At 29.6% G+C, this 72089-nt stretch overlaps 5 protein-coding genes across 7 annotated transcripts in view; 1 reads left to right on the top strand and 4 right to left on the bottom strand.

The window, feature by feature from the left end:
* Window positions 1-8646: 8646 nt before the first annotated feature.
* Window positions 8647-13159, bottom strand: LOC123301097 (solute carrier family 22 member 1-like). The gene is made up of 9 exons (XM_044883827.1): window positions 12961-13159; window positions 12086-12320; window positions 11083-11186; window positions 10877-11031; window positions 10479-10798; window positions 9545-9845; window positions 8964-9145; window positions 8759-8902; window positions 8647-8673 (listed from the first exon to the last, which is right to left on the bottom strand). The coding sequence occupies exons 1-9, from the start codon at window positions 13125-13127 to the stop codon at window positions 8647-8649; spliced, it is 1635 nt and encodes a 544-aa protein (XP_044739762.1). The 5' UTR covers window positions 13128-13159.
* Window positions 13160-13819: 660 nt separating this feature from the next.
* Window positions 13820-19144, bottom strand: LOC123299868 (organic cation transporter protein-like). Of its 3 annotated transcripts, none has more exons than XM_044882265.1 (8): window positions 18942-19144; window positions 16535-16735; window positions 15950-16053; window positions 15733-15887; window positions 14927-15243; window positions 14399-14696; window positions 14067-14248; window positions 13820-13995 (listed from the first exon to the last, which is right to left on the bottom strand). In XM_044882265.1, the coding sequence occupies exons 1-8, from the start codon at window positions 19092-19094 to the stop codon at window positions 13831-13833; spliced, it is 1575 nt and encodes a 524-aa protein (XP_044738200.1). In that variant the 5' UTR covers window positions 19095-19144; the 3' UTR covers window positions 13820-13830. The 3 variants fall into 3 exon arrangements, with proteins under 3 accessions (XP_044738200.1, XP_044738199.1, XP_044738201.1); XM_044882264.1 differs by having other exon boundaries at window positions 16535-16769; window positions 18925-19143; XM_044882266.1 differs by having other exon boundaries at window positions 18969-19143.
* A 4403-nt stretch (window positions 19145-23547) lies between these two features.
* Window positions 23548-41522, bottom strand: LOC123301096 (organic cation transporter protein-like). Its single transcript, XM_044883826.1, has 8 exons — window positions 41286-41522; window positions 36682-36913; window positions 36420-36526; window positions 35661-35818; window positions 34748-35070; window positions 30875-31160; window positions 30041-30376; window positions 23548-23609 (listed from the first exon to the last, which is right to left on the bottom strand). Exons 1-8 carry the CDS (start codon window positions 41483-41485, stop codon window positions 23548-23550), a joined length of 1704 nt encoding a protein of 567 aa, XP_044739761.1. The 5' UTR covers window positions 41486-41522.
* An 11149-nt stretch (window positions 41523-52671) lies between these two features.
* Window positions 52672-67646, bottom strand: LOC123300071 (organic cation transporter protein-like). The gene is made up of 8 exons (XM_044882544.1): window positions 67197-67646; window positions 57285-57534; window positions 55946-56052; window positions 55334-55488; window positions 54643-54941; window positions 53776-54097; window positions 53519-53697; window positions 52672-52967 (listed from the first exon to the last, which is right to left on the bottom strand). The coding sequence occupies exons 1-8, from the start codon at window positions 67355-67357 to the stop codon at window positions 52800-52802; spliced, it is 1641 nt and encodes a 546-aa protein (XP_044738479.1). The 5' UTR covers window positions 67358-67646; the 3' UTR covers window positions 52672-52799.
* Window positions 67647-71618: 3972 nt separating this feature from the next.
* Window positions 71619-72089, top strand: part of LOC123301095 (lysine-specific histone demethylase 1A-like) — a 5097-nt gene continuing 4626 nt past the window's right edge. The window contains exons 1-2 of the mRNA XM_044883825.1: window positions 71619-71679; window positions 71796-72089. The exon at window positions 71796-72089 is cut by the window's right edge and continues 926 nt beyond it. Coding sequence (XP_044739760.1) covers window positions 71656-71679; window positions 71796-72089 — 318 coding nt within the window. The 5' untranslated portion in view covers window positions 71619-71655. The remainder of the gene's footprint in view (window positions 71680-71795) is intronic.

The following is a 72089-nucleotide window of genomic DNA, read 5'->3' as shown; positions in this document are numbered from 1 at the left end:
CAACTGCACATACAGGGACTTTATATTTTGTTAGTGCGCATATTTGGGTGTTATATCCGGGAAGTGCCCACAGATTAATCAATAATTATAGTTGTGCGCATGCATTTATCTTGAATCTTGCAACTGCGCATACGCTAAATTTATATTTTGTTACTGCGCACATGTAGGCCTTAAAAATTGCTTGTGCGCACACGAGGATTACATGTAATAGTACTGCGCATAGGTTGACCCTCAATTCAAGCAAGTCTCTGTCGAATGTCCAAAATCGCATCTTTCTATAATTTAGAAGTCCCTTAGAATCGGTATAGCTGAATCATTTATAGATAAATCAATTATAGTGGAAGTGATGGAAAAATAATAACGCCACTAACCTTACCATGTTTTGTTATCAAATCTAAACGTGTATACAAAATTTCAACTCAATCGGTTGAAGATATCTGCTTTAAAATTGAGTAATAACATCCCCCCCCCCCCATTTAACAAAATATGGCGGAAGCGAAGAGAAAATTTGATCAAGTCAACCATAAAAATTCAATGTCATTCAAAGTCAGCGTGCTTACAAAATTTCAACGTAATCGATTGAGGGTGTCGGCTTCAAAATTGGGTTGCAAGATTATTTATTGTTGAACATAACAATACCATTGTTTTTAAGAAAATAAAATTCGTTGTCATTGCAACAATTAGTAGTAAACACTACAAGCCATTTAAGCAAAATGGTTTAAAACTTCTTGTAAAATTATATTTATACTTTTTTTAAATTTAAGGACAAAAATAGGTGGATTTTGCATTAACGAAAAAAACAGGACTGGTTATTTACTTTCTCGAGGGAAAATGATTGTTTTTTCGAAAAAATGTTTCAAACAAAAGTTGTTTATTTTTATGTAAGGAACATTTTTTACATTTAAACTTTTGTTCTATCTCTTACCGTTTTTTCCGAAAATTGCAATTTAATTTTTTACTTTATTTGCTTTTCACGGGAAAACAATTACCTTTACAACAAAATTTTTCATACAGAATTGTTTAATTTTATGCAAGGAACATTTTTTGCATTTAAACTTTTGTTCTATCTCTTACAGTTTTCGCTATAAAAGCAAATTAAAATTTTCCTAATTAATGTAACATAATAATTTTAATATGTTTTCTACATGGTACTTTGAATTTCATAGGGTCTTAGTAATAAGATATATTTTATTTAATTTTTATAATATTTTAAGTTGGAAATATTGAAATACACAATTAATTTTTGAATATTTATATAATATTTATTCAAATTTAATCAATATTTAATTAAAATTATATAAATAACAAATTTTTAAGCGTATTTAAGTTTTACCATACAAATTGTATAGGAAAAAAAACTAGCCTTCTGATTGGTTCATATTTTCCCATGTATTTTTAAATAGGGAAAAAATGCACCTTAAATTAGCGAAATTTCCCATTTCCCGTTAAAAATTTTGATATTTGGAAGTTTTTCTGGGGTATGATTTTTCTCTAATTTAATTTAATGAAAACCGCATCTTTCTATCATTTCTCAGTTTTGCTGTGAATTTATATGAGTGAGTAACAAAATTTCGGGGCGTGGCCGTTTTTTGACGCGTTATTGCTCGGAAACGATGAGAGCCGTGAACGTGAGCTTTGATTTACGGCGTCCCAGGGTATATATCTCCTTAAGTTGAAAAGCGCAACATTATAGCTCAAGTAGTTTCTGAGATATAAGGGTGTGAAAAAGGGCTATTTGACGTCCTGTATATATAGTCACAGCAAAAGCATACACATTTCACATATACATTCACATATACATCATCATACATTACACTTTCAATTTTCGATTTTCCATTTTAAACTAATCTACGATTCGCACTGCTGTGCTATATGATATTTCCCAATTAAAAAAATATTAATTAAATAAATAAAAAATTTAGATAAGATTTAGTTAAGATGAGCATTTTTTTGGGATGTCTTATACATCTTATGAAAATATATGCCTTTTAGGATCCACATTTAAATAAATTTATCTAATTTAGCTAAATATTTTTATTGTGGTTCTTGAAGGGAATATTTTCTAACCAAATGAACACTCTGAAACTCGAACAAATGCTTCACCATTATCGCTTTTCTATTATAAGAGCTGGAAAATTTCAAAGTAATTTTTTACGCAACTTAAGTTAAAAAATATCCTAAAATAATTTTTATAGATTGTTATTGTTATCATGGTTTCAGTGAACAAGTAGGATACCTGTGTGAAATTAATTATCATTTTATATAAGCACTTTGCAAATTATCAAAATTATATTTCTCCAAATTTTTATACCATGCTTCAATTCTGAATCAAACAAAACAGCTTTATTTTTGCCAATACTATTTTATATCTACAGCCTATAAATTTTATCTTATCAATATGAAAAGAAAAGAAAAATTGATTATATTCTTAAGGTATCGTTTTTTCTACAAGAAGTGCTGGGATCAATAGTCAACATTTGCAAAAATAATATTTATAATATTATGCAAATTCATAAAATCAATCATCGTTAAAACTTCTGTATATTTAGTTTTACAGAAAAATTTATGGCATAATTTTCTCTGCGAATTTTTATTAAGATCGGTAAGAAAACTCTAAAATTTTATATTCTCTAAAAAAGTTTTCCATGGAGGACCTTATACAGGAATGAGAGATTAGTTCGGAAGCAATTATGGCGGAGCAAATTGAAAGATATACAAAATATTACACAAATATAATGGAAAATCTGGGAAATAAAATCTTTTTATTGCACAAATGACTTATGAATATGATATTTTGAAACTAGATTATTAGCATTTTATTCTAGTATTTCGTTAAAAAATTTATTGCTTTATTGATTGAAAATACTAATTTCAAAAGTCATTATTTATTTTTTTTACCCTTCATCTTCACAGCACATCTTGATACTATAACACAAGTGGTGTTAACACATTGTCCTATGCAACGTAAATGATATGCTGAAAAATTCGATTAGGATTAGCGGACCTATTACAACAACTTCCAAACTGTGTTAAAAACAAAATTATATTAATATATTTAATAAAACATAATCGACGTAGTGACAGCGACCTACTCAACTGTTTAAAATTTATTTACGATAATATATAGATAATTAAAAAAAAAATTAATCAAAAACAGATTAAAAAAAAGTGTAAACTGTTTATTTTATAGATACAATAAAAAAATTTCAAACGATCATATCTCTTTGTGGAAAAATTTCAACTTCTCGTGTCTTTTTTTAGTTAAGAAAAAGCAACATTGGTAAACGAACTAAGAAAAAAATTATAGAGAATTAATATGAAGAACGTAACATTTTCTACTAAAATGATGCTCTTTTTCCCATGAATATAAAGCTGTTTTTTATATTCACGTTCAGGTTAATTTTCAAGCTTAATTTTCAAGGTACTGCCGACAAGGAGAGTATTGGACCAAATGAAACATCTTCAAAGTTCACTTCTTTCACTTTAAATTAACCTCGAATTCAAGAAGATTCTTTTTTCTATCCTTTCAGTTGATCGAGGAATATAGGCAAATTTGTTTTAGAATAAACAATACGGCACACATGGTAAGCCCTAAAGATTGGAAAGAAAGATAATTTAATGTACAGCAAAATAACTTTCAAACGGTTCAAGATAAAGGGCTGCAAATTTTTTTCTAGAAGACTAGAATGTGAATCTTTTTATGACAATACCATTAACGCAGGGAGGGAAGGGGTGCAAATAATTTATTTTTAAATGCTATGGAAGTTGAGTGATGTCTCATTAGACAGAGTTTTTTAAAACAGATACAAAGGGTTTTATTCTTGCTTTCAGTTTAGTCGTCTATTAGATATTAACTTATTTTATTTATTGAAAAAATATGACTAGTTTTTATTTTTGCTGATTGGATTTTATTGCAGAAGTTTTCATTTTAAACAAGTTTTAAAAAATTACATAAATATTTTTCTAATTGAAACTATAAACTTGATTATAATTTACATACAAAATCTAATTTGTACTAATTTACATGCATTAAAATTTATTTATGTCAAGTGTATGTGTATTCTTTAAATTAATCAATAAATTTACGTACAAGTGTAATAACAATTGCGTTTTTATCTAATTAACTAATTATTAACTATTAAAAAACACATAAATCATTTATTAATTTAAATAAGCGTTTAGCAAATCTTAATGGTTGTAATTCTGTTTATTCGATACTTAAATAACAAAAGCAGATTTAAAGTGGACAACTATGATTTAATAAAACATTTATTTTATTACCTTTTATTAATTTAATAATCATTTTGGATTTATGGTCTTATAATTCAATTAAAATTAAAGGTTGCTAAACAAAAAAGGTCACATATTGGATAAAAAGCTTATTATTAAAGCTTTTGCTTCAGATTATTAACCTTGCTTTGGAGAAACGGCTCCAAAATCGATATAGCTGGGTTTTAAAAAAATTTCCTTTTTCCGTGTTTTCAGGAAAAACTGAAACAAACTGCAAAATACGACTCTTCCTGACATCTATTGGTGTTTAACTTAGTTAACGAAATAAAGTACATTAGCGGGACATTCAAATTCGTGTTTGTGATTGGAGACATTTTAAACGATTCTTGTATTTGTGTCTTTTTAACTCAAAAATTACCGCGCAAAGCGGTTATCCGAGTACAACGCGAATAAAACGTGAATAATTTAGTTTTTAGTAATTTTTTTTTTTAGAATACGATTAAGATGGACTTCAAAATGCAATTTGTCAATAAATAAAAATGATTTATTTCCGCAATTTTTGTGTTATTTTTTGAGTACTCTTTATAAGGTCATTCACAAAACTGTTATGTGGAATATAATAATTTAGAGTTTTCTTTGAGATTAAAAAAAAAAAAAACAATGAAAACAAAATATTTTTTCAATTAGTTTTTTTGTCAACCCACGGGTGTCTCAATTGATAAATGGGGATGCTCAATAGGGTTGCGAGTACTTGATGTTAAAAATTTAAATACTTGTGATGGGCTGGTGGAACACATGCATGACGGTTCACACAGCCTATCCAGACAAATGAGGGGCTGGAGAAATTGGCGAAAAAAATATATAAAAAGGGATTTATTTATGGCCTAATCCTATCCCACTCGGGCTTCAACCTTTAAAAGTATTATTGTTTTAAACTTTTTCACACATGATGAAAAATGAAATAATTTATTAAAAATGTATGAAACAATATTACCTTGAATTATTATGCTAAAGACAATGTTGCAAAAAGATTAAAAATTAAAAATTATCACCTATAATTTGTGATTCCCTGTCATTCTTTTAAAATAGAATTGAACTTGAAAAATATATACACATAAACATATTTTACATTTATTTCATTTTATGATATCTACATTGTAGCACCTAAGGCTGACGCTATACGAGCAAACTATTCGATATATGTTACAACGTCGAAATATTTTCGAGTTCTTTTTTCAAATGTTACAATATTGGTATGTAAAATTTCTTTTGATCTGTTCAAATTTATAGAACTATTCAATATTTCTCAAAAGGGAATTCTATACAACCTTGTAAGGATAGTGGGGAAAATGATCCCATTGCATTTTTTATCAAACAGTTCACAAAAAATATTAACTGTTCTTTTACATTGCATCAACGGTTAGTATGAAAAGAAAAATCATTGGTAAATTCATCTAAATCAACACATTCAAGACATATTTGAATTTCGTCATAAAAACTTACCTTAATATTTATTACACGCCTATGAAAATGTGTTATAAAATTATTAAAAGTCAACCAAAGACAAGAGTAAAAACAGCCAGCCGCCAAAAACCAATACAAAAAAATGAGATTTTACGTTGAAATTTGTCTGAAGTCTGGAATAACAAAATATCCAGTAATAAACAGAAATCATGACTATATTCAAAGCCCTATTCATATCAGGTCTGTAGCTTAAAACTTCAAGACTAGGTATAACTTAAAACTATCTACTAGTCTTGCCCTTTAATACGAAACCAAAAAAATCAAAATCGATTCATCCGTTTAGGCACAACGATGCCACAAACAGATACACACACCCATCGGGTCAAACTTATAATCCCCCCTTTTTTCAGATCGGGAGTTAAAAAGGATTTATTTAACCAAATATTTTAAAATGACTCAATCAATTACTAATATATTCCAAAATTAAATATTGTGCTGTATCAAGTTTCAGATTTAGATATGTATTTACAACCATTGTTATAATTTTAAAAAATGATTGTTCAATTACACGATATTACTTCTAATAGTGTGAAAGTTTTATGTTATTTTCACAATAGTTGTGTATTGTGCTTTGCCTAATGTTGAAAAATTATGAAAATATTGAATTAAAAAACACACACAAAAACTAACTTTTCTACAAAAGTTAAATATCTAAGACAAACTTTAAATTTTTGGTTCGGAATTACACTTCGCTAAATATAGATATTTCAATTGCAACACAAAAAGTTTGGCGGTCTTGAGAAATTATTTTTTCGATTTTGTGATAATTTTGTATTTTGTATTTTAAGTGTTAGGTACTGTAATTTGTGGTAATGTTTTACATATTTATTTTTAAACTTTGTAAAGAATATTTTTGATGTGTTATACGAATAAATTTAGCAACTGATGATTATTGCATTACAATCAAATAAAATTCCTTCTTTCTTTCTACAACTTTATTTCGAGTATCGTGGTATTTATTTCAATAACTATGTCTCAACTAGAAACCATTTACAAAAATTCACTCTTATACTTTGAATTTTGTTTTCTAGAATTAAAATTGAAATGTAGAACAGGTCTTGTATTTGTGTATTTGTGTATAAAATTATTTTAAATTATTGTCCCCATATTGTAATAAGGGTAAATAAACAATCTGTAAAATATATCTACTGAAAGCGAATTTTATGTGCTTGTTAAGGATCATTGTTAACATTGAAAAACATGGAAATAAATTATTTAAACATTGCATTGTAGTAATGTATGTCAAGGGTAATACTAGATACTAAAAGAAATATATTTCACATATAAAAAAGTATTTTACATATTATGTGAGCAAAATACATTAAATAATACGTGAATGTTTACTCTTTACCAATTATCAATAAATATATAAATGTATTTTATCAATGAAAATACAGTGTGTTTGCCAAGGTTTATGGTAGTCATTTGTCCTCACTCTTCAGTACAATACACTCTGAAGGTATGTTTTCATTTATACTGAAGTAATAAATGGGAAAAATTTTGAAAATTTGGATACTTTGTAGTTTAGGACTTACTGAACAATTTTTCAAATGGTGACAATTCTCTAGGACCTATACTTTCAAAGATACAAGGGATTGGAAAGTCAAAATTAACAATTTTTCAATAAAATCTGTAATATACGCACTTCCTTTTCGTAACTGTTTGGCTCAGGATAAATGTATTTTGATTTTGCTCACACAGAAAACGTAAGATGTCGAGAGTATCCCGAGACATTCTTGCAACTATCTGCCCCTTATGGGTGATAGAAATACATTGAATTATTTAATTATACAACATAATAATGTATTGTCCACAGAAAATTTCTGTACAAGCTCAGAACAAAAACACTTTTGAGAATTTCTGCCTTGCAATCTTATTCTTCCTATGTCGCCATCTATCCACGGAGTTTGGGGATTATCCTAGCTATTTTTAGTTTAAAATAGCATGACCACTCGCGTAAATTACGCACTGAATGCTCCGGTATCCTTGTATTTTTCCTTGCATGCGGCATGGGTATTATACCTATTTCCCCGGAGTACTAATCAAATATATTTTGCAATTCTTAATTACTGACTTTAATGGTCCACGAAATGCGGGAAACATGGGTGTTAGCCCACAGCTCAAATGTCTCTAAGCGGTCAAATGTCTCTAAACGCTCTAATTTCTCTTTCTTATTACTCAGTAGCTACATAAGAGTTTTTTAACCGGGCATAATTTCTCGATAAATATTACTCTAAAACATGTCTGGGGTGAAATATCGAAATTAGCATTCGGGATTATATTATTCAAGATTAAAATCTTCAAATATTTTGTTTGTCAAATGCGTTTGATAGTGTAGTACACTATAACGTTAGGTATGAACAGGTGGACTACAATGAAAGACAAAACAGTCCATAAAATAAGTACTCAAAAAGTCATTGATCTTGAAAATAAAACAACGTAAGACTGTATGTTTATATTTATATTTCAAATTATTTACTTTTAGTATGAATTGTTTTTACTCATGGGGCAAAATTTTTCTATTTCGTGATACAGCTATAATTGCTCGTTGCGCGCGCAAAAAATTATATCAAAATCCACAAAAGCTTATGTCAAAGCAATAAGTAAATTTTGGACAATAAACATTAGTTACTTGCCGTTAAACGGAAATCGTGCATAAAAAGAGAAATAATATTTATATAACTTGTGCAGATAAGCTGCTACCCTCTCGACTGATAACAGCACTCACTTTGTTTGTTCCGATAACTCTACTTTCCTTTGAAGTTGGCCATTAAGGCACCCGTTGCGAATAATAATATTCTAGAATTGTATATACCAACGCTTTAGAAACATTTTTAATCAGAAAAATGATCCAAACAAAAATTGTATTGTTTAAATGAGGGCATCTTCAGTTTAACCATAAAGTAAGGGATTAATCACCTAAAATTCGTAGTGAAAGAGTATTATAATATTTAATTTTTAAATTTTTAAACTAAAATTTTTATTACAATTTTGTAATTTCAACAGTTTTTTTATTAATATTGACCGCTTCTTCAATTGTATCTGGTAGAGTTGTATTTAAAGTTTCCGGTAGTATAAGTGACAGGAATCCTGCAGTTGTTGATACTAAGCTGAATATCAATATTGGCAATATATTCCAGTAAGTGGCCTTCAAAAATAATTGATAAATTGATAAAATATTTTTGGTTAATTTTCTTTAATATTCTCACCAAAATTGGCATTGTTGGTGTTATTAACTGACCAATACGTCCAAACATTGAACATCCATTTATTAATGTTACCCGAAATGATGTTGGGTACATTTCCGCTACAATAATATATAAAGTTCCTAACGCTGCAGTAATCGCACTTTTACTCAATAAAAACATTATTAATCTTAGCCAATGTCCATCTGAAAATTTATCAATAATTTTACAATACCTTAAAAAGCATGCCCATTAAAGAAAATAATCTTATAAAGAACAAGAGAGTTTATTTATTTCTTTTGTGGTACATTTTTCCTAGAATATGAACCCCAACAAATTATAAATCAGTTGAAAATTTATTGATACAGAATGCTTTGAAAGTCACCACATACAGTGGCCATACTAATTTAGCTGCATAGATAGTAATAGCTGCATTCTATAAGATTCCTATGATTAAGACGAAACAAAAGTTTTTATTTTGATCATTTATCAAAATCCATCAAACCACTTAGGCTATATGATGTGCTGAAAAACCTGTAGCTTTTAACATATTAAACTTCGGAAAAGTTTCCGAAATTTCTATTTAATATATGATAATAATTTACCAGGTATAAATATATAAAATCCACAACAAATACCAACTGTTATTAATCCCACGCTCATAGTCAATCTTCGGCCATACCGATTACAAGAAACGTAACAAATGATAGATCCAGGCATTTCAGCTAATCCAACTAGAATAAAATTTAAATATCGATATCCAGATATTTCACCAGCCATTATAAAAAGACCATGATATATAAATGTACAGCTTATCCAGCAAATTGAACATGTTACTAATCGTATAACCATGGGAATACTTTTAAAAACGTCTTTTAGTGATTCGTTACGAATTTTGTTTGAATCCTAAAATTCCAGCTGAATCATGAATCAATTATATCTAATAATAAAAATTCAGAGACAAAAAAGAAGAATAGATGCTCGTCAGCATATGATTTCATGGATAAATAACTTCTAGAAATTTCCTAGATCAATCTTTGTAAAATACAAATACGTATTTCGAGTCATTGATGACTACAGTAAGAAACAGTGATGGTGACTACATGGTACACGGTAAGAAATGTATGGCGTTTACGTTAGCATAAGTAATATTACAGTATTGTATAGGGCTTTCTACCAGAAGTATTGTGGGTACCGCCAATCAGTAGATATGAATATTGCATTGACTCGTCGGGCATAACTATTGCTTACCTTAAAAAATTTCTTACCGTGTAGTTGACCATTTATAAAATACAAAATTGATCTAAGAAATTGGGGCAAATCGAAATTTAAATAAAACATCCAACAGCTCTCATTAATTATCTTTGATAATATTTAAATGATTAGTTTAACAATCATTTCCTGTAGGAAGATTCTCAAAGAAATTATCTACCACGGGGATTGGAAAATTTTTGACTGCGTAAAAGCGCCTAAAATTGTCGGATAAATTTTGCAATTGATATATTTGCGGCTAAATAATTTGTATGATTAACAAAATACCTTTGAATTATCAAGCATAACTTTTAATTGCAACTTATGTTCTTCCTTTAGTTCAGTACCATTTTCTTGAGCAATATTTTCCAAAATAGCAGTAGCTTCACTTATTTTATTTTGAGATATTAACCATCGAATAGATTCGGGCAAAAAAAATGGCATAAAAAATAATACCAACGCAGTTGGTATTGTTACCAAACGTAGAAATAAACGCCATGAATTACTCATCCAAGCAATTCCTGCTATGGACATTTGTGCAAGAGATAGGCATCCAAATGATATAACACAACCCAAAAGACGGTTTTCTGCTGGAGTAAATTCTGCAACTAAAATTTTTGTATATATATTTTTTGTAATTAATTTATTTGCTTACGTTGCAATTTAAATAGATTTTGGTTGGTTACTTAAAGTATAAACTGATGTAAATGATCCACCAGCACTTGCAGCTTGTAAGAATTCACAAATTACAAACATCGAAATTGATATAGAGAACGATTTGATAAAACAGAATAATCCCCCTAGCACTACACCAAAAATTATAACTTTCTTTCTTCCAATCCTGAAATGAAAATTTTATAGTCTCCATTGTGAAAGTTTTTTGTTAAATTACCTGTCTGCGATGTACCCAGTTGTTGGTAAAGCCAAAAATAATGCAATAGCATGAAGTGACCCAGGTATTGCAATCATCCAAACTTTTTCACATAGTAAATTGAACTAAAAATAAAAATGTGACGCTTAAAATATGTCATAATGTACTTTAAGACTTTAAAAAAGCGATGGCATTCAGTTGAAATGCACTTATCATTTATGGTTTGATATGGCTAACTTCTTAATACTGAAAATATCAGGTGAATGAAGCATCAGTTAAAGAAGTTCTGAGTTGACACAAACAAATCTTGCATAGCAATGAGAAAATCGTAAGATGATTTGAAGATGCAAATTTTCAGATATTAACTTAAACGTTTCATGAGAAAATCTGTAGTTGCTAAGCTATTTTTATTTATTTCCCAGGATAACTAATAGCAGAGGGGAAAACAATACAAAAATTAATTAATTAAAGACATTAATTTTCTAGTACCTACCAATGCACTGGTGAATCAAAATATGAAAAAAGAATGAATTTAGAACGAAAAAGATATAAGTTCCATTGAGAAGCTTGAAAAAAAAGTTTAAAAAAAAAGTGTTCAGGTGTTAAGTAACATTTTTTTTTTCACCCTTCTGCTATGATTTTAAAATGTTTAATAAATGAATGATGGAATATTTCTCAACAGTTAAACGGTCTTAATAATGTTTCAAGAGTCTGTTGAGTGATACCCCCGCATTAGGTGTCCTAAAAAAGTTATGAAAACAAATTTTTCCCAGTTTTTTTTTTCCTAAAAAATCTTTTTTGGTTGTTTTATTAACAATTAGGGTCAGGGTCTGTTTATAGATCCAGATGCTTGCGAGCTTAATAACAAATAAGGTATGGTTCGAAATCCATGCCAAAAAGAATTTTCGCACCACTCTTAAAACTGGCAAAGATTGTTCTTGAGTGGCTTATTGCGATCTTTTGTTTCGAAAATAAAATCATTTAACCCAGTATCTTTTTTTATTTTGGAACATGGTATAGTTACATCCTGAATAATTGTTGTATGTTTGGTATCATATACAAATTCATCACAGTCTTCAATAACATTGTAATTAAATAAATCTGAATCACATTCTCCTGTTGACCTATGTTCTTTATCCGCTTTAATTTGAAATCGTTTACATCTGGATGGCTGTTTTCCTTTGAAAGGCACAGCATTACTTAACCATACTGGTTTATATTCAGTGTTGGACGCTGTTTCACAATCTGGTACCAAACATCTGTCAAGCAATATATTTCCGATAGTACACTGAAATTCAATTTCTAAAAGGAAAAAGTGTTGCATCCTTGAAATTTACCACAGATGTTTATAAGTTTGTAAAAACATTGTATCAAAAACTCAGGGGGTTCTCAACCCCCTTTTTAATTTGATAAACCCTCAATTACCCTTCTTTGAGGGGTGGTAGTTGTTGCATCAAATTAAAGAAAGTTTATGTAAAAATTCTAGCTTTCTAACATCAAAATTGATTGAGATATACCAATTTTAAAATGGTGCATGTTTTGCTCATTTAATCAAACGAAAAAGTATCCATCTTTTAAATCGTTAGAGAAAGAAAGAAAGTTTAAATTTAAAAGTTATGCCTTATAAAAAATTAACATTAAGTACTCCTCACTCCTCTGAGTGGCCGATTTTTGGCGCGTAGTTTTTACAATCCAATAAACAACTCTGGAAAATTTCAAAGATTCACTTTTTTTTTTAAATTTTTTGGTGCTACGATTAATATTTTTATTTTTAAATTATTTGTGTAAAAACAAAATTTGTTTTTATTGTAAAGGCAATATAAATTGATATTTTAAAAAGTTGGTAATCTTGGACATTAGTCATGATTTTCCAGAAACATTGGTTTTAGTACAACATACCTGTATTTTGGATTAATTGTTGAAAATACATAACTAAATTCGGTTAATAACAATACCCATATAATAATTATAAATAATATCCAACGTTTCTGTTGATACCTCCCAAACCATCCAAGTTGTTTAAGAATTTCATCGATATTTGTTGTTTTTTGTTTAAATTCACTCATTTTACTAGTTATAATGAATAAAAACGTATATTTAGGTGCTTCTTGAAAACGAATATATACTTCATTAACATAAGTAATTTAATTATTATCGGCCACCTCAAAGCATTATCGCTGCAAGACTATTTTAATTACTCTATAATTAATACATTATTAAATAGATTATCAAATAATTTTTTTTGTCCTTCAATGCAGAAAGAACGATTATTAATAATTAGAGAAATGTCTTCATTAGCGATAGGACTCTGTCTAAGGGTGTACAAATAGAAGAGGAGTGTTCGACTTAATTTCAACATTCTACGGATAACAGTTTTTATGGTATGCAAGATATCGAAAATTTTTTTATATCTCTGCGTATTTAGATTGTAATTTTCGACAACCGGAGCCATTGAAATGAATAACGATTTAAATCACAGTAACTCACAACAATACTGTCTAAATGTCTAATAAAAATAGATCTCTCTTTTAATAGTCCACTAGGAAGTTAAAAAGATAACCGAGAACAAATAATCAGAATGATTAGAGCAACAAATTAAAAAACGTTCCAGGTCGTTACATTTCTTAAGATAATTTAGAGAAATAAGTCACACAATTAACGTAAAATGAAAAAAATTAGCAATCTCCATTAAAGTTGCAATATTGAAGTTGATATCTTGAAGGAGAAAAAATAATTAACCACTAGATTTTGACGCGATTTATTCAAATTTTATAATTTTGTATTTTCAACAGTTTTCTTATTAATATTTATAGCTTCTTCAATTGTGTCTGGTAAGGTTGTATTTAATGTTTCAGGTAAAATAAGTGAAAGTAATCCTGCCATTATTGATATTAAGCTGAATATTAATATTGGTAAAGTACTCCAGATTGTCGCCTACAAAAATGAAGAAGTATTCATAAATAAAAGATATTTTTTATTGTTACAATCTACTTAAACATTCTTACCAAAACTGGCATTTGTGGGGCTGACATGGACCCAATACGACCAAGCATTGAGCATATACCCATTAATGTCTGTCGAAATGGTGTTGGATAGATTTCAGCAGTAATAATGTATAAACTGCCGAATGCTGTAGTAATGGCACATTTTCCCAATAAAAACATAGCTAATCGTAACCAATGTCCATCTGAAAAATTTGACGAATAAAATAATAAATAATAAATGACTTTCGATAAAATAATATAGTTTTCTAGTTAAAATCTTTACTTAATCATCACTAAGGGAAAGCAACTAGCCTTCAATCCTATATACTGTTTATTAAATGCAAAATTTTTACCTGGAATAAAAATATATGATCCACAACAAATTCCAACCACAATTAATGCTACGCTAATTGTGAATTTTCGTCCAAATCGACGACATGAAACGTAAGATATGCAACTTCCAGGAATTTCAACTAATCCAACCAGAATAAAATTTAAATATCTATTTCCGGATATTTCACCAGCCATAAATAATAATCCATGGAACACGAACGCACAAGTTATCCAGCAAAACGCACATGTTCCCAAGCGTAAAATCATTGGAACGCTTTTGAAAACGTCTTTTAATGATTCACTCTCACCATTATCACCCTGAAATTTATACCTATTATTACTAAATATTATTTGATATTTGTGCCTTGCAGCTAATTAATCAATTTTTTTGCCAATTCTTTCCAAAAAATTCCCGATTATTTCTATTTTTCATGCCATGTATTCATCTGACGATGAATGTAGCGCGAAATGCGTTTCACTTTTTAGAGGCTGTCATATCTGGGTCATATTTCATTTAAAAAAATTAACTAATTAATTTCTAATTTCACCTTTGAATCGCCCTGTGAATCTTTTAATTGTAACTGATGTTTTTCTGTCAATTTAGTGCCGTTAGCTTTAGCAATTGTTTCCAATATAGTATTTGCTTCGCCAATTCTATTCTTTGATATCAACCATCTAATCGATTCCGGTAAAAATGGCGTAAATAATATAATTAGGGCACACGGGATAGTTGCAAAGCGTAAAAACCAGCGCCATGAATAGATATTCCAAGCTATTGATGCTATAGAAACTTCGGCAACAGCAACGCATAAGAATGAGATAACACCTCCAAAAACTCGTCTTTCCGCTGGTGAAAATTCTGCAACTAAAGAGAATTTGTATTAATTACTTTGTTTTCTTTGATATTATATAGCCCAAGAAACAATCTAAACAAATACTAAAAATTCCGTAAATATAGCATATTTTTGTAGGAAATGAAAAGTTTTGAACTATATATTTCATTTTTAATTTTAATTTTTCAATGATTTTTACTTAAGCTAATTAGCTTAAGCGTTTAGAAAAAACATCACAAAAGTACCTCAACTGCGCAGATATTTAATCGACTTATTCATTTGTACATACGAAGTTGTACTTAGTAGATATTTAACGAGTTGTTTTTTAGATTTAAATGGTCTTATCTGCAAAAAAACCTATAAAAACGTATCTTCATATAATATGAAGTACTTGTTAGTAAAGGAAAAATGAATGAATTCATTTTACATGGCGATTCCTAGCGTTTAGTAAATGAAAACTCAAACCTTTTACCCAAATTTTATAGCATTTAGTTTATTAAGGTTAAATAATCACAAATTACTTAAAGTAAATATCGACGGGAATACTCCACTAGCTGATCCAGCTTGCAAGAATTCACATGCTACAAACATCCAAAATGATACTGAAAACGATTTAATTATATTAAAAATTCCAGCCAATAATAATCCAAATATTATCACTTTTTTTCTTCCAACTCTGAAAAATCAAAATGGTCAAAAAATGTCTTTTTTTTTGAACTTAATGACGAGCATAGATACCTGTCTGCAATATAGCCTGATATTGGCAACGAAACAAATAAAGCACTAGAATGAGCTGTTCCAGGAATTCCAATCATCCAAACTTTGTCACACAGCAGTTTGAACTGAAAAATAAAATAAGAATAGTTTTAAGAGAGATTAAAAGTTTTTTATTACTGGGGCATAATTAGGCTCAGGCTTAAAAAGATGTTTTGAACCCCTAGAAAAACTAAAATCTAGATAAAAGTAATGTCAGGCCAATTTTTCAAAATATATTGTGTAAGTACATCTTCGCCTATGCAGGCAAATATGGATTCGGCTTTATTATATGGTCAGTTATTTTGAAAACTGCGACTTAAATCGAATTTTTAAGTGAATTTTTGCTATATTCGGGTCAAAATAACCCTAAAAATTGATAATTATAAAAATCAGAGTGATATTATATAGTATTTGATTTTCTACAATTTTTGGAAATAAAATTAAATAATTTTAAGCTTTTAAAGGGAAATAAATTTGTATGTGTATACGTCCCTGGAAGAGTACTTATTAAGGGATGAAAATTTGTCTGTATACGCCCCTGGAAGATAAAATATAAAAGTTAATTACATCCTGAACAATTAGTGTGTGTTTAGTGTCAAATACAAATTCATCACAGTCTTCGATAACATTAATATTAAATAATTCTGAATCACATTCTCCTAATGAACTTTGTTCTGTTTCGTTTTTAACTTGAAATCGTTTACATCTAGCGGGCTGAATATCTTTGTAGGGCACAGCATTATTTAACCATATTGGTTTATATTCAGTCTGGTCTGGTGTTTCGCAGGATGGTACTGAACATCTGAAAAAATATACAAAAAATTCAATTTAAAAATAAAAAATGAATTATAAAAGTTTTAACTAAAAAATATTCTTAAAAGTATAAACATTTATTGCACTTCAACTTATAAAATAAAATTCATAAATTTAGTCACACCAATTTTGAAATTTTTAAAATGACCTAGGTCAAGTTTAATGTCTGCGTAAGATGTGCACCTATAGACCCAACATTTATTGTTTGGAGTATTTTTATCGATAAAACTTATTTTTCGAGCTTCAAGCATATGTCAGCTTCAAAAAGTATCCTGTATGCCAATGTATTAATATTGTAATTTTCGTCAGATTGTAAACAAGTTACCATAAACCTCTCCAACTAGCGCTAACTCAACACATATTGCCGAAAATGAACTCATTGCGTTATGCTTAGTTGGTCTGGGTCAAGTTACCACAGGTTAGGGTGTATTTTGGCCCGTTTTTTGGAAGCTACAACAATATTTCCTACTTAGTTTTCCGTCTAACGGGAAATTACAACATTAAATACTTTCACATATATAAATAATAATTGCTTCTAAATGCAATAGGGTTTTTTATGGGCTCTGTCTGCAATTTTAATAACAAAGGCGGGAGATAATTAAAATTTAACAAATTATTTTAATTATCTAATTGTATGCGATAAAAAAGTGCTGCATGAACTTCAGCCTTGAAATTCGATTAAATCATTTTGCCCTAAGATTATAAAGCAAATAAGTTTTAATATTTATGCCATGAATTTGAATTTGGTAATTCTTTGAATTGTTTTTTTTTACTTAAAAATTTATTCTAATACGGTTTTCTTTTCTGCATTGCTTATCGTCAATATGGGTCGACTATTTTTTGCTACATAGTACTTACCAGGGCCCGATTAAACATTTAAGAGCCGAAAATCAAAAGAGGCCCCCCCCCCCCCAAGTTAGTGGCCCTTTTTATTTTAATGAAAAAATATAACCATCACGTGTAATATGAAAAATTATTTAAATTATATTGAAATAATTTAAACGTAAGTTTAATTTTATGTTAAAATTTCTTTAATTATTTTGACTTTAATTATTTCAATCGGTAGCACTAGGCTTGTGCCCAATCGTATCCGTGCATTAATCCAGCCCTGATACTTACAGTGTACAACAAAAATGAAAAGTAAACGCCTAAAAACGTGAAATTACTTTTCCGAAGGTTTTTGACATGCTGAATTTGGGAAATACTCTTTTGTTCATCATTTGAAGTCACGTTAAACCAGAAAGTATTACAAGTAAGATAGGTTACATGCTGAATTTGGGAAATACTCTTTTGTTCTTCATTTGAAGTCACGTTAAACCGGAAAGTATTACAGGTAAGATAGGTTACATGCTGAATTTGGGAAATACTATTTTGTTCTTCATTTGAAGTCACGTTAAACCGGAAAGTATTACAGGTAAGATAGGTTAAATGCACATCTTTTTCTTGGAGGAAAAGAGTATATTGAGAAAATTAATATGTAGCTTTTGAAGGGGAAAAAATGATACTTTCTCATACCGTCAATTTTTACCGATTTAATATAATACCCCACACCTCGAATATAGGGAAAAAAGGACTTTTGTTATGTATAGATTTCTTGGAGAAAAAAATATATATTAAAAAATACAAAATGACTTTTGAAGGGTAATGAATGATATAATATGATGAATGACATAAATTGTTTCGAGGCAAGAAATTACTTCTTGTTGTAAAATGGCTTCGAATATTGGAAAAAAGGGTTTGTCAATATTCAGGGTCAACTTTCTTGAAAGAAGAAAAAAAAATGTATACTAAAAAATGACTTTTGAATGAATATATGAATGATATAATATGATAACAGAAATTGTTTCGAGTGAAGGAATTATTTCCTGCTGTAAAATGGCTTCGACGGTAAAAAAGGTTTTTTAATATTCAGGATCAAATTTCTTGAAAGTGTGTCAAAAATCATTCAAAAGGTATACTTGCACATTTCTTGGCAAGTAATCATACACCGCCAAACAATACATAGATGGTATCGACCCGAATTTATGCCTTCAAAATATGTAAAAATTGTATTTTTAAGACAGGCGCTATCCAGCGAATCTGTCAGTTACATTCGGTTGGTATCGTAAATGGAATAAAAATCCATACCGGGTTTACATTAATACCTGTATTTTGGATTGATTGTTGTAAATATATAAGTAAATTCAACCATTGCTAATGCCCATATCGTAATTACAAACAATATCCATCGTTTCTTTTGATAAATTCCAAATAATCCAAGTTGTTTTAGAATTTCATCGATATCCGCAGCTCCATGTTTTTTTAAATCACTCATTTTATTAATTATTTAATTTTATAAATTATTGCACTTAATGGTTAATTTTTATTTTTAAATAACCGTCATCTGTAATAAAATAAGCAACAGGTATTAGGTAATTACTCAAAATAATTGTTAAGGTAGAGACCAAAACTTCGTTTTCTTTGTGTGTGGAATTTTATTAAGATTATTTTTGTAAATAAGCTAAAATTACGAATTCGTATTTGTTAGATTGTAGAATACAAAAATTCAAAAACGTGCACGTTGCATTTGGCGTTTCGGGGCCCCCTTTTTTAAAGATTTTGGTGTCTCTATTAAAATTGGGAGACATCTTATTATATTGCAAGATACTATTTTTAACCCCCTATTTATAGAAGGGGGTGCTATACGTTTGACTGCTATGAGTGTCTGTCTGCCTGGCAAAAAACGGGTAAAGCTATTTTGAGTATTTGTGTTTCGTTTGAAAGGTAATTTAATGGAGAGTGTTCTTGGGTATGTTTCAAGAGCAATTTTAGGGTTCTATACTCGAAAAATTTGTCGGAGTATTTTTAAATTTTGTAAATTTTACTTGTCCATATGTCTAATTTGAAATAACAAGTACTTGGAATTTACTTAATAATAATCTCTGTTTAGATAATTGTTTACTTTAAATATGTCAAATGATCGTATTAATTGAAATAGTTTGTAAGAAAAATTTGTATGACCGACGGACGGAACACTAAAAAATAAATATTTTAAATCAGTGAAATCAGCCAGTATATCATAAAATAAAAAATTATTCATCATTAGTAATGGTCAATAAATTTTTGCGTAAAAAAAAAAATTAAGCAACATTATAAAAATTATTGTTTAGCGTTTAACCCTCAACTGCGATCGTGAGGTGCCATGAACTTCAAGCCTTACGTTTTAAGGACTCAAATTAATTGGAGATTATAATTAAGATGAAAGAATTGTTTCTTTTCAAGCTTGTAATCAGAAATTAATTGAAATTATTTCTCAAAGAATGCTATAAGGTATATAAAAACTAATATTTTTCATCAATCTCAACTGAAACCTATCGCCATTTACCAGTGTCTTGGTGTTTTGCCACCAAAAATCAAGAAGTCGACGTGTTCGACCATTAAGAGACAGAGCGGGCTCGTTTTCTTTATAAATTTAATATATTACCTACTTACTTACCATTTAAAAAGTATTACCCGATTTCACTGTCGAAACTTGGCATGATACAATTTTTGTTGGAGGTCTTGCAAAGTTTACAAAATATGGGTTACTGATATTATCAGTTGGACACAACAATAGCAACTAATATTAATTCAGGCGTTTAAAGTCAAACACAAAAGAGGACTTATTTTGAATTAGTTATGTTGAAGGTAAATTTAAATTATATTATGAAGTACGACGTTCTGTGCATACAAAAAATTTTTAATGATTTAATTTTTAATAATTTAAAATTTTCTTCAGTAACCTTGAACAAAACTAAATTAATTGGGGGGAAATACATTGTCTAGTCCATGGTAGTTCAAAAAAAATTTATAATTTATTTATGATAAGTTCATATAATTTAGTTTTTTGTGCTTGAAAATAATTGCAATTTTGTTATGACTAATAAAATTTTATAGAAGGCAATGATTTAATTCAAATAAAGTTCAATAGCATAATATGTAATTGTAAATACTTGTCCATAAATAAATAATATTTAATTTGCATATCTATTATAAGACATTTGGTTACTTTTATAAAACGAGCAATGTCTACCTAAAGGTGCCAATTCAAAGGATTTTTGAAGCCCGTACTCTTACAACACCTGGTAATATTTAGCACCATTATATATTTTATGTTTATACATATGTCTATCGATTTTCGCTGATTTTTTAGAATTTGGATGTTTGTATCTTGTAAGTATATAGATTACAAAAATGAAATTATGAAAAGAAAATAATATAAATATGTGGTCCAAGTATTTTTTAAACTACTAAGACCCTCAACAATGCCTATACATTCTGTATAAGTTGGAATAAGGGCTTGAAAAACCTGCCTGGGGGTTATTAAATTTCTCCAAAGTCGTGCCTAATGCTGATTTTTTACACAAAAATAACGCATATCTTATATCTCAATTAAGCAATCGCGAAATCTCCAACTTTCAGAATGAAACTGGCATTTCCGAATTGAAACTTAATAAAAAATTGACTGATCTATTCTAGTTTCTAACACTCGGACAATCGGATCAATTTTCCTCTCCGAAAATAAAAGTTATTTTAAGTAATTAACATACTAATCGCAGTAAACAAAAGGTACAGGATCACATTCACTTTCGAAAATGTTTTTAGCAAATATTCGTTTTTTAATTTTAGCAAGAAGATAATTAGAGCGTATATAATGTAAAATCATTTTTCTCTACACTTATTTAAAACAAAGTGTTTGCTGGAAAAAATAATTTTTGCGTTCATTATTTTCTCAGATTACCTAATAAAAAAACGTATATTCGTCAATTTAAGCAATATTATATTTTTCTAGAGATTTACTGCTTATTTGAAATTATATTATATTTATGGCACATCAAAAATATAAAAGTATGAAATCTCGCAGATGCACGCTTTTCTCAACTGTTTATTAGTTTCGAACGACAGAAGCTCGTTTTTTAGATACCAATATAACGGATCTATCGGACACCATAGAAAATTAAGTTACTTGTTAAAAATATAAACTGCAATTAATTACCTCAATTTACTAGCAATTCGAAAATTTTTAAAATTTTTATTCTATCCGAGACTTGTAGGGATGTATTATATTAAATTTTAAACATTAGCCTATTCTTGAATTAGAAGATACCAAATCAGTCAAATATTTAATACAACTAAAAGAAAATTTTAGCCAAGTAAGTACTCACTATGTTTTCTTCAAGTAAAATAAATCGTTTTTAAATAAACACATTTAAAATATCCCTTTAATATTCGTTTGATATAAATGTTTAAAATTTGAATTAAATTATACAATTTAAAATTAAAATTTTGAATTTATTCAACAATTAATAAACGTAAATTATGTATTTAAAAATTTTAAAACAATGAATTAAGAAATATAAACAATGAATTTAATAACTTATTTATTTCAGCACTTATACACAAAATACACTACCTAATTGTAAGATGAATTAAAACCTAATTTACTTATAAATATATTTTGTAGTTTTTAGTTAAAAATTATAAAAAGTCAAGTAAACTAATTAGATATATAGACATATACCAAACTAAATTATTTTTTTTTCAAATTTTTCAATTACAGAAAATTCAATTATAATCGAGTGGAGACCTTGATGGATAATTTCTATTTTGTTGAAATTATTTATACCATTGTGAATTTTATTTAGGTATATTTTTACTCCTGCGTAAGTTTATACAGTGTGTGAAGAATAGCCTTTACTATTCTATCAATAATGATGTCAAGCATGTTAAAAAAATATTAAAGGTCTATGGAATGACTAGACCAGAGATAGCGAACCAATAACGTGAATGCCATTGATATCACGCGACAAAATATTTTGGGTACACCACCGATCACAAAGTTTGAAGTACTATGTCATGTTGATTTTGAAACAAAACACAAATTCGATCTAAAAGCGAACCAGAACCAGTAGAACAAACCTTGCGTGCTTAGAGTGGCTTATATCTCTTGATAATGTGATGGCGGAAGTCACAAAAATAATGAAGCTCATATCGTCGCAGGCTTTAAATAAGTGAAAATGTCATGTTTTGTTGAATGAATCAACTCGATGTACAATCGCTTGCTTACCTACTGATGTATAATAATGTTAGCTGGTTTAGTTGCGGAAACAGTCGTTGAATGCTATGTGCCTTTCAAAATTGATATTTGTTTATACACATTTCATGAAAATCATGAAATGTACACTTTCTATCAAAAACTTCTACCCTCTTTATTTAATTTGAGGATTTAACACAGTTAAGTTGAATTTTCCCAACTCGGATATGAACATTCGGAAAATTTGGTAGCACTATTTTGTATTTATGTCTTTTTAAAATTTATTTATATTTTTTCCCAATAATTTATTATTTTTCGAAGTACCGTGAACTTTAACAACAACACTTTTTAATGGTTGTGAAGAAAATTATTTCTGTTAAAAAGTTACTTCTTTTGGACGAGTATCTGGAACGGTACATAAAGGAAAGAAATCATTTATTTGAAGTATTGTTATTATTTATTAGGTATTATTTTGATAGTTGATTTTAATTAACGTTTTCAATTTTTTATAAATTAATTCTAAAAAATAAATGAATTTTGATGTAAATAAATCGGCTTATGATTGGCTGACAAACCTATCATCATCTCTCCATGATAGGTATTTAATATGTATATTTTCAAAAAACAATTGTTATACTATTTTTTATTTAATCAGTCTTAATAATTACTATTAAAGTAAAACAAAAGTGCAATTTTATAATAAATACTTTTGGTTTTATGTTAGATTAAGACTACCCGAAGCAGATTTACAATTAACACTTGGGTCTGTACCAAGCTCTGTAAAATCAGTTTTTACCAGTTTAATCCACTACAATGTTTTAGTTATATATTTATGATCTCACTCAGTGTAAATAAAAAACGGAAATCTGACATGGTTATTTAGTAGACCAAATCAATTTTTTATTCAGTTCGGTTTATCCATGTTGAAAAACTAATCAGTTATTATAATATTAGTTATTAGAGATTTGTACAAAAAATCTTCAAATTCTAATTACAAAGATATTTTTCGTGCCGCAATTTACAACTGTTGAAAGCTCTATTTTGAGTCTTAAAAAAATGTCGACAATTCTTCAGTGGCTTTTTTCATCACAATTGACACCATGTAATATTGACAATGAGACATCCATGAAGGTTTAATAATTGTCATAGCATTTTTATGTGTGTGAAATTTATGACTGATGCACGCAACAAAGTTAAATAAATCGTGCTGCTTATGGTTTTTGGGAGACAGATAAATAACTTTCTGATTCATAAAATTATTGTTACTTGAACAAATGTAGTAAAGTTGCTTTGCTAGAATTTTGTATACTAGCCGAGATATTTCCAGTTTCATCTTAAAAAATAACAATTATTACGTTTAAAATCTTTAAAGAGCTTATCTATCTTATTATTAAGTCCCCTCCACAATCTCGCGAAGTAGCCCGAAAATGGGCGGAGAACAAGAATTCGGAAGTGATACTTGTGTAGTAAGCTCAAAAGTTATGTAAAAACGCACAGAGAGCAATCGCAGCAGTTGTTGCCATTTTGATGTGAGCCATAGCAATGAGAAACTGGCGAAGTAAAACAAGAGTGTGTTGGTGAGTGCTTCACCCCGGCTAACTTTTGCGACTATACTTTGGCAAGAGTGTGGATGGGGCGTAAATATTCGACTAAATAAGAAGTGAAATTATGATGAATATTTGGATTTAATTTTTATAATAAGAAAAATTTCAATCATCATTTTCATTTTGTGTCCAAACTCGAGAAACTGCAGATAATTCAAAATTAATTTCAAACGATGTTCTACAAGATTTTAAACTAGCATCCCCAATTTCACCAAGGAAGTGTCCATACAAAAAAAATCTCAGTGAACTCAGTAGGCCATTGTGCCATTAAAATAAAATTCAATTTCATAACTAATAAGACGTAGAGGGGTAAATACATCAAATTAGAAAGTTGTTTCTTATAAAAACAAAAAGAAATTTTGTTCAAATTTCCTTCGAAAAGTAATATATTTGCCAAAAAGCCATAACTTCTGTTTTGTCCCATTTTGATCTACCAACTCGAATGTTTCGCCAGGTGATCTTAATTCTAAAATGGCCTGTTAATGTAATGTAATGGCCAAAAAAGTAATTTTGTAATTTGTTTTCTAGATGCTTAGTTTTCGAAATAAAAATTCTTGAAAATTAAAAATTGCAATATTCGATTTTAAGAAAAATGTGTTATTTTTTCAATCTCTGAGATAATTCGCTTATCTAATGCAGTTCCTGCTCTATGAATTTTTTTCACCTTGTATTTAGCCTAATAGAAGATAACGTAAATTCGCTCAAATTCACTTCAAAGTTCAAAATCGTGAAGACTTTTTATTTTCCCTAAAATCGAAATATCTCGATAAATATTAAATTTGCAGTAAACAATGATATGCTTAATTATACAAAAATTTATTGTCTACAATTTCTTTTTTAGAAATTTCGACCCCACCATCGGTAAACATTTCAAATCGGATCAAATAATGTGCTTGGAAGTTCATACAGATTTTCTTTAAATGTTCATAAGGTAAAAATATTATAAAATTTTCGAATTTCGAGGTGAAAACATTTGCTTAAAAAAATATTATACAAAACATTATTTATTATTTTCAAATGACATATTCTTTGTTCAAATTTTTAAACAATACATCAGCAAATTATACGTTAAAAATCTGTATACATATAAACAATTTAGATTTATACATTCGTTGCTGTTAATATAGATTATTAAATTAAGTATATTCTCGCTCTTTAAACATTTTAATTATCACGTGTGTGCAAACATGTGACTATTATAAAGTGTCTCTAATAAAGTCTGAATAATGCGGTTGACATACTGTATAATGTTGTTGATGAGTTCAATAATTAGAAAATAATAGACTTATTTAAAGCATTCAATCCGATTATTAATAAGATATTAGCAGCAGTAAAGGACCCTGAACATATTATGTGGACATTGGAATCCGACAAAATTTATGGACAATACGAACGAAATAGTTCGTAGTTTATTGTCACCCTTAAAGGCATTAACATACAGAATGTCTGAGAAGCCCTTAGCCACTCTTTAATGCCACTCTTTCATTAAAAAAAGACCTAATGAGTCATTTCGTTAAAGGTAAATAAGATACAGATAAATGTTTCAACAAAAGTTGTTCGTATCAAAGAGAACATCTCATATGCGCTTGGATTGTACCTTGCTTTTTAAGAGCAGCTTAAAGACAAGTTGTTGAGGTGACTGGTAAGAGATAGATGACCACTATAAATTAGAAAGTTTTTTCTTATAAAAACACGAACTAATCTGCTGAAACTATTACATTTAAGCTCCAAAATTTTGTCTTAAAATTTGTGTTTTGAAGAAATTCTCGGAAAAACGAATTTTAACACTAAAAAAGCACTCGAAAAACCATATACCTCATGTCCAAACAGAGTTTCTGCAGAATCGATACGTATATTTCTAAAAATAATTGAAACTAATTGGAAATTTCTATAAAGAAAACTTTTATCTTTTAAAAAAATCATTGACTCTTGTGTCAATCCCTTAATGACTAATATAGTCAGTGATTATTTCAATATATATAGGGTGGGCCATATTAATCTATACACTTGAAAATCTCGTTTTGTAGACAGCCAATCAAATATCTTAAACAAAATTTGTAGAGTTTGATGGGTACATCATGTTCTGACATAAGATTGGACCTAGTTATTTGGGTCTCTATAATAGCCAATTTAAATCCTAAACTTTTAAAGACAGAATAACACTTAGAAAGTCCTCAAAAAAAAACTAACAATTTTTGTTTAAAACATTTTTTCAAAAAACGTTAGTTTTCGGAGGAAATGCTACTTAAAAATATGTCATTATTGTATTTAATTGACGAAAACCAAAATTGTGTTGCATTTTTAAACTCTTCTAACTTATAAAATATAATGCAAGCACTGATATTCAACACATTTTATACAAAGTATTTGAACAATTAACTCAATCAATTGTATGTTTTCACTTGTTTTCAATTGTTTTGAATAAGACTAAGGATTATATAGATATAATAAATGTAAAGGAGATAATTATTAACTTCTTCTGTTTATTTAATTAATTTAAGTTTAAAGTCAAATATAAATCTCTAGGTGAAACAATAATAACTACAAATTTTTGAAAATAATTTTTGAAATGGATGCGTAGATATAAGATATTTGGAATACTGCATAATATATATAGTTGTATTAAATAAAACTATAGATAAAAAAAAACATAATAAAACTATAAATAAAACAAAAATCACAAAATATTAAATAATTTTTTATCTAGTTATTAAATAATAATTATTTAATTCACCGAATAGTGTGTTTTTACATCACAAACATAAATAATTATAATTTAGTTTTTTAAACAAACGATGATTTTTTTTTAAAACTTTTAAATTATTCAAAAAAAAACCTTGAATACTTTAATTTCCTGATAATAACTTGTCAAAAATGTGAATAATCATTAATTTTAAATGGTTTAGTTTTTACTATATGGCGCTTTAAAAATCTTGGCAAATGGGGGAAATTAATATTTCTTATATTTTCTTTTTGAAGCATTATTACAGCATTTATCAAAGCTCATTATTTTTTCGCTGTCTATTTCTAGTGCCTCACCTAGATCATTTAGAAAACTTTGTCCCGAGATTCTGACCATTGTAAAATTTCGGACATCAACGCAAAAAATATTCTATTGTTTCCGGTGAGTCCGAAACAAATACGTAATAGACTTAGCCGTCCCATATCTCTAGGTTTCTCTCTATTGATCAAAGAGGTCTGTCTTTATTAAGCCTAACTACATGAGCCATGCTATCTCTCTTATTGCTTAGATCGGTAAATAATGGATGTATCTTGTTCTTAATTCAATTAATTAATTTAATAAATTTACAGGGCAGGGCTTTGCGTGACATCTCTATGGGGGCAGGCCCGGTTATGCATCTATTTTTGGCCCCAATACGTCTTACATTAAAAATTTCGAGGATTTACCCATTGAGGCCGAAGTTGGTATAACTTAATGGGACCTCTCTGCGTCACCATCCCTGTGTGAGGTCCTTAAAGGACAACGCTCGACAAACTCATTTAGGTATTGACGGTCACTCATTTTCTGGTTTTGACAGTTTTGTCTATCTAAATTCTATTTAATGCTAATCTTTCACAATACTCCTACAAAGATTGTAGATTTATGATTCCTTCTAAACACTTATTGCCTAGTCGACACTGCATTTTTCTTCACTCTTGTGGTCGGAATGTTTGGAGCTTCTTTCACAAAGAATGCATATCTAACGATAGGGATAAATTTTCTTAATAAAATATCAAATATCCATATTATGAAAGCATAAAAAATTGTATAATAAGAGTGATGATTATCACGCAAATAATTTATTTCATGAAATTTTCTCAATAAAATTTCAAAACATGGGAAATGAGACTGTAAATCTTCTGTGAAAACATTTGTATGAATAACTCCACTATAATTTATAGTGGACCATTCTGTTTTTAATATGATAAGAATAGAGTTTACCATTAAGAGTGTCTGAGTTTTAAGCTTATATTAAACAATCAGTGTATGAGATGCAATCGCTGTTCGAAATGAGTTCGAACCATACTAGCTCTTTGATGACTCAATCACATATCGGACTCGATAGAACGAAAGGCACTGGATTAAATCTAACGATTCGACGACGCGATGTTCGCATGAAATTAGATAATTTAATAATTTTCTACCAAACTACGAAGAGTTGATGCTCAATAGGACGATATGTCAATCATGAACATCATGTCGTACACGAAACCACGTGAAAATTTCAAGAAATAATAAGCTTGCGTTATTATGCACAATAACATCGCACTACCCAACAAAACTGCGTTTATCACTTAGCTCGCTTTATGAATGCAAAAAATAATTTTGAATTGTTTCATTTAAGTTTAACTTTTGGATATACTTAATGGAAAACCTTTTATTCTATTCATGCCTTTATTATGAAATAATTTAACATAAACGTTTAACAAAATAATTGAAATTTTTATTATTCTGTTTAATGATAATTGAATAATTCTTTCAAACATTTATGTTAAACATTAATATCCGCAAATTTGTCTGTACTATTAAAGGACAAATTCAATTACTGTGTATTTAAAAACTTACATATTTTATCCATAAAGTTTCTGTTTTTAAAAACTTAAGGTTCCTATTTCTACAAATTTGTTTTAATTAGTCGGTCCTTGCAATAAGAATTTAAAATCTTGTGAAAGAAGCAAGTCTGTGTGATTTCCAGCTGCGTTTATAATTTTAAAATCATATTATAATTTGAATAAAATTATACTTCCTGTTTTGAATAAAATAATATTTACTACATATCTGCAGCAAAAACTATTTCATTTTTCAATAAGTTTATGCTGTTTGAAGATACGTACAAATATGTAATTTATATTGCATAAAATTCAAGAGCAGAAATATCTTTTAAGCACGATTGAAGATTCATTTTCATTCCGTAGACGGTAAATCTATGAGTAAGATAGAACGGAATATGAAATTTGCTAGGATAGCGTAGCTCAAGCGGCTTTTTAAATACTTTTTTGTAAATACACATAATCCCTAATACTTACACAATTCGCGACTCCAAGAAAATACAGGTGGCGCTTTAATGGTGGTTGAAGACGGTATAAACATCTGTCTCCATGGTATAAACACACAAAAAACCGTAGGACATTAGGACCAACTTTAGTTAATTAGTAGAAAATCATTTTTTTTCAATTAATTATATGATCTAAGATTATACACACATTTACACCCTCTTCTCCATTTCATATTTAAATCAGTAGAGGTAAGCTCTGTATTTTGGTGTCGCTCTTAAACATTCGACTAAAATTTCTTTCTAGGGAGAGAAACTGTAGCATACACAAATTTTAATTATTTTTATTGAGCTATTTTAAAGTAATATTTATAGTAACGGCAAACGATGGATCCTAAGTTTAACCAATATAATAAAAGGACATAAGAAGGAAATTAAAAAGATTATTTGAAATCATTTTAGTTAATTTTTTTGGACAGACTCAATTTGCTTGGAAAATTAAATAAAGTAAGGAAAATATGTACAAAATTAACACTTTTTATTTGCTCTATAAATAAATAAATATTAAAATAAATAAATAAATTTTACAATATTTAAGACTTATTTTGTTTATCATCATTTTTCGATTTTCCAATATTTAGTGCACTATCAATACTATCAGGTAATGTCGTATTTAATGTTTCGGGAAATATGAGTGTAAGTAAACCTCCAGAAATAGCCATACATGCGAAAATTAAATATGGTAATGGTGTCCAAATACGTGCCAAGAATGGCATTTGTGGTGCAACAATTGATCCAATACGTCCCACTGATGAACAAATTCCCATAACTCTTTGTCGGAATGGTGTTGGATATAATTCTGTTGTATAAATGTATATGCAATTAAATGCTGAAGTAATGGCACATTTTCCTAGTAAATATGTTAATAATTTCAGCCAGCTTTCTCCTACAAAGAAGAAAATATAATATTATACATCCAGAAATATTTAACATTCGTGATCAACGTGGAAAGACATGAGTTTTATCTTTCCACGTCGCTTCCCGCTGCCTGTCCTTATGATTGCTTATATCTTTTCTAATAGATAGAGTGATTCAAGAGAAATGTTTTTATGTACAATAAATGTACATAACATAATATAGTAGAGTAAGGGATTGAAAGGTATGTGCTTCAAAAACTTAAAAAGTTGTGTATCGATTAAGTTCAAATATTGACAAGATATACAATCAGCTTCAAGGATTGTTTTTACTATTTTTAACTTTCGGGGAGTGGGAAGGTGGAGCGAGAAAGTGGGGATGAGTAATCGAATATTTTCAAATATACCCAAGTGGGGTATCAAATAAAAGAGCATGACGTGTACATTCCAAAAATGTAACTCTTTCGCAAGGAGATACCTCTCTATTACAAAAATAAACTGTTCAATGCTTCTAAGGCAAAAAAATTTACCTGGTATCACTGTGAATCCTACACACGATAAACCAGCTATAATGAAGGATCCACTTAAAGTCATTTTACGTCCAATTTTGTTGCTGAATATTAACGCAGCCAAATTTCCAGGTATTTCTATTAATGCTACCATCATGAAATTTAAGTATAAATTTCCAAAAATTGATACAGATCCTAATGTTATTCCATAAAATACAAACACACAGGATATCCAACAAAACATGCATGTTAAAATTCGTAAAACCATTGGACATGAACGAAATAAGTCCGTAAAAGTTTCTTGTTTCTGTAATAAAATAATTATTTTAATTTTTAAGAAGCAATTATTACAATTGTTATAAAATAAATTTAATTATCAAAATTAAAAACCCGACTGCGTTAAATAAAATCTGAAAAGAAACAAACAAGTCCATTAGTTTAAATAGCGGCTTCAACAGAAGGGGTCCCTTATACCGAAGATTTGGGCCTGTCTAGTTTTAAATGAGTCCCGAGTTTTGAAGTCGCTTTGTAACTGCTGGACTTGCTGCTTTCTTTTCAGGTTTTATTTAACGCAGTCCGGTTTTTTCTTTTTAAATTATTTTAGACTTTTTAGTGTCTTGGCACTAAAAGTCCTTCTTATACTATATTAAAACTATAGTTTATATATATTTTTGTAATCCCTTTTTAATTTCCTTTATTTCGATACCCCACTCGATAGGTTCGGTTAATTTTTTTTTATTATTCGTATTACTATTTTGTCCCAAAAATCTACCATTTTGTTTTTTTCAAACATCCACCTAAGGATATTTGGATTAAATGTCGGAATCCATCTAGCCGTTTGAAGGATACTATGAAATAAAGAAATTTACCAACAAACATACATTCATACCACTTCTAGATAGTCGGGTAATTACTTGAATGATAAAAATCAAATAACATCACAATTATCGTAATTCCTTCGAGTTTTTCATGCATAAAATTATGAAAACACTTATTAGGAATTAAAAAAAAACGTGATTCATACTACTTTATGCATAAATAAATGTTAAGAACAAGTAAATTTATTATATCATTTAAGAAGAATTGTCGAAAAATTAGAATAAGTGAGGAAATAATTTCTTTGAGGGGCATTGAAGAAATAATGGAAACCGACCTAAAAAACTTCCTAGTAACGAGTTTGGACTGATTATATGACGAATTTCTCGGAAACCCTAGGAGGCGACGGGGATACCGCTGCACCAAGTACCTCTAAGACCAATTCTGTTCGATATTCGTGTTCAGCTACCCCAAAAACCACCGTGTCACAAGTTTGAAATTATTTTCATCACTATTAACCGAATTGTGAATTTAATCAACGGTCAATTTAAAATGCATATTTATTATGCTAATTACATATTTTAAACTTCTTATAAATGAGACAAGGTCAAAAAACTTCCTGACGCTCTAACGAATCGAAAATCACATTCAAATCCGACTTAATGCCCCAATTTTTCGAACTTTATTCCTTCGTTTCTTCCTCTAAATTACAAATAAGTCATTGTATATTGATTGGTATATCGAGGCGCCATAATGAAATGTCGCATCATACTTATAACTTGCCAGGGTCGCTTCTGGTATACGGAACCAAAAATGACACAAGAAGTATGGATGACCTTATGTCATTAAAATTGAATTTCTGGTATTTATAGAATGTTAATATTCTATTCAGCAAGTTGTCTGTTTTATTTATATCTTTTATTTGATTGATTATATTTAATTCAAATTAAGTGTGAATATACCTAAAAACCTTCCTTGAATGAAAAAAAAATCTACAATGTTAAAATATGTATTTATATTAAATAATTTATTCAAGGCGATAAATTACCTTTAAGTAAAAGTAAATTGATCGTAAATTTCAATAATAGGCCAATAATAACTTGCAAAAACTAGATGCTAAATAGTGTTTTTAGCTATGCTCCAAGTGAGAGTTTAGTGTTCCAGAACCACTTAAAAAAAAACAATAACCTTCAAAATCGGTTCAGTTTAGAGAAGGCTCTAAAGAAAAAGGCAATTTAATGGAGAGTTCACATGTCCTTAGATATGTTTCAAGTGCGAGTTTAGGGTTCCGTACCCGAAAAATTTGTCGAGGGTTACATGAATTTTGTAAATTGCACTTGTCAGTTTTAAACAGATTTGTTCCATAAAAGTTTTCTGTAAAACAATAAATGATAGTACCTACTTATTTTTTCGATAATTTTCATTATATAGACATTGAAAAATTATTCTCGGTGTGAGATGGCAATTCTAAAATCGAAAGTTTTACCTTTTTTTGCATTAATACAAAAAAAAATCTTTTTCCAAAATTGTCCAGATAATTTCTTGTTTTTGCTAGACTATATATAGTACTTAAAGTAAAAGTAAGTATTAAATATTGTAATATGTTTTCAATGTCTGTTGTGTGCAGTACTAATTAAATAAAGATTGTGACATTTATCGGTCGGTTTATTAATCTGATAGTTTTAGTTTTAATTGAACAGGAAAATTGAGAAAATACCAACACAATATATATTAATGATAACTAAAGATGTCGCAAGGTGCAAAACGGTAGTTGCTTGATATCGAATTTGCAGATTTCAAAATCCAACTTCACTTTTCTGCCCGTGCAGTGAGAATTCTTCTCCTGAAGTTATAAAAAAAAAATAATGGACATCTGCACTACCCTGGATCAATGTTCAATTTATCACATCTTTTGAGGCGGATAGGCACACGACGAATTTAATTTGAATATCTTAAAATTAAAACTTCTTTGGATATCATGACTAAAGTTAAATTTACAAAGATTTTTTCTATACGGTGACTAATAAATTTTTAAAATTTTATGCATTCATAATCCAGACTAAAATAGTAATAGGCAAATTAATATTTTAAACAATTGACGAACAATTTTGTCTTTAAGGTCATAAATATAACTACGTGAACAACGAAACATTAAAGATTTTTACATTGATTATTTCGCTGAATGTTAATCTGCAATGTCTAAATATATTACAACAAGGTTTCTTATACAAATCGAAAATATATGTAAACTACTGAAGAAAATTTTTTAATTTCCATAAAATATTCATAAATGGAACATTTTATGGAAATTAAAAAATTTTTTTAGTACTTTTAACAAAAATAGATAAATATGCGTTTTCCGAATAGATAAAATGAAATTTTCCATCTTCCAGAAATAAATAATGATGAGTAGTCAGACCCCGTAAAATAGCAATTTCTACTAGTGCCTATATTTGACTTAAAGAGTGTAATTTCAATAATCCACATTCTTAAATAATTTCATTTCAGCGATGCCTTCTTATATCAGATACTTAAGCAACTATTACAAGTGCACTTTCATGATAGTAGTCATACGAAAACCGTCTCGAATTCCATTTCAAAAATATACAATAAACATTTTACTTTAAATCAATTTTGTTTCATATCTGGACCTAGATTCCAAAGAAACTTTAATTGGTAATTCATAATAGATAGTAAAAACAATTAATGGTTCGTTAAATTTTTATGTGCTCGATCAACGATTTAATGAATAACTAACTAATTGACCGTAAGAAATTTATAAAAAATGAAGGCAGCAAGTTAACTTGGTTCATTTTTTCTTTTTTAAAACCCCCATAAGTGATTCAAGAGCAAATAGTATTAAAGCTCCCATAAGCACTTTAAAGTTTAATTTTAAAGTTAATTCAAAGTTTTATGTGCTCTTAAAAATGAATTCAGGGATCCGCCAATTGGATATTTCTGCAAACCTAACACCAAATATTTCGCGATTACTATATTACTTTCTTCACTTTGTAAAATACATTTACTCATCCACTTACAGTGAAAGTGTACAAAATTAACGCTGTAACACCTAATTACCTCTTTGATATATTCTGCGGTTTTCGGCTTTGATGTTTGATACTTTTCCATTTCCAATGTAACACCATTTCCTTCGAACATTTTTTTAATAGCATTATTTGCTTTACCAATTTTATCTTTAGCTAATAACCATCTTATCGATTCTTGTATAAGCCATCCATACAACACGACTAATAAAGCTGGAAATGTTGATATTTTCACCATTGTACGCCAATGTGATACATGCATTGCAATTAGAGCTAATGTTGCTTCCCCTAATACTGAAATTGAAAATACTGCAAAGGATCCTAAAGAACGATATTCTGGACCAAGTAATTCCAAGACTAAAATTCAATAAACAGTTAAACATTAAATTGATATTATTATGATCACCATATAAAGTCCATAAACTTAACAAGTATAATTTATTAGTGGTTTTAGGCCATTTAGTGGTATCATAAAATGTTACTTTAAAAATAAGACAATTAATTTTGAACTTTTAACAAAAGGTTTTTTTAGGAGAAGACATTCAAAAACCTTTAGTTCAAAATGTAAAAACACTTATTAAAGATGAAACTGCGTTCGAATCAAGAAATATATTCTGTTTAACCATATAATAGCAGTTCAAAATCTTGAATTTTTTTAAGTCAAAAAAAATTAAAAAATTTTGTTCAAAAACTGTATATTTATCGACACAAGTGAATGATTTCCTTGCATTAAGAAAAAATCTTTTTTTTTGACTAAATAAAAAATAATATACAAGTTTATAACGCATCATTACCCTTTTACTTTCAGGAAAATATGACTAAGAACTGACTGCATGACTGCATATTGAAAGTCTACTGTCGGAAAATGTTTAATATTTTATAATTATACAAAGTTTTTTTACAATTATCCTTTGCTAACTTTATGGACATTAAAATTGTTCACATACGTAATGTATATGTAATTGGAAATACTCCACTGCCAACTAATCCCACCAGAAACTGTGTCGAAATGTAAGTGAAGTAATTATATGAGAAGAAAGCCTGAATTTCAGCAATGCATCCAGTTATAAATATTAATAAAATTAAGGTACGTTTTCTTCCGAATCTAAAATAAAGACAAAATGATTAGACGATTTATAAATTGAAGTCCCGTTGAAGGAATCATCTTATGTTGAATGACAGTAGACAGCCCTTTGGGTTTAATGTGCTCATTGCTGAGTTATGGTATAACAATATGGCTTAATAATGACCCCTCTATCGATCCAATATTTGTTTTGGGAAGTCAAATGCTTTACAGATCCAATAAATTTAGATTGGGTGACTTTTTTATGCCACTCACCATAATTGTGCCTGCAGAAAAGTTAAATCTGTTGCTGTTTTGGAAAATCTTTATCTTCCCAGGAAAAACTGGATTATATGTCAAGATATCTCCGATGATTTCTTTTGGTCAAAAAAATGGTCAAACTAAGATCATAATAAATCTGGCTATATCTGAGTAGATGTGGCCACTCATATCAACAGATGTAGTATAGTAGACCAATACTGATATACACTTATGTACATTGATGTACACAGATGAACTACTGTAAATTTTTTTGATCATTAGAAATCTTCGGAGACATCCTGATATATAACCCAGGTTTTCTTTGGCTGCAAACAAAACATTCAATAATTCCAGTAAAAAATACAATCAAAATTATTCTTACCTATCAGAAAAATATCCATTGAACGGTAATGATATTAATAAACCAACAAATGACATTGTCGATGGTAGTGTTAACATCCATAATTTATCATCACAGTAAATATCAAACTGAAAAATCCAAAATTAATAAAATTTACCAATTAAAATTAGAGCTACATGGCTAAATTAGCCCTTTTCGATTTGAGGAGAGTAGAGTAATAACTTTCAAAACAGAAAATTGAATAATAATATATTTTAGACTCTAAAAATTAATTAATTCTTACGTCTTGTGCAATCCCTTTAAAAGAATTATCCTTAAAAACATAAGTATCACAGATTTTCGTTTTATTTATATTAAATGAATTAGCTGAACATTCTTGTATTGTTTCTAGTTGAGGCTCATATCTTGTACATTTTTCAGGTTTTTCTTTCTGAAATGGCACAGCATTTTCCAACCACTCAGGTTTATACTCCAGTGGATATTGTGTATAATTTTCACATTCTGGAATCAGGCATCTAAAACAAATTTCATATTAAATGGATTAATATCGATTAGCGCACAAGATAAGACGAAATTCAATTATTTTCACTCCTAGTTTTCAGTCATCATTTTGGAGAATAATAATATTTATTTCCAAAGTATATCGATCTGTGTATCAAAAGAAAATTGTGTGTTTTAGAGCACAATGACAACTCGCAACTAAAAGTGATAAGTGTAGACTCTATCACTAAGGTCTTATTTTCCCTTCATAGAGTCAAGTTGGTGTGTTATATTACTGTATCATTTTTTATTTAAATACTAGACTGGTTTTTCAGGATTTTTTACGTTTTAAATATATACATAGAATGGCAAGAGGGAATATGAGACCGCAAAAATGCACTTCCTTAGCACTAACTAAACCCACATATAAATTTTCAACACTCTAGCTAATTTTTAACACTTAATTTGGAGCAGCATTAAGGAAGAATAAAGGTTTGTAAACCTCGAAAAAAGTGGTAATCTTTGAGTAATATCCTCCAAATTAATGAATATATACAGACTGTGATGAAACCCTTAAGTTACTTCGACAACTCTTAAATTGCTTTCAAACGGTTTAAGATAAATGATAGAAATTTTTAATGAGTAAGATATATTATTTAACGATAATACCACTCACGCAGTGTTTTTAAAGAAGGCAGGAAACGGAGAAGTATGGTTGTGTGATAGATCATTTAAAAAGATTTTTCAAGACAAGTACATAAGATTTTGGAAAAACACGCTTAAATTTTTTTCAAGGACAATATTTTAATTTTTTTAGCAGTCGTTGTTAGTCTATATTTTCGGAGAAAAAAAATCTAAAAATGAATATGAAATTGCATAAAAAATTTCAATACCAATAACAAGTTTATCCAGTTTGTTTTTCTATGGTCAAGTTTTTGGTGTAGGTTAATATTTTTAAAACGTGATTTTTATTTTTGTAATAGCCCGTTTAAATTTTAATCCGTGAGATATGATGATGAAGAAACACGAAAGTGATGAAATTTTGCGAATACGATTATGGTTTATTTCTGCTGATTCAGATCCAGCTAAAAATTAGCGACTGATAACTATAGTTGTTAAGTACATAAACATCCAGAGCTTTTTCCATATTCCATATAAAAAATATATGTGATTGGTCACTACAATCACTCTCAACTGATATGTTAGTAAAGCACATAACAGTCATGTAGTGGTTTCAAAATTCGATTATACCTCTTGATTAAACTGGAGGTCAAAGCCACATTCCTGGCACTGTCTACAATTATTAATTGATATTATGTAATAGGTAATAAAAATTAATTTTTATTAATAATTAATATTTTAATTTTTCTTAATAAATGTAATGAAATGAACATGACAAACAAAATTTTTCAATTTTATACAATTATTTAACCATAATTTTTTTAAATTAAAAACTAACCGACTCTAAAAAATATACAGATCGATAGTGAAAACAAAATTGTTTTGATATAATACTAATCTCTACATTATTTTCTGTGCGGCAAACTACTCGCACTCTCAAATGACCAAAAAAATGCAATTAACATTGAATATTAGTGCCACATTTAGAAGTAAATCTTGCGTTCGAGAGAAAATATAATACTTGTTTAAAAAAATTGCATCAAAAGAAAAAGTGCGAATAATATGCAACGATTATAATATTATTAATAATTATATACAACAGGAAACTGAGGGTATAATCTAATATCAAATAAATATACTTGAAAGAATGTGTAACAACAAATTTTTATTTATCATTAAGGTTAAATTTTTCTACTCTAGCAAGTTTTTTTCTGTCCTACTCTTATCTTCCTTATTCCTCTATCAAATTCCATGATTCATCCCTCAAACTTATAAAATAGACTCACGGTCTAAAAATGTACCGCTTAGGAAAAAACGCGCTAGGCAATCATGTTAGTGTTTACAGATGCTCTCCTAATACTCTAGACATATAATTACTATTTTTAATACATGTTATCCTAATATTAATTTAAGGATTTTTGACTTTTTTCACCACTTTTCTACGAAATTTGTGGTTTGTTGTTTTTAGCCACGAGTACAGGTTAGTCACGGGTTACGGTAACTACAGGAGCGCAATTTCGCACTGATCAGGCTAGTGTCAGTTATTGGAGGAACTATTATAAATAAAATAGCAGTTTCTTTTGAGAAATCCTTTATATTTGCAATTTGCATTAAATAATAACTTTTTGAAGTCAGTTATAAATTACGAAATTTATGTACCTATTAAATTAAAATTTATTGCCTTGTAATGATTATTTATAATTATTATATGTGACATTGTATTTTAAGAGTAATATTTCTGCCACCCCTTGAGGTTATTTTGTAACTAACCTAGAACAGCTATTTTCTTTCAATAGCTATTCAAAATCGAATCTTGCAAAAATGATAAAACAAAAATTTTGTAGTCCAAAGTGGTCAATATGTCAATTCTCCAACTAAAGTTGCACTTTGAAGAGAGTTCTAACTGATCTTTTTCGAATACCAAAAACATAAGTACCTACTGTTTTAAAATGTTATAAGCTGTGTATAGAGACAAGCAAGGCAGAGAAAATTTTATGAAGACAGCCATTTGAAATTCCAAAGATCCCTTGTGAGTGATTTAGATTTTGTCAATTCGATTACTTACGCCTTACTTGAAAAATATGGCAACGTTACGTTAAGAAAAAAAAGTGATGGGAGGAAGTGAATGCCTTATTTGCTCGGAAATGGCCTAATTTCAATATAAATGCCTCAATTGTCCGAAAATATAGAGAGAACTTCAAATTTTAAGAAAGGTAGGAACCCTTTTACCCTTTCTATTATCCCAAAAACATTTAAAGTAATATCTATAAATCATATCTATATGTACATAAGTACAATAAAAATTTCAAACATTATTCTATTTCTAAACCGGTACCACGATAAAAGGAAAGGATCTACAAAAATTCTATAAGCTGCCGAAACTGCGGATATAATTGTATATCAAATATTTATTTATCAGTTACATTTTTCTTACATATAATCTGAATTATTAGGGGAACTTTGTCACGTAAAATTATTTATAAATAACTTAATTATAATTACGAGCATTAAAAAATTTTTCTTTTGATTTTACGTCATTTTGGTATAACAAGCAGTCCGTACTCATGGATAAGGTCTTTAGAGGTCATTTGTTCTGCTTACGTAAATTATTATATTCATTTTTTATAATCATTTTCTGCAAAACTTTGCAATACAATAACTATTACTATTATTGTAACTATATATTCGAAAAATTCCAAATTGTGTGCATACCTTCCCCTATGAGTGCTACTTGACTGCAAAGCTAATGGGATTGAAGTCTCATGAAGCCCTGCTTTCTGTCAAAAATTCGAGACATAATTTTTCTCGATTTATCGAATGTCAAAAATGGTATATACACACAAAATTAAGCATATATTTTTTTATAGTGCGAAAATTGTACCTTTTTGGAACGTTTTAGTACGTAAAAAACGGCATAAAGTTAAAATTTCTATTTTCCGAGTCAATTAAATTGTCGTAGCTTTATACTAGAAAATAAAATTTTTTAATGGAAACACGGATAATTTGATTAAGGGGTTTTTTATTTATTTTCCGTATATTATATTAGAAAAACAAATTTTAAATAATAAATAATTTTTGCAAAACTACAAAACTTACAAAAAATTCGATTCATTCCTTTAAAGAACGAGCGCAACCATGACCAAACATTTGCTGAACTAAAAAGACTCTTCTGATGGAAACCTTCTAAAAACTCATATTCTAGGCTTATACCGGGATTTAATACGATAAATGTGTCTGGACTAAAACCCGAGACCTGGACGCCACTCAAACCAATTATTAGGATTCCTTTAAATAGTTTTTATTGATAAACATTTACAATAATTCTTTTGTTGAGTGTTTTAAAATGCAACGTCAATTTATTATGATAATTAAATAAGATTGCTATTTGAAGGAATTTGAATAACTAAATGCCGGTTTATGGAGAGTGATCCAAATTGAGTTTTCTATATATTTACCAATCGAAAATTAATGAAAAAATAAAGGCCTTTGAGCCTTCTTTTTTCGGGGGTTATTTCGGACATAGCTTGCAGGTTTGTTGGTATAGACGCGACTCTTAAGAAAACCCACAAAAAGAAATCCAAAGAAATATCCTTATCGCAAATGATTACAGCTTCCTCCAACTGTTGAGAGTTTGTTAAACGATTCATACTGTAAATGGAATTTTTGAAACTAACGTTTGAAACATGCGACAGTATTCACAGGTTTTCTAATTTACAAAGTTGGAAACATAGGAAACTGAAATTTTATCACCCTTTATTTAAGCAAATATTATTAAAATTCACTTACCGATATTCTGGGATTAAAGTTGCAAACAAAAAATTATAACCACCAATACTAAACGAATATAAAACAAGCAAAAGAATAAAAATTCGTTGTGACTGAAACTTTCCAAAACTTCCAAAATCTTTTAACACTTCATCTAAATGAAACACAGTTATAATTGATGGCCTTTTCGTTTTAGCCGTATTTTTAGGCTGTTCAGACATTTTTTTTTAGTTATGTTGCAACAATAAAAACAAAAATCGATACAATTTCTTTTTTTTTTTTTTTTGTTATGTCTCACCTAAATATAAATTATTGTTTATTTATTTTTTACTTTTTATCAATTATTAATTATTATGCATACTATTAAATATTTAATTTAATCTTTTATGATTTGTGTATACTTATTAAAAAAATTAATATTTTTTTTAAGATTATTTTTATATTAAAACTAACAATATTTATGGTACATTTTGTTATTTAATTGTTTTAACAAAATTAAATTATGGTTTTTTTTTTCTGAAGTGATAATTGAAAAGTCAACACAAAATTATGAACTGTTTATATTAAGAAAAAAAAATCATTTTAATGACCTACCGTTGCAGTACATGACAAAATTAATAAATGACTTACAGTAGTGGTGTTAAATTATTTTATTTTATTTTTTTTTTTATAAAATTTTATCAAGGTCGCTTCCTACCACACTATGTGTGTATTAAACAACTAATTGTTTAACAACAATAAGCCAAAACTATAAATGTTTTTTCACTTTTCACAAATATTATGCCCTAATTATGGGAAAGTGGTCTATAATGATCCCTCAGGGTAAAATGATCCCTCGTTGTTTTAAGTAAACCATTAAAGCCTGTTAGTATATTTATTGATATATGGTTTCCGCGCGATCAAATTAATCGTTCAACAAAGACTTATGGTGATACATAAACTAATTTGTGTTTTGTAGCAAAAATATTAATTTTTTTTTTTTTTTTTTTTTTTTTTTATTTAAAAACTGGCTTCAGCAATTGCCATACAGCCATTAACAAAGTACAATTAAAATACAATTCAAAACTTAAAAGAAAGATTGAAACAATATGTAATATTCTACAAAGTCATAAAAAAAAAAATGAAACAATATATAATATTCTACTAAGTCCTAAAAAAAAAATTTTAATTCGAGAAAAAAAAAAAAAAAAAAATCAAGAATAAAAAAAGAAATCAAACAAATAATAATGTATATTCTTAATAAGGACTTTGGAATTTGAAAACAAAAAGGGAAATTCTTATTAATTGAAGGAATAATTATAGAGTAATAACAAGAAATTATAAGTAATTATAGAGACGGGGACACAAAGGAGATTAGAAGGATGTTCGTCGTCGGGGCCCATCGAGACTTTTAACAAAGGTGGTTGACAATAATAACATAGGTTGGGGGCCACGGAAAGGTTTACAATAGAGAAAGTATGTAGGGTTTTTACATAAGATACACAAAAACACTTTATTTATGTTTAAATTGGGAGTTGGGTCTTATTAAGGAAGCTGCAAATTGTAGAGAGGATATCATAATTATTTAAGGATAGGAGATGGGGTATAAAGTAAGGACCAAAAACACCCATACGGGCTAAGGAGCTTAGGAGCATTGGTCTATGTTGATTAAAGAGTGGGCAGGCGAAGATGACGTGATTTATGTCGCAGTATGGGTAGCCACATCTACAATTTGTGTCGGGGACAACGTTTATTTTATGTAGATGAGCGGGTAAACTGTTGTGCCCCGTTCTGAGGCGGCCAATCATTGTAATATTTTTCCTGCCCACATCCCATTCATGGAACCATGTTTGAAGTGCTGGAGCAGGCTGTAGTGCATATAGTTTACGACCTTTTGTTGAATTTCTCCATATTTGGTTCCAATCATTCAACATAGACGTTCTGCAGACGGCCCAAAGATCTTGTGCTGGTGGTGGTGAGTTATCTTCTGCACCATTTTGAACTGCGTCCCTAGCCAACATATCAACAAACTCGTTTCCACGTATACCAATGTGTGATGGACACCACACAAAGGCAACGGAGAAACGATTTTGAATTAGTTTTAGTACGGTGTTTTTTATCAATACTATAAGAAATGGAGTTTTGGAAGAGATGGAATTTTGTTTGAGAAGGGAAAGGGAGCTTAGTGAGTCAGATACAATAGCTGCTTTTCTGATACCCTCAGACTCCACGTATGAGAGTGCTTCCAAAATAGCTACACATTCTGCTGAAAAGATGGAAAAAAATTTTGATATGCTTAAAGAGGCAGAATGTGCGCTAGAGGAACAATGATACGCAACTCCCACACGTGCGTCTGCGTCCAACTTGGAGGCGTCTGTAAAGATGAATGTATAATTAGGAAGAATGGAGTCCAGGTAATTATTAAATGTGGAATTGACAAAAATAGAACCATAAACGGCATCGTTCTTGTCAAGGCCACAATCAACAAACACCGGGATTTTTGAATAACGGGATACAAACTCAAAGGAAAAAAAGGGTGGTAATAAGGATTGGTAAATGGGAATTATACCAAAGACACGATAAGCCACCACAAGGAGAGGAAGTTCTTTATTTCTCCAATAGGGGGAGTTTGTACAGTGGTTGTTTAATCGGATAAGTTTCGGAATTAAGGGATGGGATAAGGAAGAATATTGGTTGAGGAAGAACTTTTTAGCTAAATACAGACGACGGACAGTTAATGGAGCATCCGCTGCCTCAATCAGTAAGGAGTTAGTGGGACAGGAGCGCATTTGTCCAAGAGCAATGCGTAAAGTTTGGAATTGGACTCTATCTAACCTTAAAGATCGTTGGTTAGAAAGTGGAGACAAAAGGAAGGAACCATAATCGATAAAACTTCGAATAATTTGTCTGTATATCATAAGCAAAGTACTCTGATCGGCCCCCCACCAAACTTTGGTGAGAGCACGTATGATGTTGATTCGTGGGGTACATTTACTTATAATATAGTCGACATGCGAATTCCAATTCGATTTTTTATCAAAAATGACTCCTAGGAATTTTACGTTCGTTTGACAGGAAATGGATGTATTGAGAAAGGGAATGGATTCGACATTGCATCTGTGCCTAGTGAAAACCATGGCTGAACTTTTTGTAACGGATATTTCCAAATTGATAGAAATTAAATGGTTTTGTAATGTGGACAAAGCGTTTGAAACATTATCGACAGCTGTTTGTAAGGATTTGGAGGACGAATATAGGACAAAATCATCTGCGTATTGCAGGAGCTGGATAGGAGGCTGATTTACGATTTGTAGACCAGTGGTGTAGATATTGAAAAGGAGGGGACTTAAAACTGCACCCTGCGGCAAGCCTAAGAATGCAGTTCTAGGGCCAGATAAATGATTTTGGTACTTTACAGTGAGATAACGAGCTTTCAGAAAGTTATAAATGAACGATATTAGTCTAGGAGGAGCAGACAAAGACGTGAGGATGTTGATTAAGGTGTTAATATCAACATTGTCAAATGCTCCTTTCACGTCTATAAAGCAACAAACCAGGTATCCATTTTCGGAGAGAGCAATCTGAACATCGGTCATGAGTATAGACAGGTTATCAAGAGTAGAGGATTTCTTGCGAAAGCCTCGCGAGTACGGTGGGATAATATTGTTGTGTTCACACCACCATTCCAACCTGTTTTTTATCAGGTGTTCCATAACTTTAGATACGCACGAGGCTAACGCAATTGGACGATAGGATTGATGTGAATTAGGATCCTTATTAGGTTTAAGTATTGGAACGATCGTCGTATGTTTCCATTCGTTCGGAACAGATGAATGTATAAAGAGTTGATTTAATGCTGACAAAAAAGATCTTTTAGCGTTGTCAGATAAGTTTTTCAACATGCTATAGGAAATATTATCTGGACCAGGGGACGAATCCGCCAGACCAGACAAAACTCCCTCCAATTCATAAGTTTCGAACGGACAATCCAGTGGATGATCGTTCTGGACAAACGGGATTTGTATAGGTATTGAAGCAAAATCCGGAGTCAGGTTTTCTAAGAAAGATAACGGCCAGTTTTGGTTTACAGGAGTCTGGGGATAGGGGTTAATAGACCTGCTATACATCTTGACTTTATTCCAAATCTCTTTGATAGGCGTATTCCTGGATAGACTTTCACAGAAAATCTTCCAGGAATTTCGCTTTTTCTCCTTAAATAGGCGCCTGGTTAGTGCTTGAAGCCTTCTAAAGGTACAGAATCTTTCAGGGGTAAAATTATTCCTGAGAGATTTCAAGGCCTCTTTTCTTGTTTTTATTTGTATTCTGCACTCGTTATCCCACCAGGGTGTAGGAGAAATTGACTTTTTAGGAGGCTTGGAATATGGAATGGCCCGATCAGCAGCAGAGGTGATAGTTTGTTGAAAGACCGAATACCATTCCAAGGGATTGTCTACGGGTATGAAGTTTGGAAGGGAATCGTCTACACTACGAGAGTACAAATCCCAATTTGCTCTCTCGCACTGTCTACGAGGTGAATGTTTGGGTTGGGATAGGCTGTGACGATGATTTAGGGTTATTAAAATAGGAATATGATCGCTACCATAACTATCATTGAGGATATTCCAATGGGAAATTAAACTGAGTTGGGGGGAACAAAAGGTGATGTCAACAGCAGATGATCTATGTTGAGGTGAAGGAATAATTGTTGGTGATCCGTCATTCATGCAAACCAAATTTTTGGAATCCATGAATTCCGTCAGTATATCACCTCCTCTATCGGATGCATGGCAACCCCATAAAGGATGATGATAATTTAAATCACCAGCAATTAGTATGGGTTCAGGTACATTACGAAACATAAGGCTAAGTTGATCTAAGGGTACAATGTTTTGAGAGGAGTTATTGTAGATGGAAACTATCGATATGCCAGCAACTTTAACCGCGATTACCTGGAAAAAGCGGTCATTCGACTCAACAGGAATGATTTGAGCAGAAAGACCCCTTCTTACAAGAATCGCAGTTCCACCATAACCGTCATATCTATCATTTCGGAAAATTTGATAACCACGAATTTTTGTTGTTGAATTTTCTTTTAACCAAGTTTCACTTAGTAGTACAATGTCAATAGGATAAGAGAATAAAATAAGGGAAAGGTTAACTTTATTTTGATTTAGACTGCGGATGTTCCACTGAAGCAGGTTCAGCTGTGAAGCCAACTGATCCATGATTTAATAGATTAATTGAAGTTTGTAAGATATTTTTTTTGATAGCTGGGTCGAGATTAACAGAATTTAAAACGGAAATGAGAATAGTGAAGAATGGGTCAGTTGGAGAGGGTCCAGTAGATGTAGAAGGAAGATTATAATTAATAGGGGTATTGGATCTACCATTTGGGTTTAACAAAATATTATCAATTTGAGCCGCAATAGAATTTGAAGGAGAAGAGGAATCTTTACGTTTTTTGGGATTCGAGGGAGCAGAGGTTGGGGATGTTATTTTAGCGTATGTTCTTCTGATAATAGGTTTTGTTGTGGGTAGTGGAGAAGTAGAATAAGATAGTGCGGGAAATTGTTGGGGAGTTGAGCTAACGTTTATTGTTGGATTCGGAAGGATATCATTACTCAGGATTTTGGGGACTTCACCACAAGCTTCAAAATAAGAAACCCCATTGGAGGCCATAATTTTCTTTATTGCTATTTGGCGTTTATACTCAGGGCAGTTTTTATATGTGGCTGAGTGGGCCCCATTACAATTAATGCATGTTTTTAGTAGGGAATCATCTTTATCACATTCGGAGGATTTGTGGGAATCGGAACAGATGGCACAGCGGGGAGAGCTTTTACAGTTTTTGGTAATGTGACCAAATCTACAACAATTGTAGCATTGGGTCACTGGGAAGATGTATGTTTCAACGGGGCGGGAACAGTAAAACATTGTTACATAATCGGGAATAAAGGTGCCTTCGAATGTGATAAGTACAGTGGTGGTAGGTTTATAGGACGGTACGCCCTCGGGAGATGTTGTTTTTCGAGATATACGATGTACTTTCAAGATTTTTACTTGCTTGTTATTTTGCATATTTTCTAAAATAGTTTGTTCATCAATGTTTATGTCAATGTCTCTAACAACACCTACCCGAGTTACACAGTGGGTAGGAACATACGCATGGAGTTTTTCGGTTGTTAGGATAGGATTTTCAAGAAATGCATTTGCTGATGTGGAAGTTTTAAATTGGACGCAAATCCTATTGCGACCCAAATTCTCAATCTTGGCTATATTCGGTACTTTGTTTGAGTATAATATACGTCCAACGGCTAAAGGATGTAAGCGTCCTATATTTTGATCCTTGGATTCCACGAAGATCTTAAAAGGCCCGAGTGCATTTTTTTGGTATTTAAAAATAGGTTTTTCTTTGGTAGGTACAGAGGAATTATCAGGTAGGACTAATGGCTTATCATTATTTGGTACATTAGGAGTAGGGTTTTCCAGACCCATCCGAGAAGGGTCTGGTGGAGATTCATTTCCAGCCACCTCCTAATAGTTTATAATAGTAAAAAAAAATATTGAAAAAGTATATTATTAAAAGTATGTATATACGAAAAAAAAATTAAAAACAAAAACAAAAACAAAAATTAACTAACTACTAAGTAAACAGCTATTGTATGTACTCACCAGGTAAAAAAGGTAACAATTTAAACACAAACAAAAATACTTATGTAACTGTCGTAAACAATTAATAATTGAAATATTGTTGTTTTTATTTTGATAAAAATAAAATTCTTGATATTGTTGTAGACGAAAAACAAATGCGTCTATACTCTAGCAGAGTTTTAACAAGAATCCCAATATTAATTTTACTGCCTTATGATTTATGGCAAGACAAATTGCAACCTAAAATATCTTTTTTTTTATTAGTTCTTGCCGGCTGGCTGTTTTTGCACCATTCTTTAATTTCTCTTGTTAATTAAAAAAAAAAAAAAAAAAAAAAAAAAATATTGAAAAAATACTTAGTGAAAACAAACGATTGATTGAGTTAATTGTTGAAATACCATGTACAGACAGTATTGATTACGGAATCGTTTGATTTTTTTTCGTAATGTAAGTAGATAGCCACACAGAACTGATATTCCCATATAATACATACTACATAATAATACTTACTATATTTGTACCTGATTTACGCCCTTAAGGGTAAACAGTGATGTTTACGAAAACAGTTTTCAGTTTTTGCCTGTTCAGTAAACTCGTGCCTGGTGACCGATACGAGGGGGATTGCTTCGTGGAAACAATAACTCAAGCAATACAATTATTTTTCAATTTTACTGTATAAAGAATCTAACAAGTGAAAGCAAACAATTAACTGAGTTAATTGTTGAAATACCATGTATAGGCAGTGTTGATAACTCTTTCACATTACACATACATACATGTCACACATATACCACTAGTTCGATTTACATCTAGGCATATAAATATCGCGAGTATGACAAAGTACATGCGTTAAGCAATGCATCTAAGTAAGAGATATTATAGATGTTATATGAAATTGCAAAAAAAGACTTGTATCGTGGCTTCGATGTCTTTTCAGCTATACAAAAGTTCTTCTGTTGTGTGCCTGCATAGAGTGGGAGAGAACACATGTATATAATACTGCCCACTTAGATGCATTATATAAAAATTTCAGCTTGATATGTTTTTTCGTTTTTGAGTTATCGTGATGACAGATGGACAGACGACAGACAGACAGACCGAAAATGGACTAATTTAATGATTTTATGAACACCTATACCTAAATTTTTTTCATAGCATCAAGATTTTTAAGCGTTACAAACTTGGGACAAAACTTAGTACACCTTGGCATATTTCATATACATAAACTAAAAACTAAAGTACATAAACAAAAAATCGAAAAAAATTTATGGTTTCTGATTTGGATAAAACTGAGTATATAAGGTAATTTTGACCCAAAAAATTCAAAAATCGTATTCATTTGATGATTGGAAGCATAATTTTTGAATTATCACCCATTATCCCATATTTCGGCTCGATATCTCCGAAACTAGTTGCGTAACCGTTATATTAATACGATTTTTGAATTTTTTGGGTCAAAATTACCTTATAAACAGAGTTTTATCAAAATCAGAGACAAAAAAATTTTCTCGATTTTTTCGATTTTTTTAAAGGGGTACCCCTTAAAAAAATTCCAAAAAATCGCAAAAAAATTTATGGTTTCTGATTTGGATAAAACTTAGTATATAAGGTCATTTTGACCCAAAAAATTCAAAAATCGTATTCATTTGATGATTGGAAGCATAATTTTTGAATTATCACCCATTATCCCATATTTCGGCTCGATATCTCCGAAACTAGTTGCGTAACCGTTATATTAATACGATTTTTGAATTTTTTGGGTCAAAATTACCTTATCAACAGAGTTTTATCAAAATCAGAGACAAAAAAATTTTCTCGATTTTTTCGATTTTTTTAAAGGGGTACCCCTTAAAAAAATTCCAAAAAATCGCAAAAAAGTTTATGGTTTCTGATTTGGATAAAACTTAGTATATAAGGTAATTTTGACCCAAAAAATTCAAAAATCGTATTCATTTGATAATTGGAAGCATAATTTTTGAATTATCACCCATTATCCCATATTTTGGCTCGATATCTCCAAAACTAGTTGCCTAACCGTTATATTAATACGATTTTTGAATTTTTTGGGTCAAAATTACCTTATAAACAGAGTTTTATCAAAATCAGAGACAAAAAAATTTTCTCGATTTTTTCGATTTTTTTAAAGGGGTACCCCTTAAAAAAATTCCAAAAAATCGAAAAAACCAATACTTGTAATTTTGGAATAATTAATAATTTTGTAGTAATAATTTTGAATGGAATATGCAAAGTAGAGCTGCCTATTCGTTTAAATAAATTTTAGTTTTAAAACAAACAATTGACTGAGTTAATTGTTGAAATACCATGCATAGTCAGTGTTGATTTCTTTATCACATTACACATACAAACATGTGACACATACATAACTGATAATCAAGTATAGTACATATTATAAAATTTCCTCCTAATTGGCGCCCTCACGGGTAAACAGTGATGATTACGAAAAAATGTTTCAAACAAAAGTTGTTTAATTTTTGATAGGGAACATTTTTTATTTTTAAACTTTTGTTCTATCTCTATCGGTTTAAAAGATGGGTCCTACGGACCCAAGACCCAGTTGACTTATGATGCTCATTTACGAACTTGACCTCACTTTTTACGTCCTGAGTACGCTGTAAAAATTTCAGCTTGATATCTTTTTTTGTTTTTGAGTTATCGTGTCCACAGACGGACGGACGGACAACCGGAAATGGACTAATTAGGTAATTTTATGAACACCTATGACAAAATTTTTTCCTAGCATCATTATTTTTAAGCGTTACAAACTTGGGACTAAACTTAATATACTATGTATATTTCATATATACATGATATAAAAACCAGTGATTTTTAGAATAAAAGTTATTGTCTATTAAAGGAGTAAGTGTGTACACGTTATTTTTAATGTTGTACAATTTTCATATTATTGTTATTAACACGAAATAAAATATGCGACATTTTCTGAGGAAAAAATTATATATGAATGATTCCAATAAAATCAAACACTGGCATAAATCTGAGCTAATAGCTCCGCCACTGTCTAAATCTAGAAACACCATAACAAAATTAGATAAATTGGTGTAAAGTAATGATAATTTGATATGAACCATAACACTATAATTTTAATAAATTATCCTAGAAAATAAAACAATGTCAATAAGTTATTTCCTGCTACATACTTGAAAAGTTTTTAAAAAATTTCAGTTTACAACTTTTGAGCTGCGTAATTTAAAATAACCCTCCTACGTTTCAACTGGCTTTAGGCAGTATCAATTACACAACTCTAAAACCAGTAATATAACTATTTCATTCTATAAGTACATTACAGTAGTTTACGCCTAGCAAATAAAGACCTGAGTTGCTTTTTTTTTGATTAATCAGACCAGAAAGTAAACAAGCAAAAATAACAATATAGTCAATTGTTTATACGCCCTGTATAAACTTGACTATAAATGTGTGAGCTTTTATACTGATTCAGATTCTTTGAATTTTAAGTTTGAGGTCTGTAGAGTTTATATCTCGAAAAAAGAATAGATTAAGGTAGAGTTTATCAAAGTATAGCTTCTATAGACAACATCCTTAAATTCGAACTGCCTTAAATCATCCAATCGATTTGTTTAGTATAAAGGATGCGTTTGAAAGCGTTTTAAATTACCATGTCACATTCCTTATTCGCTGATGGGCAAGCATTATGTTGACTTATTTAACATTAATATAAAGTACGGCAAAAATTTTAACGATCATTAAATAAAAAATGCAATTAATATCGTATAACATTTTTTCAAATCCTCAGTTGACCATTTTCAGGCGTTGTGTGCCTAATAAACCAGTTTTTAATTTTATTTTTATTTTTTGACAATATATATGACGTAAGACCCTGTAAAATTGGCCGGCTTCGGTCGTATAATATAAATATAAAATATATTTTAAAATGTTTTATTTCAACAAATTATTTTCAAAATAATTATCCTTGAGTCATTACCATTGGAGCTAGGTCAGGTCAGGCTAGGTCAGCCAGAGGGCCAATTGTGATACCATATAGGTATGTGTTTTACTACCTTTACCGTTGATAATTTCATTCTGAAGCTTCTCAATTATTTTGAGAGGTTGAGTAGGTATACCTACTTCATGATTTCAAAGTATAACTCTTTAATATTAACACGTACTTAGATCCAGAAAAAAGAGAAACAAACGAGCAATTGCAGCCTCCAAAAAGTTACGAGGAACGATAATTAAATCATAAAAATTCAGTTCCTTTGACGATTAATTAATATCCTTTGACAAAATATAGAGTGCGAAAATAAAAAGACTAATCATTTATTTTTATTAAAGAGTATAAGCCAAGGATATTTTATTTAGTACAAATATAATATGTATTATACTATTTATATATAGAATGAGAAAAATTCCTTGAATAAAAAATGTGGGTCAAAAGGCCTTTACTAATTAAAAATGCTAATAACCTTTTTAGTAATATTTTGTCAATATTGTTTCATAAACTAATTTTTATAATTTTCCTTTGAAAAAAAAAACTAAAATATAAATTAAAAGTTCAATTATTTTAATACTTATTAAAAAATGATAAGAAAAATATAGTAAAAATTTTTTTTATCAGTAAAAACTATGAAGGTGTCTCTTCCAAAAAAAATTTTTAAATCACGATTGTTTAGAACCAAAAGAAGAAAAAAGAATTGAATCGTAAAGATACCTTAAATGCCATCGGTCTGGAAAATGAGATCCACCTGTTTTAATTGTAAAAATTACCAATGAAAACACAGAATAAAAACGAATGAATTTTATTGTTCAAATAATATGTTTATGTACGAATTATTAACATTAGATTGTATGTATAAGTAATCACAGTTTTATATAATTATATTTGTGCTGAGTTTTCTCATTGTCAAGTATTTAACCTGTCGCTTGTTGCCTTCGTCGTCTTTTACTTAAATTCACTGATTCTTCAATTGTATTTGGTAATTTTGTATTTAAAGTTTCTGGGAAAAATAATGCCGAAAAACCAGCTATTAATCCAATTGAACCAAATATTACTAATGGCATCGGACCCCAAATTAATGCCTACAAAAAAAAATTAACACCATTATTTATATTATTAACAGAGTTCCCCAACGAAACATGTTACATTGAATATGTCTTATATTTACGCATACCCGTAATCAAAAAAGATGTAGCAACGGATATCTCCTGAAGGAATAAGCCCAGTGCCTACAATTCTCACATTATAAATCTTTATAATTCATATTTTTATTATGAAACTAAACTTTTTACATTTATTTCAAATATTTTGTGTACTTTATAAGTCAAAGTCTCTCATACATGATACTTTTAATAACTTTTGTTATATTAACACATTATACCACTTAACATATGAGAGAGACTGTAAACTTCAGAAGTGTCTATTTCAAACAGAATAATAACTATGTTATAGTTCTATGAAACCAAAGTGACACTAAGCAAGAGAGAGTGTAGATATGAGTGCACATACGTATATATCTCTTTCGCAGTGCCACTTTGATTTGATAGAACTCTGACATCGTATTTACTCGCACGGATGTGTATTCAATGTAAGTTGTTTCAATAACGTTATGGTTTTTATCATGGTAACTTACGAGTAATGGAGTATGTGGTGCTAATGTACCAGCAAATTTACTTAACATGGAACAATAGCCTAAAACAGAATGGCGCACACACGTTGGGAACAATTCTGTTGTAAAAATATACACTGCGGTAAACGCTGTAGTTGCTGCGCATTTTCCAATAATAATAAAAATTATTTGTAAGTATCCACCTGTAACAATATGATATGAAAAGCATTTGAAAGCACTTTAATTTGGAAACCGGAATGAAAAAATAATAATTATCATACCTTTTGGAATAACGACAAATGATAAACACGCCACGCCAGCAATAAAGAATGACCCACATAAAGTTATTCGTCGTCCAAGTCGATCTAACAATGCTGTTGTCAAAATATATGCAGGAATCTCTGCTGCAGCTACACTTATGAAATTAATATATTTGTTGCCCGATATAGCAACCGAATTCAGAGATAACCCATAATAAGTTAAGTTACTGACAATCCATGCGACTGAACAATTTATAAATCGAAAAAGTAGTGTTCTATTTTTCAATGCTGCCCAAACATTTACTGTTTTTATTGGTTCACTTTCTTCTGTTTTATCTTCAGCCTGAAACAATTTTGATTTAATAGTCATAGCTTCATAAAAAATTTAGATTACCCAATTTGTAGGAAACTATTGTTAGATTACAAGGAACCATTGCAGGTTTCTACATTTTTTTTTTTTTTTGTTAGTCGACATATATTTTCAGAGCATTTTGATATTATTGTTTTGTGTGAAGAAACGTATCGTCAAAACAAGGATTTTGAACAAAAAGACTAATCGACAGATTTAGACTGACCAACTACCAAATTCTGATGTGTGAACACAAATAACAAAAACGTTCTGACATTTTACATAAAGTTGGACAATATCCTTACTGATTGTACTGTCAATTTTGCAAACGTTCTAGAAATTTCGTCCATTAGAAACTTGTCTCAGCGATTATTGAAACAATACTCGTTACCATACTTGTGACTTGAAAGATGATAAAATATTGTCTTACAAATTTAAATATTGACAGAATATGGATTAGGCCATTATTAATATTTCAAGTAATGTATAAACAAAATAATCCCCCTTAAAAAACAAGATTTTTTCCAGTACTTACTTACATTTAAGAGTACTTCCAGACTTTTATCACTCAAATGTTTATTATTTATTTTTGACATTCGCTTTAAAACATGTTGTACTTTCGATATACGATTTTTTGATATCAACCATCGTAATGATTCTGGTATCAACCAATAATAAAATATTAATATAAAACCAGGTGCATACACGACACGTAAAAATGTTCGCCATGAATATATGTACCAGGCAGCAACGCCTAATAAAATTTCACCAAGTGCAAAGCATATACTTAATATCGCACATGCTAACACCCGGTAGGAAGGTCCAACTAATTCCATGCCTAAAACAAAATATTTTGGATATTAAGTCAAGTAGATTGGAAAGGAATTAAGAATAGGTTTTTGAATTTTCTAATTAGATTGATTTGTGTATTAAGATATTATATCTTCAAACAAGAAAATTTTAATTTTCTATATTCCATCTCCCCTTTAGCACATTGGTTGGGGACGTCCTTGTCTCCAAAGCGCTAGAAAACAGATCTTTTTGTAAAATTTCTATATACACTTAAACTTTTATATGCACAGAATGATAAAAAAAACGGTAAGAGATCAGAAAATTCCACAAGATATTTAAAAAACCATTTAAGTTACATCTCCTTCCCATTAAACCGGAAAACCATTAAGCAAATAACAAGCCACCAAATAGTTTAAAAGCTCATAGTTGAAGGCTCACCTAGAATAAATCCAGTACTAAAAGCTCCTGCTCCTAGTGACGTATCTAATATCTCCAAAATCATGTACTGATTGATGTTGGTTGAAAATGAACGACCTATTCCAACAATGGTACTTAAGAGAATCGACCCCATCAATACTGTTTTACGGCCATATCTATAAGGGAATACAATTGTTAAGAAAAATTTTACTTGATAATTGAGGCAAAGCACAAGTTGAGACAAAGTTTGGTGAGTAAAGTAAGTTTTTTCTGCAGTGACGTACTCTAAGTCAAAATTAAACCATTCTAAGTGATATTACCATAGTAGTATATGTAATTAACACATAATGTTATAGTTATAACAGTTAGAAAGGCAAAATACGTGTATTTTTTGTGACACAGAGTAGAGATAAAATAAACTGCACACTCAAGAAATGAAAGTTGGGAATTAGTTTATAATCATTCTCGTATATTAATATAATTTCTGGGACACCAATAAATAAGAATGGTGATAAACTTTTCTTTAACTCTCAGTTTCTTTTTTTTCGTTAAGCCATGGTCCATTTATACAATGTCATGTCAGTCAACTCACCAAAATACATCGTGTCAACTTAAGCTTTGCGAGAATATTACCGATCAGATATCATTCCAGTAAATGGTAAACACAGAAATTGTCCAAAGCCATTTAATGTCCCAACAATTGTCAAACGCCATTGATTTTCTTCACAATATATATCGAACTGTAATTTATAAAACTTAGTTAAATATCTAAGAGTCCAGGAGGAATCAGAAATATATTGAAAAAAAAAAAAATTAATGAATGTATCTCGGAGAAGCATCGACTGTAAATCTACTAAAGTTTTGGATTTTCTAAAACAGATTTCATTAGTGACGACATAAACATGTATTCTTGTAAAGTTTGGAAGATTTTACATTTTGCACGGGCATAGATAAGCATATAAGTATCACTAAAAGGAAAATTAATTATATTGAACTGACGCATAACTTTGGAATTGATAATTGATTCTGAAGTCAAGGTATAAATTGTTTTACAGAGTACACGTAAGAGTTGAGATAAAAAATTTGCATTTAAAATTTTGTACTTTAGTAATTATTTAGGTCAAGAGACTAAGGTATTTGTCAATAAGCAAATACAATAATTTTATTACAATTCTTTTAAAAGTAACAATTGAACTATAACAATGATATCTTGAGCAACATTATCTTTTTAGGTCAATAGTCACTTTATGACTTCGTTATTAATAAATTAATAATGAAATTGGTTCAATTTAATTATTGCTTCAAGTTTATAATTTCCTGCTTCAATTTACCACAAAAATATATCTATTAAACCCTAAGGCTTTTATCAGATGAAATACTACAGGCAATCTGTCGCGACTTCAATACGCGTAAACTATATTCGACTTCTAGCAGGTGTAAACGGAACTGCAGTAGACAACATACGCTATCGTAAACCAAACTGAATGTAGTCAGGTGCTAACTACATGCATTTTTGATAATAGAAACCCGACTAGTTTTAAAATATAGTACAAAAAATTAAAGACGGTATATGTTCTTTTTTTAAATCGTTTTTTCCCAAAAATAACAAATTTCAGATCAAAAATACATTCAAGTCATTTTTCAGAGTATTTAACAGTTCAAGTTCAATAAGAAAGAATGTAATAGTCTATGCTTACGTGTATAAGCATAAGGGAGTATTCTGAAATTTGCTTTCACGAACTCCAAATAAATTTCACTATACTAACCCTCAAAAGGCCACTAGGTTGTAAAAAATAAGGAATGTGAGAAATTCTATTCAATTATAACTTTGTTATTTTCTTCCAAAGAAAAATCTGAATTTAGTGTCTGAGCGAATCGGCAGTGTGATGTTTTTGGACACAAAAAATCGGTTTATAATTAATATTTTTACGGTAGCAATGACATTATAATAAAAATGATTAAAAATACTTACATCATTTGCAATAGTTGTATGTTTATTGGGGAAAACTAATTCGCTGGTATTACAAGTAATTTCTTTCTTTGTAAATAATATCGACGGACATTCATTTTCCAATATTACATTTTCTGTATCATTTATATTTGGTTTATATCGCTTACAAAATGATGGTTTATTATTTTTTACTGGCACGGCATTCGAGATCCATAATGGAGTGTATTCGATTTCATTTGTGTTGTTACTATCACATTCAGGTATTCGACATCTGAAATGGAAAATAGTGAGAATTAGTAAATTAATTAAAAGACAAAAAATTATTCCATAAAATAAGTACATGTTTTACAAATGGATAAATAGTCCTGTGCTATACTCTTTTGTATAGTAGAATTTATTTTAACGTTCAAAAAATTAAAAATTATTTAACTTATGCTTATATTCAATTTGGAGTTTTGCATCAAGGATCTTGAGGTTAAATATCGAAGCTAGACCCAAAAAATAACGTTACCAGAAGTGACAACATTTGAGAAAATCCCAAAGAAAGCTAAAAAATTTGAGAGGATCTTAACTGTTAAGGTAAAATTGATTTTTTTTAAATGCAATAAATATAATATTTATAGATATTTATAGACATTTATAGAACTTATAGATTTATAGATATACAAAATTTTTTACTGTTCGAACAATATATCTCCCGACCTGTCGAAAAGACATCTTTATTTGTTATTTTCTTTTTCGAGACACCACACCTGTACCAAGTATATTATTAATTCATAAGCAGTATGAAGCATCCTAGACTGGTGATTATTAAATAAGTATTATAAATTAATAAGAAACGTGAATAGTTTATCTATGAAATCCTTACTTAATATTATAAATGCGAAAATAATTCTGTCTGTCTGTCTGTATGTTACGTCATCGCTCCTAAACTACTGAGCCGATTTAAATGAAATTTCATACAGAAATACTCTAGACTCTAGGGGCCTGAGATAGGACATAGGCTACTTTTTAATACGAAAAAAGGGCTGTAAGAGGTTGAAATAGGGGATGCAAGTTTGTATGAATATTACGTCAATTTTAAAGCTTGATACTTGAAATTTATTTTTTAAGCTTTTGATAAGATATAAATAAATACGCATTCAAAGTTTGTGAAAATTTTACCCAAAAGGGGTAAAATAGGGGATGAAAGTTTTTGTGTGATGACGTCGACAAAAAAGCTTACAGCCCAGAAAATAAAAATATAGAAGAAATACAGAGAATTACGAAGTCATTTAGAAAGCTGAAAGCAACAGAGGATATGAACTAGGCCACGACCTTCAAGATAAATGCCACGATATAGATAGGTATAGGTACTAGGTGCTTAACCGATTTGAAAAGTTATTTCACGTATAGAAAGCTTCATTATTAGCGAGTAGCATGAGCTGTTTTCAAAAAAACAGTTATTGTTCCGTACCATAATAATAAAATCAACGAAATTGTGAACAAAAGAAGGATAAGTGACGGCATCTGAAGTGAAGATTATAACACAATAATCTTTGTATTTAAAATTGAAATTACCCAGCGAAGCGGGTGGTTCACAGCTAGTGCGCAATAATTATTATAATACCTAAGCCTTGAACAACAATGTATTCTTGAAATTTACATAAATAAATCACAATAATAATAATTAATACTTCCTATTATTTAACAAAAAATTTAATTAACACCTATGGTTCTCACGTGTGTGTGATTAGCGTATTGTCCACCATTTAATTTTTTTAGTTATCTGGTATCCGTTCACTTTAAAAAATTCGACTTTAAAAAGGAATTGATATTTTGTTGTCTATATTTTTTAACGCATATATCATTCTATACACTGATTATTACCAGTCCAACACCCATAATGATGAAACATTTCCCTTTCATATTTCATATTTCGCAATATGAGAAAATTTGACCGAGAATCAATTCCCATAAGATAAATGCATGGGCCTTTCCCTTTGATTACAAAATAATAAATTATCTTTGATACATCTTTCAGTATCTATAATATTTAGAGTTTTAAATTGTATTTCTATTACAGTATTTATATTTTTTTTTCATATAATAGGTCTCTATTGCTTAATTAAAATATCATTGAATGTTATTAAAAATGATTAGAAAATATTTATTGTCTATCGTTTAATTGAGCAACAAAAGCTTTTTATTAATCAATATTAATGTATCTAGTTACAGATCAATAAAAAAAATTTAAATATTCTAATTTTATACACCACTTGAGTACACCAACACCAAAATTGTTGATCACACTTTGATAATATGAGCACATCAAAATTCTGAGAAAAACGATTTCACAGAACCTGATTTATGATTATTTGAAGACCTAACAGTCAGGGTTGCCAGCTCACTAAAATAATCCTATATATATAAAAATATATTTTGTAATTGTTTTCTGTTTTTGGCTTCCTCTGACAAAATGGTTAATTAAAATTAAAAAACACAAATAGTATGCCATAATTATAGTCATTAGGACTCAGTGCCGGATTTACCTCTGACGGGGCCCCAATCAACCTCAGGTTTTTGGGGCCCTCATTGTAAAATACCCCCCCCCCCCCGATATTTCAAAATAATGAATAACTAGTTAATTTTGCATAATCAATATATTTTACAGTTAACTTATAATTTACTATCTAAATTACAACTTTTTTCTACTTTTCTCAGTCGCAAATTGATGAATGACATCATCAAAGTCAAGTTTTTCAAGCTTGTCTTTTTCGATAAACAGTAAGCCTAAATCACTAACTTTTTCTTGACACATCGATGAGCGTAAATCATTTTTGACGCGTTGTAAGGCGCTGAACGATCTTTCCCCTGTACTATTAGCTATCTGTATTGTAAGGAATAGCCTGATGAGGCATTTAACATTTGGAAACGCTGAAAACAGTTCATCCTTGAAAATGATTTGGTACAATATATATATTGTTGACATGGATTTTTTCTTTTTTTCATGTGTTTTTTTTTTTTTTTCAAATTTTCGAATGTGTTTTCAAAATTTTCCATTTTTTGGGGCCTCTGTCCAAGCGGGGCAATCCCCAAGCAATTGCTTCCTTTGCTTCCCGGTAAATCCAACACTGTTGGGACTGTTAAAGTCCTGATGAGAGTTCAACTGTCATTGCATGGGCTATTAGACACGTAAATTAACGTAGCGGGCGCAATTCACCAAAATATAAAAACTTAGTCCTTTTAGTAAAAATTTTAATATATCTGCTTAACCGATTACGGAGCTCAGTAAACCGTACGTCAGCGTGGTGTAGAATCTCGAAGCAGAATTCTAGTATTAATAAGATGGTTGAACTACTCGGCTTATTGAACTCTAGAGGCGATTTTTTAATTTTTAAATTAAAATCTTTGTAAATATAGTTTATGAGGAGATTGATTTTTGTTTAATAGAGCACTTGGTCATTGAACTATTTAACTAATAGTTATAATTACCAAATACATTTTTATTAACAATGCGTCTGGCTACAAATTTTGTTTGCTTAGTTTTATAAGTTGATTCAGTAGGGTAGCTAATTGGGTAAGGGACCCGGTGCAAAGAGAAAAAGGAAGCCTTCGCCCCTCTTACAACGTAGTTTGCACTTATATTGACCGATTGGCCCTCAAACTTACAGATACGGATAAGAGTAGAATACAGTGGCTTGAACTTATTCTTAGTAAGATATGTCAAGTATATACAACTTTATGAGGGCTAGAATAGGCTATGTGTTTATAATGAAGGGAAATGGGAATAAATAATCAACGACGCCGCCTTGTTTTCTATCGCAATCATTATAAATGCCGCAATTGGTCTTCTCTTCGGGGCCCTGGTGCACTGCACCACCTATGATTATTTCACGTATAGAAAGTTTCATTTTCAGCGAGAAACATGGGCTGTTTTCAAAAAACTTAGGATAGCATATAAAGTGAAGGAATACAATAGTCTTTGTATTCAGAATTGAAGTTACTAGCTGTAGTTCACAGCTAGTTGTTTATAACATTAAAACGGGTTTATTTTTAGATTATATTTTTTAAAATGAAGAAAAAAATTTAATATCTGAAACACTGTTTTCCAAAATAATTTGCATTAATAATATGTGTGATAAAAACAGTATTCAGTATTTAATTACGTGATAATGATAAAGAAAATATTTTTGTTTTTTCAAAAACTTCTGTTTTATCAATCGATTTTGAACTGGTTAAAGCTAAATCCATTGAAAACAACCTTGAAATTTTTCTATTACATTTATATAGTTTTATTGTTTAAGAAAACTGCGTTTTGCGTTTTAAACAGGGCTGTCGCAAGGATTTCATCAAATGATCGATAATGTTAAAATAATAACAATTTATCAATACAATTATAGTCGGGGAAGTGTCCTTTTTTTGATGCAGGGTGTTAAAATTTTAAAGAAAAGGGTATTCTTGTGAATATTGCCAAAACGGCAGCTTAGAGCATATACCTGCTTGCGCACAATGAATGCCCCAAACATGAACATTAATGGCACAATCGTATCTCTACCACAGGTTTTCGTATTTTATCATCATAAGCCTCAAATCATCAAGAATCCTTAGCTCGCATTGTCAAATTTTCAATCTTTCTAAGCAAGAGCTTTGACCATATTCGCAAATATATTTTTTTTCTTTCAAATATTTCAATACTCTGTATCTTGAAAAGGATTATTGTCATCAATGGAGGCATTTAGTTAAACAAATTTTTACATTATACCTATTATAGTTTGATGATGCTACAAAAAACTTTAAAATCAAAGATTTTAGTACAAAAATATGCTATTTTCGACCCTTTTGATTTTTCACAAAAAATGGTAAATGAAGAAAATGTATTATCCCGAGAATCCTGCATCTTGTAAAAAAAAATTATTCAAAATATTTTTTAATAAATTTCGTTTAGCGTCAAAAAATGTTCGCGGACTATTATTAAGATAAGAGCCATTTTGATGAAAACGTCCTTTTAAAATTTCGAAATAATCAAAAAAACAGTATTCCTTTTTAAAGATAAATGTTTTTTTAAATATCTTTATATTGACATAATCGACATTTTATTGTATACCCCATAAATATCAATAAACAAATCAATTTATGTATTTGAAATTTATAAATAGCAAAATTTAATAATTAATAATTGATATTATTATGCAATAAACTTAACATAATCATTATTTTCATTGTCAAGAATGATTTATCTAATATTCAATCTATTACATCAAAGATCAAGAAATAAATTCCTATATTTTATTTCAAACTTGAGTATAAAAGAAGAATTATACAAACAATATTTCGACTATTTAATTTAATTTCAATTAATTTTCAAGATTTTCGAGCTTAAATATACTTCTTAGAACAAAATATTTATCCAACGCATGCTTTTGAAGCCATTTAATCATCAAAATGACCACCATGAAAATTTGAAGTTGGAAGTCAATGCAGTAATTTTCCAAAAGTGAGGGTTATCATATAAAATCGGTTTACGGTATAAACAATGCAGTTCCAGGTGTCGTTTCGCCTTACTAGAACCAAAAGATCTCTTGAAACAGATTTCAACACCTCGAAAATGTGGATGATGAATAAGAAATTACGATAGTGAATACAAATTGATCAAAGCCCGCGTTTCTCAAAGTGAGAGATATCGCCCATTTGTGGGCCACAGATATCTACAGGGGGAGGGGGTTAATAAGGCTAATTTGTATTTTAATATTAATATATTTGCACACATTAAAACTTTTCAAAGTGGGCGGTAGACGAAATAAGTTTGAGAACCTCTGGTCTAAACAAATGACGAGTAGAATTTTAGCCAAGGATTAATAAAAAAAAGTATTTCCAAAATCATAGCGACTTATATTGCTTACTTAGCAGGCTTTAAAATGTTTCTATTGTTTTTAGATAATTCTATCTATTTGCATTGATTAGGTATACCTAATTTTTAAGTACATATTAATCTTTATATCATAATTATTTAATTATCTGGTAGTGTAATAATAATAATTGATTATTTATATTGATGATATTTGTATTTCTTAGGTAAAAATTAATATCTAAGTTTTATTTAGATAATAATAAAATCAATCAATGACCTTGTTTTCAATCTTATATGGGAATATTAATTCCTAGTTATAGATAATACGAAATTTCATCATAGTTAAGTATTTAACACCTTTTGGCATTTGTCTAGCTGAGTTTGGAAAATTGCTTAAAATTTAATGAATCTAATTACAATTAAAAATGCGGCATCGTTTTTGATGATTTGCACAGAAAAACTACGTGCCTATCAATTTCAGATTTTAAGAGAACAAATTCTAAAATGAATTACTAATAGTTTTGGAAAATTCTGCAACATAATATAGCCCTGCTACGGAATTATTCTTTAGAAAATCAGATCGTTATTTCGATCTTTTTGTAACCTTTATAGTAGGTGTAACATTTTCCAACGCATACCTACTATATGCGTTTTCTTTATCAAAAAATGTATTCAGTAAATAAGGCAGAGTCGAAAATATCTTGATCGATTTTCAAATGTTAATCACGCAGAAAAGTAGAAAATTGTGACAACCTTTATAAAACCACTTTTATCCATTATTTGATATGATGACTTAAAAAAACTGCTTAACTTACGTACAGCTGATATTGTCTAATATTCACATGATCAACACACAAGTTTTTGTCCATCGTTTAATATGGTAATGTGTTTTTTTTCTTGATAACAATAAAACAAAAATAAGTTCAAGTTACATTCGTAATTAATAAATCATGTGATTAAACGTATCAAATTTCTGTTACATAAAAATATTAATTATAATAGTTTAATGTGTTTTTAAATTTCATAAAAGTAGCCTTGTAATTTTTGCATGCATATTTGTATACATACAGTTGGTTAAAGCGTAATCAATTCCGTTCGCGTTATGCCTAGGGTAGCGGGTTCGATTCCCGTCGTAAAAATTTATAAAACAATACATTTTTATATTGATGAGAACAACAGGTTTTTTAGCGACAATGTAGATAGGTTCTTATTAAAGAAGATAGTATCTCTTAGCTGGAAAACCCAATACCTTCACACCGCAGTTTTTGCTTCTTTTTAAATTTAGGTCGATTTCATTTTTGCATTTTTGACGTAGCACCTAGCATGGTACAATTGCGTCATTTTTATAAGATTCTGTACTCATGAATTGAATTTTGCTTCAATCACGTTTCATAAAAATATCAAGGTTAGTGCAATAGCCTCTGAGAAATACAGATATCTATCTTTATTTTTATTTTTTATTTTAATACATTTTTTTAAGTGAAAGTATTTTTGTTCAAACAATTATCCGCCCGCTTCACTAGACAATATCTGCTTAATAACTTTGATCGCCACGACCTTCCTCTTTCGTTGACTTCATTAATATTCTCTTGGCTACAACTACTGACTGAAAGGTTGCGGGTTCGAATCCAGGCAGCGGCAGTCTAATCAATTATAATTAATGGGGCGGAAAACAGATCACACTGTCGTCGCTTGGATGAGAACGAAGTAACCGACTCCACCCATACCAAATGTAGTTTAAAGTAAATAAAGAAAAAAATACCGATGTAGGTGGTATCCGTTATGGATGGATATCTGAAAAGCGGATGGACTACACAAACCCAATTGACATGACGGCTGTAATTTGGCTACTAAAACGACGGAATTTACTTTTTTACCAATAAAACGGTAGCTACAAGGTCGTAATTTTTTTAAATGAAATAAGTAAACAATGGAAACAATGGAAACAAAGACGTATAATATTGTAACAATAATCACTACATCGAATTCATTCCTTTGTCTGACAAAGTTTGTCATATTTTTGTAAATAAATATGTTGAAATCATATTCAACCTCTATTCAAGTTTGCGTTCCTTTATAAATGCCAGCATGCTGTTCATTGTGAAGGCATCATTGTTGATATTGTATACATACGTGATATTGAAATGTCAAGCCGAGCTGGTTAGCATATATTAGTAAAGGAACACAGGCCAAAATTTGATTATTCATTTATATTACACTATTATTTTGAAATTACAACTATAAAAATAACTTTCTACGCATATTTTTTATACAGTTTGTCTTAAAAATTATTACCTCCCTTTATGGTGGTTCTGGTTTCCAGCATAAAGTGAAATATGTGCAGTCAGTGAAGTAGAGACTGTAAGCGCAACCCCAGATAAAAAGGTAGGTAATTGAAACTTCCAAAAATAAGGTAAAAGCCAACTGTTTGAAGTACCTAAATACAAATAACTTGGGGGTCTCATCCACATAAGACCGCAAATGGGTATCTAACAGACATTGTGCGGTAAGGATTAATCTTAAGTTAATCATAGATACAGAATTATTAGAAATTCTAACTGAGAAATTTTCTAATAGAAAACTTGAAGCGATATAGAAAAAGATAAGCGATATCGAAAAAATTAAAATGCAACAAACATTTATTTTATAAGACAGGCAACTTTTGTTTGAAAAATTTTTCATTCAAAAAATAATTTAGACATAACTTGATTTTGAGATCATATTGTTTAGCCGGCTACTCAGCTATAAGCCACTGAAGGCATACTTTTGCTAGATTTACTCTAGATAGATCTGTAGAGAGCTCTATCTTTATCTCTTTGCATATAGAGCTGTATATATCTCCGAAATGTATATATCTATATATCTCTCAGATCTGTATTAAGCGCCGCTAGCGGAAATATTTATAACCGCAAATTTTTTTATTATAAACTTGAGTTTCCACACAATGTTTATATCATTAATGTAATAATATTAGTGTATAGATATAGGCAAAATTATTACATAAATGATGAAAACATTGTGTGAAAGCTCCAATTAATTATAGAATGAAACTGTATGGAAGTATTTTCGCTAGCGACGGGACGGTTCTGCACGCAACGAATAATACCGCGTATATAGAGTTGACAATAATTTATGATTTGTAGGTATGAGTAAATCAAATAATTTTAAAGACAAACTGTATATAAAAACCAGTGTCTCGTGACTAGTGTTATTCACACTGTAGTTTGCAGCACGTGTATGGTTCTTTTTATAATATTTACATTAACAAAACCAAATTTCTTTTAGACTAGCAGTAAGCCACCCGCTTCGTTGCACTCGCCATGCATAACACTCGAAATATATGTTACTTTTTATTATCAAACCAAATGATTTTGCTTTTTAAATCGAAATAGTCCAGCAAAGCGGGTGGATAAATGCTATCTTTATAATTTATAGCCTATATGTTACGCTGATGTATGAACTATATTATTGTAAAATTTCATTAAAATCCATTCAGTAGTTTTCTTAATATTAGTTAAAATTAACGTTTGGGTATTAGCTGTAAAAAAATTTAATACTATATTATAGTATTAAGAAGACTTTTGTTTTTTCGAAAGGGAAACAAAATCGAAGAATATTAACAATGCGCCATAAATAAAATCTAACACTGGTTCGAAAATGTAGGTCGAACATAAAACCGCTCAAATTAGTCCAATTCTGATCGATTAGTTCGATACTTCCCAATGGTTTCTACCAGGCAAATAGTAAAACCCCCACAATCTAAAAAATCCAACCCTTTTTCTACAAGTATGACCGTTCATTACATATTTGTTCAGAGAAAAATGTTTAATTGTTACGGCGATGATTTTATCATTTTATTTCTAAAAATTTCGTATCTATTAAGTTAAGGTCGACGTAAACTAACAAAAGACTTAAAATTTTACGTCAATGCCTCCGAGTCTATAAAAACAAGATAAAAACATTGTTTTTATTATTATTTTATGCGTACCAATATATTTTTTGGCGTAACCTTTCATTTTTTATCCTGGTTATTTACAATAATAAAATCAAGTCAATTTAAATATTACATTGAAAGTAAAAAAAAATTTTGAATTACACAGTACCTGTAATCTGATGGACCAGCCGCAAAAGCATACGAAAATGCTGAAACAGCAGCCAATGTAACCGGTATACATATTAAAAAGAAATTAATCCGCTGAAATTTTCCAAATTCACCCAATTCATGTAAAATACTATCTAAATTGATATCATTTTTTGGCGCCATAATTTTTGAATCCGAATAAAACAAATGAATCGAATTTTCTAAATTATAATTTTTTAGAGAAAATTCATATGTCACACAAATATAACAAATAAAACCGCGATTAAATTAGACTCAATTTAAAAGTGTACATTTTTTTTTAAATTGTGTATTAATTAAAACATACAAACAATCAGTCGACTACAATTAAGTATTTTTATCGTTGTTCTTTCATAATGTTAAGTATTTTATCGTTCCAAGCACCACAGATGTTTTTTCAAAAACTGTTCATGCACTTTTAGATTATTGTAAAATGTGTTGTACTGTTTTTTTTTTTTTATATATCGTTTTTGTAGATTAAATTTATTAAATATTTTTTTATAATCAATTATGTGTTGTAAATTAAAAATTTATTTTTTATATTATTAATGATTCATTGTTCAAATCACTTTTGTGTGCATATTTGAATATTTATAAACTAAAATACTATATTTGTGAAAATAAACATTGAACTGTTGGAACGACAAGTTTTATTTACAATGAAAAATGGAAGAAGGGGTTTATACTTAATGCATAATAAATAATATCAGTATTAAATTTGTATACCTTGTATATGAAATATATCAAGGTATACTAAGTTTAGTCCCAAGTTTGTAATGCTTAAAAATATTGACGCTAAGAACAAAATTTTGGTATAGGTGTTCATAAAATCACCTAACTAGTCCATTTTCGGTTGTCTGTAGTCCGCCTGTCTGTCCGCCTTATCCGTCTGCTCGGCTCTCCGTCTGTCTGTCAACACGATAGCTCAAAAACGAAAAAAGACATAACGCTGAAATTTTTACAGCGGTCTCAGGACATAAAAAATGAGGTCGAGTTCGTAAATGGGCAACATAGATCAATGGGGTCTTGGATCCATAGGACGACACATCTTGTAAGCCGTTAGAGATAGAACAAAAGTTTAAATGTAAAAAATGTTAAAAAACTAGATAACTTTCGGTTGAAAATTTTTTTCGTAAACATCATTGTTTACCCGTGAGAGCGAAAATTATGCGCAAATACATAATATGAATTATATGGGATTATCAGTTAAGTGTGTGTGACATGTATGTATGTATGTCTGGCTATCTTTTTTATCTTATATGACGTAAACAATTCCGTAATCAACTCTGTCTTTGCATGGTATTTCAGCAATTAACTCAGTCAATTGTTTGTTTTCACTTGTTTTTATTTAATTTGAATCCAATAATATTTTTATTAAAATATTATTTGTTTAATTAGGTTAATTTAACACTTGTTTAGTCGATCGTATTTCCTCGTATTAAGTTAACAAATTTAATTTTTAATTTTCAAGTCTAAAATAAACAATTTGAAGATCAAAACCTGATTTTATAGATTTGCATGAGTCCCAAATTAATTATAGACTACAAAGGGCTAGATTGAAATAAAAATTTTTATCACCAGAATTATATTTTTAGAACGACTAAGGGTTTATTCATTGGGATGCAACTGTCAATTGCAAACTAGAATGCAACCAATCGATTTCCGTTGGTTATTTGAATTCATTTAATTTTGATTGGAAAATTGATGGTAAAAAACTGTTTTTCAAATAATTGCAAAATAGCTATATAATAACTAATTTGCATCCATTTCTGGCGGCCCTTGATCTCTACTTTTTTATCCCCGAAATAAAATTTGTTACCAGCAGAATTAAATTTTTAGGTGCCTAATACTGGAGTAAATCTAAGCAAAAAAAGGCTGTTATATGGATTAAAAGTTCGAGCAGTGAAACTTTGGGGTTTTTCTTTTCACATCAAAATAAGTATTTTTTGAAATTTTTTACTTTCCCGGAGTGGTGCAACATGTTTAAAAAACAAAATGGCGTCAAAAATGGAATTTTTTTCAGAAATTTTATCATTTTTATTTTATATTCGCAAAAGGAGACATCGGTGCATATCCAAATTTGGTAGGTTTGCAGTCCATGTTAAGAACTACTCCTCATAATTTTTTGGTGGGGTTTCGTCCCTTCCCCTCCCAGTTATATATATATGTATACATACATATGGTAAAACAGTTATACTACTAAACTTACGTGATCCGAACTCTTTTCCTTAAAAAGAAAATCTTCCCGAACATTATTATACTGAGTAAATTTATTATTTTACCAAGTTATTTTTGTGGCACAAAAAAGAGTCGTGTAAAATTGGGTTAATTTACTTTAGATTCGAACATTGTATAGTAAGTGAGCCCTTGATTCTCATTTATTGTTAAAGGAATTTTCACCTGTACTTTGAACTCAAACATGTAGAGTGAGGAGTGAAAAGGTTCAAATTGGCATCAAGTTTAAGGAAGCTTTCAAAGTATTAACGTATATTTTTCTAGATTAAAACGGTCCATGTGTATGAACCGTAAAAACCGGTTTAAAAACCCGGCTTTTATTAAACCGGTCTGTGTGACTTCATAATGAAATTACAACTGTGAATACATAGATAGCTAATTAATTTTTAAGGCAACATAAGAGTTTGTATAGCAAGTGTACAAAATTTAGTTTTTCTGATATATGATGTATGATCATGAAAGTTTGATCTAATAATTTTATAAATTCAACAATATGACCACGACTACACATGTATAAACTATATATGTTACACGTTGATTATGTAACAATAAGGCGTAATTAACATTTGAAAAGTGTAGGTACATAGCTTTTACAAAATAATCATAACTAAAGCTATTTGATACTCATGGATTCATTCCACAATTCTGAAGAAATGTATACTTCTTTGTCTCTCCTGAAATGAAAACTTCATATGTATAACTTATGCGGTATTGTTAAATACCTAAGCGATCATACACTAACGCTAATCTCAGTATTAATGTTATCATAGCTGATCAGGTAAACTAATAACCATTCAAACGAATTATATGTATGCCATTTTGAAATTTGATTTCCGCACTAGTGCCCAAAGTATTTTCATACACTAGTGTTGTAACAACAACGAAAGCTCACGAAAATTAAACTTTCGATGAAGGTATTACAAAAATTCTTTATAATGATGAAACTTATATGTTTACTTTTAAACTAAATACGAAATTACGAATCAGATTCACATGAACTTGATATATTTATACAAAACACAGAATTATGGAAACATTTACATGAGTTGAAGGTCATTTCAATTTATAAAAATATCAAATAGATAAGCATTTCATTGACATAATGACGTGTACATCCTTTTTATTATTGGATATTTAATATTTTGCATTCATAGAATAAAAATAGTAAATTTAAAAACTCAAAAAACCCGACTGCGATTGATAAAGAAATTTTAGTAATATTTTACATAGCGGTTTTAACATTCAAGACCCATTAAAAATCTAAACCGTCTTAAATCTTTCCAATAATGGGTCCCGACTGTTAAGAATTATTATAAAAACGCACAAACATATATTACTTTCATTTTTACAAGCAAAATCGATGGAAAAACTCATAGTAACTGGATTGTATGGCTCCATTTTACTGTTAGAGTAAAATGGCTTGTATTTATTTTTACCATTTGATATTAATTGCCACAGAGGGTGGTAATAAATCATTTTTTTCATTTGGTCTTTTCCGAAAGGCCGCAAATCTTTCCATATGACTTACTTCATTTGGTCTCAGCTTTCTTAAAATCCTCGTGTCAGATACCAACTAATAAGCAGTTTTATAAATCTTACTGCTGTTAAATACAAAAAGTAATTTTGAAATAAACTTATTCAAAATAATAAATAATAATATGCATGTTCCTAATAGTGATATTAGTGAAAGATCCGTGGATACGGATATGGAAGCGAATCTTTGAGTTACAGCTTCAAATTTTGTTTGAAATGTATTTAAACTAGATCAAATCGAAATTACGTAAAAAACTAAGATGCTGTTTTCTTAAAGTAAGCTTGCAAACTGTGATAATCTACTCGCAAAATTTAAAATCGTTTAATTATTGCAAATTTTTTGTTAATTTCCGGCACAGCACTATGGGAATAGTTTATAGCGCGCATTTTATATAACTTTTTATCTTAAAAATAAATTAATTGGTTTACTACAATAAAGAAACTATTGATTTTTTTTATTATCGCTAAAGTTTTATATGATTGTATCTCTTCATAAATTTATCATTTATATAAACATATTATTATTTCATTGAAAATATTTATTAGTGATCAATTCTGTTTTTAAAAAAATCAAAAAAATATACCACGTGCGTGCGCATATATTTTGCGTTTATGTGACGTTTAGTTTGACAATTCAAACAATTGATAACCAAAAGAAAATTTGCGATAAAAAAATGAGTAAACGAAAGAAAGTAAAGGTAAAATTCTATTTTAATAATTAAATTTATTTACAGTAACATTAATTATATTCACTTATTATGTATATTAAATATTGTTGTTTGAGGTTATGTTCACTAATATTTATAAATTTTAGGTTGATAATAAAGATATTGAAATAAAATTGAATGTAAATGACGATGAAAATGTATACGAATTTAATGAGAAAGATGCAAATGAAGTTAAAATGCCTAATAACATTAAAATAGACGAATCTGAAACGGTGGTAACTGAAGAAAATGAATCGGATATTGAAGATCCGTTTGTAAAAGAACTATTTTCCGGTTTAGAAGGTGCAGCGTTTCAAAGTCGTATGCCTTATGATAAAATGACATCAACAGAAGCAGCATGTTTCCCAGATATCGCTCAATCTCCATTACCATCACAAAAA

This window comes from Chrysoperla carnea, chromosome 5 (genome assembly GCF_905475395.1).
Source record: "Chrysoperla carnea chromosome 5, inChrCarn1.1, whole genome shotgun sequence".
Taxonomy (NCBI): Eukaryota; Metazoa; Arthropoda; class Insecta; order Neuroptera; family Chrysopidae; genus Chrysoperla; species Chrysoperla carnea.
The sequence above is the reverse complement of the archived record's forward strand: the minus strand, read 5'-3'. Positions and strand labels throughout refer to the sequence as shown.

What these genes read in the sequence shown, in the direction of transcription:
- LOC123301097 (XM_044883827.1), bottom strand. Translation starts at nt 13,127, where the DNA reads ATGAGTGAATTTAAACAAAAAACAACAAATATCGATGAAATTCTTAAA. An exon ending in ATACAACAATTATTCAGGAT is followed by an intron (nt 11,187 to 12,085) that starts GTAACTATACCA and finishes TTTTATTTTTAG; the next exon opens with TTCAATTTACTATGTGAAAA. An exon ending in ATTTTATATATTTATACCTG is followed by an intron (nt 9,146 to 9,544) that starts GTAAATTATTAT and finishes ATAAATTTTCAG; the next exon opens with ATGGACATTGGCTAAGATTA.
- LOC123299868 (XM_044882264.1), bottom strand. Translation starts at nt 19,094, where the DNA reads ATGAGTGATTTAAAAAAACATGGAGCTGCGGATATCGATGAAATTCTA. An exon ending in ACAATCAATCCAAAATACAG is followed by an intron (nt 16,770 to 18,924) that starts GTATTAATGTAA and finishes ATATTTTTTCAG; the next exon opens with ATGTTCAGTACCATCCTGCG. An exon ending in ACACACTAATTGTTCAGGAT is followed by an intron (nt 16,054 to 16,534) that starts GTAATTAACTTT and finishes TTTATTTTTCAG; the next exon opens with TTCAAACTGCTGTGTGACAA.
- LOC123301096 (XM_044883826.1), bottom strand. Translation starts at nt 41,485, where the DNA reads ATGTCTGAACAGCCTAAAAATACGGCTAAAACGAAAAGGCCATCAATT. An exon ending in TTAAAGGGATTGCACAAGAC is followed by an intron (nt 36,527 to 36,681) that starts GTAAGAATTAAT and finishes TGGATTTTTCAG; the next exon opens with TTTGATATTTACTGTGATGA. An exon ending in AATGGATATTTTTCTGATAG is followed by an intron (nt 35,819 to 36,419) that starts GTAAGAATAATT and finishes TCTTTATTTTAG; the next exon opens with ATTCGGAAGAAAACGTACCT.
- LOC123300071 (XM_044882544.1), bottom strand. Translation starts at nt 67,357, where the DNA reads ATGGCGCCAAAAAATGATATCAATTTAGATAGTATTTTACATGAATTG. An exon ending in GCTGGTCCATCAGATTACAG is followed by an intron (nt 57,535 to 67,196) that starts GTACTGTGTAAT and finishes TTTCCATTTCAG; the next exon opens with ATGTCGAATACCTGAATGTG. An exon ending in GTCTGGAAGTACTCTTAAAT is followed by an intron (nt 54,098 to 54,642) that starts GTAAGTAAGTAC and finishes AAATTGTTTCAG; the next exon opens with GCTGAAGATAAAACAGAAGA.